The 64,583-nt window shown below is 33.8% G+C and overlaps 2 protein-coding genes across 2 annotated transcripts; one reads left to right on the top strand and one right to left on the bottom strand.

The window, feature by feature from the left end:
* The first annotated feature begins 28,630 nt into the window (after positions 1–28,630).
* On the top strand, positions 28,631–34,988 carry LOC107873408 (uncharacterized protein At3g49140). The gene is made up of 10 exons (XM_016720253.2): positions 28,631–28,974; positions 29,303–29,531; positions 30,620–30,722; positions 30,837–30,904; positions 31,658–31,822; positions 31,905–32,027; positions 32,256–32,597; positions 33,308–33,460; positions 34,126–34,221; positions 34,645–34,988. The coding sequence occupies exons 1-10, from the start codon at positions 28,868–28,870 to the stop codon at positions 34,747–34,749; spliced, it is 1,491 nt and encodes a 496-aa protein (XP_016575739.1). The 5' UTR covers positions 28,631–28,867; the 3' UTR covers positions 34,750–34,988.
* Positions 34,989–35,250: 262 nt separating this feature from the next.
* On the bottom strand, positions 35,251–36,910 carry LOC107873409 (protein SAR DEFICIENT 4). Its single transcript, XM_016720254.2, has one exon. The coding sequence runs from the start codon at positions 36,413–36,415 to the stop codon at positions 35,420–35,422; it is 996 nt and encodes a 331-aa protein (XP_016575740.1). The 5' UTR covers positions 36,416–36,910; the 3' UTR covers positions 35,251–35,419.
* Between the last annotated feature and the right edge of the window lie 27,673 nt (positions 36,911–64,583).

The raw sequence follows: 64,583 nt of genomic DNA, 5'->3' as shown, positions 1-64,583 counted from the left end.
TATATATATATTATTTGGACGAAATTTGGTATTTTGAATCTAATTGAGTTTTGGTTATAGTTTGTTTGAGGAGATTATAATAATTTGATATGGCGTAGCTATCAAATATGGCATTTAGGTTAATTTTAACTTTTTCTTTGATTCTTCTAAATCAGATTTTCTTATACTTTTCTTTTTTCCATCTGATAGCAAAAAATTTAATGTATATTGCGTAAGTAAAACTCAATGTTATACTTGGAAAGCTCAATGCAAGTAATCTTCTTTTCAGTAGAATTTTCTAGTGGTGTGGATTTTACTCCATATCTTTTACTTTTTGAAACCAAATGATTGGAGGGTTGATTATTGAAACTTTGTTACCAGTGTTACTTTTTGAAACTGACCACTCATTTTGTTGTTAGTTTGTGTTTAGCTTATTCAATCATTTTGTGCAATTTAGTAATTTTGACTCACAAATTAAAGTAAAAATACATTCTTTTAAGGAGTAATTCCACCCATTTAGGTGAATTGGATGGTAAAACTGAATGGGTCAAATGGGTCCGGTTGGATTTATACTCCATTTCACCTGGTAGAAGAGCCATATCTTGAAGGCAAAGTTTAAATGAGGTAGATGTATCCAAGCGCGAGGTAAATTTTCTTTTGATTAATGTTTTCATTATTTTTTAAAAACCTTTTAACTTCCCAGCATACAATTCTGCAGAAAAATTGACGAGTGAAAACAAACTATTAAGCAAAGGGGAAAGACTAAAGGATCAATTTGTAAAGCTTATCTTGCAAAAGAAACTGCTCATTTTTGTTCTTACTACTTTAGGGATAAAGTGTCATGTAAGAGAAATAGGTTCAATCGAAATGATGAAGATAATAGTAATTCTATGTTTTCATCAATTTCAATTTTTAACCAATCGAGCAAAGGATCTAAAAAAAATGATACACGGGCCTTCACTGGCATGAAGAAAATCAGAAAATCGATTATGACACATATGTTGCTCAATTTTCCCGAGATTCTATCCTATATTGAGTAAGTGTTGATTGTGTTATTGGATTATGTTGGTAAGGACGCTTAACTAATGAAGAAACTCAACGTTATACACTTAACAGGTTATTTATAAAGACATAGGTGTTCTGATTGGCTGAAAGAATATGTAAGTATGACAGTTCATATGTTTATTTTCTAAAATTATATATGTATACTTGGTTAGGTAGGTAATGTAATAAAATTTTATATTTTGGATTAACAATATGTAGGTTTTGGACGAATATAGAACTGTTGAATATTTGCAATTGGTGAGGCATGTTGTATTTAGACTTGAAACTCAAATTAAGACGATGAATAAACATTATGTGAATGATTTCAAGTTTCAAACTAAAGAATTTTCTTGGTATAATAAAACAAATAACAATGGTGTGTACGTTTAAGATGATATCGACAGTAATAGTCAAATCATTGAATATTTTGGTGTCATACAAGAGATTATTGAAATCAGGTACCTTGGTTGATCAAGAAAAAATATAATAATCACATAGAGGTACCAGGATAATCAGCAACATAATATAATTGAAGTTAAGCACATGATATAATATAATCACTATGATATTTTTATCATTGGAAAAAATACCAGACAGGTATATTACGCTACATATCCATTGCATAGAGATAAAGCAAATTGGTGGGTGTTTATAAAGACCAAAACTGCAGGAAGAATTGAGATTGAGAATGTGTTATGTATGGCATACCAAAATGAACTCGCGGTTGTTGATTAAACAGTGGAAATTGAATTAGAAAATAATCTAGAACAACTTCAACACTTATTAAGAAGTTTCTGATAATGAGATAATTTGCATCACAAATATTGAGAAAGAAGTTGATAAAGGAAATAAATCATTATAGGAGGACGAATGGGACAATGAAACGGAAAAAATTGGGGAGCAAGGAGGATGACTAATAAGAGTTCAAAGTTGATTGCAAAGAAGAAATATAGGAGGCCTAGAGAGCTTAATGATATTCCTGTTCGTCTTTCATCCCAACCATAAATGTTCACTTCTTCATCAAGGCGGTCTTATGTCCCCTATAGCACCAGAAATCTCGAAGATTATCATGGTCCTAGAAAGCAATCACTATCTCTATAAACTTCTTCTTTACATACTGTTAGGCCTAAAAATATAAGTACCCTAAGATTATCATCTGATATTCCATCCCCCCAGTTCATCCCCCCACCTCTCAAGATTGTGGCTTAGACATATCTCTGATTAGCTACTCCTGAGATTAGTAGCTACATCTGGATCTGTACCTCCACCTACATCTATAGATGATGATACTTATATGGATATAATCAATCTACTAACTATTGATAAGGACAAGATTGGTAGAGTATTCATCAAGCTTGATATATCATCGTCATAATCCTCATTAGTTAAATATTTATGAGTTGATATATTTATTTTATTTTTTATAGGTGGTATCCCTTATCAAAAGAAATTAAAGATTGTAAGGGAGAGCGTTAGGGTCAAACCCACAAGGAAAACGTTAAACAGTTGCTTAACTTGTTGAAATCCATGAGCAGTGCAAAAAAGTAAATGGGAAAATTGGTAAATCAATCATAAGTAGTAACCGAACTTGAATGCTTTGAGTTGTAAACAATAGAAGACGAATACAAGGACTGTGTTTTCCTGGCTTCTTAACTCTGTAAGTTTCTCGTGTTCAACCCACCTATTTTGTTGCTCTTTATGTAAAGTCAACAAGCTATGTTTTATCAATAGTCTTGTGAACATGTTGATAAATCTGCTTTTTACCTTGTAAGTCTTAGGGCGTCTCCTTATTGCTCCTTGTCTATGACTTCAGTTCTACTCTTACCTTTTGAGTCTTTATTGATTACATGAGATGGCGGAATAATAAGATGGAAGTGAATCTCAAATTACTATTTTAATCCTCTTTTCCCAATCTCCAACTCCCTTAAGAGGATGTTATCAAATACAAGAAATCCTTAAGCTTCTATAGTAGCTCTGAGGTCAATTGATGTGAAAAAAGATTAAGATTCATGCAGCTACTTTAGAATAAATGACTCTACCACTTTCCTTACGTGGTTAATCCACCTGGGTTCACATAACCCTAGTCAGGGAAGTTAGTCGTTCATGCTTATGAAATAATCCATGATAATCAATAAAAAACATGTAATTAATTGTACAATAATGAGAATAATAAAACCTAAAATCTATTATTAAATAATAACGTAAAAATCTCCAGAATAATGTAAATTATATAACAGTATGTAATAGAATGTCTAAGAAGGTAACCTAATAAAAGATAAACCCTAGGGTATTTATAGTATCTATAAATAAACCATAAATTCTAATTAAAATGGAATAGGAAAACTAATGTTGGCACATGGTACGAGTCGCTCATCCACTCGTATGTTCTCCTTATAAGTCATACTGTGCCTCTTGTATCCATTCCAGTGTATGATCTTCTAGGCTTCAACTTTATGTTCTTCTTATGACTCATGCTCACGAGTCTTATCTTGATCATACGAATCGTGGCCTTCACTTGTTACCACCTAGGATTTCTTGCTTTCATGCTCTGGACACTGTTCAGCTTAAATTTTGATCAGCCTAGTCGTACTCAAACTTCTGACTCATATTCTTCTAAGATTTCACCTCTAAATCTTGACTTCAGTCTCTATTCTCTTTATGGTTTCTTGACACTACTCGTATCCTTATCTTACACCTCATATGCTCCACTCATATCTTTCCTGTACTTGGTTTTTCTGCTTGGCTTTGACTTCTATTATACTTAAAAGTCCACCTACGAGTCGTATGATGTGTTTACGGCTCATATGGTAACTCGTATCATCTTCATACTTCATTTTATATAGGTCTTTTTCTTCCAGCTTCACCCTAAACAATCATTGACCTGTTTCACCTGCAACAACCACAAAACCACATCATATCTCCTAAAACAACCTCGGTACAAGCAAAAATTCTTTCTTTTAATCATCAAAAGTGTCATGCTTCCACAGCACATCAACACCCTCAACTTAGAACTTTGTGTATTCTCGGGCAAAACAAAAATCAAAATCCACTTAACACGACACAATAATGCTTAAACGAGAGGATCCTAAGATACTTATGGCAGTGACTTTCCAAGATTTCTATTCCCCACGTAATTTTAACTTTTCACGAATCACACTGTGTATATTGATTTAGCACACAGAGAAACACAAAGGAATCTGATGATGGCATTACATTAGTAACAGACAACCGGGCATACACACAAACTATATTAATCAAACAATCTAGCAACCTAACAATATAAATCATGTGTTCTCACCATCAAAGAAATCCCATTCACTCAGTTAAGATCAATCAAATTATACAGGGAAATTATAAAAGATGCTCTCGCTCACAAAGAAGTACTGCCGGTGTATACAGATTACCATAGGCTTTCCCATATGCTCTCTTTCTAAATTTTTGGACAGTAGAGATAGGAGCACTAAAGGACTTTATTCGGCTTGTAACGTAGGTTAGGGACTGGAATGGCATCTATTTGGGATTTTTAGTGACTACACCTCCTTGACACTACGTTTTATTCAAGGTCCACTTATTTTTCAATTTTTCTTCAATTTATTTCCGCCCTTATGTCTCCCTTTTTATTTTAACACATTCAGACTGGACCAGGTACGGTGTTCTCACTTTTTTCTCTTTTCTTTTCTTTTTCTTTTCTTGTAAACATTTTACTTTCTTTTTCTTTTGCTTTCTTTTATTTTTATTACACCTGTCCTTTTTTTATTTCTCTTCCTACACGTCTTTCTTCACACTCATTTTCTCTTACACACCCCTATAACAGCCATCCTCAACTTAGGTGATTTACCTGAGTAGACGTGCCCAGTGTTCAAGGAGGACCAGGACCAAAATAGGTTCATTGTAAGTGAAATGGGAAGGTAAAATTAGTGTAATCAAAGAAAAGGATCAATTAGGGTCAAATATTCAAATCATGGGATTCATTTCATATTTGGTTGGGTATTTCAGCTCGAGTGGACTCAAAACAAAAATATCCTGTGATCATTTCCTACTTGACTATCCTAAACCTAGGTAAGAGCAACCGGGAAAGTTCTAGATTCAGATACACTGGGAACTAAGTAGCACCTCACACAAACTTGTACAAGGTTATATTGCTAAGTACTACTTATCCAGTTATGCAATTGTTCGCCCTAGTTGTTCTATCCCTAATCCCAATGCCAATATAAGATTCTCAATAGTGTCACACAAAAATTCATCACATAGTTATCAAAAATCTTTATGAGAGGTATTAATTTTTAGCACAGTTTTCAAAACAACATCAACTGCTACAAATACAAAGTTTCCTCCTATTTTAGCTATCCCAGCACACAAAATAACACTCAAAACAAAAAACAAGCATAAAATCATGTCATTTCTCTATTTTTCAGATTGCGTACACGGGCTTTGAAACATGGCAAGTATAGTCGTGGTGACCTTGGTACACCTCTACCCCTAACTTTAAGCCTATGCACTGTCCCTAGTGCAACTAAAAATATAAAGTAAGGGTTTGGGAACATACCTGGGCACTTAAGGTGCCAGCTCATGCAGTCTCATTATATGGGCCCTTAGCTCAGGTCCCATTATTATCCGCTATCATCCCATTAATTGTCGATACTACCTCTACAGTAGTGGTACCGGTTGTGATCAATACACTCAACGATACATCGATCGGTCGGTCTATATCACCGCCCGCCTTAACATCAACATTCGCCAGTCTCAAACTATCGGCTCCAGCATGCATCTTTTGGACCCTCACCTGCACGTCCTACTCACTCTACAGGCTATCTGTCTTAACCTTTTTTATTGTATCTTTTTTTGCACTGCTTTGGTGCTTTGTCTTCTTCCTTCTCTCTTGAGGCTCTTCTATAGAATCCAAAATTGCCCAAATATTTTCAATATTTACCTCAGGCACAACTTTTGTAACTACGGATTCAGCAATGATTAGCCGATTGTATAAATCAGCAACCATCTTCTTAATTTCAGGCACCTCAGATTTTGACCTCCGCAATATCTGGGGTCTAGACACTCCCAACTATTGGGTCATCCTCTACTCAAATGGATCTAGCCAACCTTGCACCCTTCTATCTTGGTCTTCTAGCCTCGTATCAACCCTGGGCATTACGCCCCCTTCTATGTTCCAAAATTTATCCTCCGATATGCCCAACCTCCTCATCGCCTCATCCCACATAGCCTGTGAGATCATGATCAAACGAACTAGCATGGCTCAGGGTTGAGGTGGTACTGACTGAGCCATAGAAAGAGCACTAGATATACCTATTGTATATGAAGATTATAGCTCAGTATACATATCTCCACCTGTGGTGGCATCAGTCTCAGTAATATTAGTTTGTCCAGACTATCTAAATATCTTGGCTAACATATCATCTTCTCTCATCGCCTGTCTGGCCATTGGGTTTATTACATCCCTAATTAACCCTAAATCTGTAATATTTGCGGGTTCTAGCAACTCATCAACCCCTGGGAGTATCTGCACCCCTGTAGCCAAGAAAATATATGTAATCACGCAAGGGTAGGCTAGAAATAATTTCTCTCCACCTATAGCTCTGTCAGGAATCTCTCATGCCAAGAACTTTTCCACATCGTACTCATACCCAGCTATCAGTGTAGTATGAACCAGTCTGAGTACATTGTCCCCAGTAGGGGGTCAGATTCGTTGTCTGGCTAGTGTCCACTATGCCTTGCCCTCAAAGTTGAGTGTATATTTCTCTATCTTCTCGAATCTACTCTCGGGCCTCCAATTGCAAACACAGCATCCTCTTTATTCATAATAATAACACTCGCTATCTACTAAAAATGTGCCATTTTATCATCAGACCTCAGTTGTTTCTAAATAATCTTCCTTATCTCCTCCCTTTGGTAATCCATTTCCTCAGTGTTTATAGACAGCTGGAATTTTGGTCCATTCAAGAACTAAGAAATGGTATGTGGGGAGATATTCACCAGTACTTTTCAAATGGTCAATGACTCAATGGGATTACCAAATCTCCATAACTGCCCCTGTGGATACTGTCTTTTTAGCTCTCCCTTGTACGCCACATAAAACTTTTGGACTAATGCGAAATTGTACTTTATGGGTTGTGGTCATCCACTTGAACCCATACTAACTGACTCGAGCCTCAAATATGGGAAGCTCAGGCATACCGATAGTAGTAAACTGTCTCTCAAGATACAAACCTCACTTGGTTCTTCCATTCTAGAGTTCGCTCAACCCATTATTATAAGTTTCCTGCATATCGAGGTACCCCCACCGTTCAACGGTGGGCACCAGAGTAGGTGTAAGATATAATAGTGGGTCTTGACTATCAATCGATGTAACATCAACATCCTTCCCAACCACACTTTCACTCTCCGAGCTTGATTCAATATCTTCCTCCACCCTTACATCACCCTCAAATTCATCACTTCTATCATTTTTATTATCCTTCAAAGATAAAAGTGAGTACAGAGAAAAGGTACTAGGGCTCTTCATTATTGGTCTTTGTGGAGGTGCGTCCTCCGAAATGACTATTTTCTTTCCCTTTGTATGTATTTTGCCTTTTGTGACAGCCTTCTCTTTCATTAGGTATTCGACAATGTCACCGCTACTACTGGATGACTTTATGGACTTAAAACTTGAAATAGGGGCCTTTTTATTGCCCTTCTTAGCCACTTGTTTTGAAGATGAGGCACCTTTTGGAGGCATGGTACATGCATTCATACATTAATTAGTAATTACTTAATGAAAGAAAAACAAACAAAGAAAATTTTACGTCAGTGTGCATATTCTGTTCAGGGTACGATTGGGGGGTAAGAGTCGTATGATCAGGGTATGACTCATATGACTGAGTTGTAAGATAAACAGTGTATATATGAATGTTCACTTGTTTTCTTACGACTCTTTCTAACTAGTCATAAGGATATGTTATGACTCATCACTAATAATTATAAGCAGACCAAAAACAAACCTCTAATGTATGACATCTTCCAAGGTCCTTACAATGCATGTGTATGACACATATGGTATGGATACGACTCGTTTAAGCAAGTCGTACCCATATCAAAATCTACACTCAGTTGGACTTCTATTTTGTCAGTGGTTACAAGTCTCATCACGACTCGCTACATGTGGGTACAAGTTGTATGGAATCTTGTATCCACTGCAACATACAAATTCAACTTCGGAGTTGATTTCAACACAAAATTCCCAAACTACCCCTTATATTGTACAACATTTTCACCCCATATTAGTCCAAAAACACACATATTCAACACACAATATCAAGTTCAACCCCCAATTTCCATTTTAAGGTCAATTTTCAAAAACTAGGGTTCCACATTTCAACACATAACTAAATTTAACTCAAATCAAGTCTAAAATCTCACACATTTGCAGTTTCAACTCAAAATATAATGAATTTAAGTTCAAAAACTTAGTTGAATTTGTGAGTTTCTAGGTTTACTTGAATTCTATTTTTCTTTCCTTAATTCATGATTAATTCTCAAAATGTAAAGGATCGAACAAGTTGGTGTGTGATTTTGAGAGATTTCATGCTTTGGGAGCTCAAAGATCGATTAAAAATGGAGGTGGTTGTGTTTTTGGATGTCAGGTACCCGAATCAAGTGCCCTATTTTATTTTAAATCAAGTGCTCTGGGTCGGGTTGACCGGTGACCCCCGACCTAATAAGCTTGGGTACGAGTTATATATACGACTCGTACCCAGGCTTGCGGATCTTTTCCTCTATTCGTAAATACCTGGAACCTTACCTGGGTTCTAGAGACGATACGACTCAAGGTTATGACTCATACCCTAAGGGTACGAATCATTATACGAGTAATAAAGACTTTATAAACTTCTACCTGGATCTACTTTATCTCCCAGTTCCTTATGAGTCTTACTCATGAGTTTTTACCTTAATACAGACTTGTAAAGAGTTCGTATTACCTAATTTCTTTGAATTTTCTAGCTCTTTTTTGCAGTCTTTAATCCCTGAACAAACGTATTACCCTATAAATAAATTAGTATAAAATATGGGTTGCCTCCCATGCAGCGCTTGATTTAACATCGCAGTATAATGTGGCTAAGTTAGATACTTGATTTCACCAACTTGCCTCATAGGTTGCCTCTCATGCAGCGCTTGATTTAACGTCGTGGCACAACGTAATTTCCTAGGTTACTCAGACTTTACCCAGGTCCATCTCAAAAATTACACTTACTTCTTTAGTGTTACCCATATAATGATTTACCCTTTGCCCATTCACTTTGAACAGAGCTTCACCATCCCGCTTTAATTCCAAAGGATCATATGGGAACACTTTGAATGGTAAAGGGACCATAACATCTAGACTTTAATTTACCTGGAAACAAGTGAAGCCTTGGGTTGTTGAGCAATTCCTGGTCACCTTTTTTGAATATTCTTTTCTTAATCTTGCGATCATGATGCAGCTTCATCTTTTCTTTGTAAAGTGCAGAACTTTCATATGCCCAGAGTCAGAATTCATCCAACTTATTCATCTTGTTCATCCTTGACATTACTGTATCTTGTCACACAAAATTCAATTTTATCAGTGCCTATAGTGCTTTATGTTCAAGCTCAATAGGCAAGTGACAAGCCTTGCCATACACTAGCTGATAAGGTGAAGCACTAATTGGGGTCTTAAAAGTTATTTGGTAAGAATATAATTCATCGTCTAACTTGTGTGACCAATCGGTCCTATTAGCATTCACTGTCTTTACCAAGTTGGACTTGATTTCTCTATTGGACACCTCAACCTGTCCACTATTCTATAGATGATAAGGTATTTCCACCTTGGACTCCATACCTCTAAAGAAGACCTTTGAATAGATGATTACAAAAATGTGACCCACCGTCACTAATGATAGCACGTGGTGTACCAAATCAAGAAAGGATATGATTTTTCAAGAATGCAGTGACATTATGTGCTTCATTGTTGAGGATCTCAATTTCTTCCACCCATTTAGAAACATAATCCACAGCCACAAGAATATACTTCATGCCAAGCAAACTCACAAAAGGTCCCATGAAATCCGCACCCCATACATCAAATAATTCCAATTCTAAAATAGGAGTCATAAGAAGTTCATGGTGTCTACAGATGTTACCTTCACAATTACATTGATCACAAGTGAAGCAAAATCATGTGTATTTTTGTATATTGTTGGCCAATAATACCCATATTAGAAGATTTTGTGGGCTATATGGGTTTCTCTATGATGATCACCAACTGGTGAAGAGTGACAAGCCTCAAGTTTACTCATTATCTCCACCTCAAGTATACATCTATGAATAATCCCATTCATATAAATTCTGAATAAAAATGGCTCATCCCAGAAAAATTTCCTTACCCTATGCATAAACTTCTTTCTTTGCTGAAAGGAAAGATCTTCTCTAACTAGATCATTTGCTAGATAATTTACATAGTCTGCAAACCATAGATTTAGATCTTGTGAAGATGCTAATATCTGCTCATCTGGAAAACTATCATCAATCTCGAGTCCATCTTTAACATTCTGTGTAGCTTCCTCCTCAAGTCTATACAATGATCTACAACTTGATTCTTAGTTCCTTTTCTGTCCTTGACCTTGAAATCAAATTCTTCCTGCAATAGCACCTACTTAATCAATATAGGCTTTTCATCATTTTTCACCATAAAGTACCGCAATGTTGCATGATCAGTGGGCACAATCACCTTTGTCCCAATCAAATAAGACCTAAAATTCTAAAACTCAAAAACCATTGCTAACAACTCTTGTTCAGTAACTGTTTAGTTCTTTTGAGCAGGATTTAATGCCTTGCTAGCATAGTAAATTGGATGAAGGATCTTTTATTTTCGTTGGCCTAGTACAACCCTTAAGGCCAATCCACTCGGTCACACATAACCTCAAATGGCAAGGACCAATCAGGGGACACGATGATAGGAGCAGTCATCAATTTCTCTTTTAGGCACACAAAATCCTTCAAACATGCTTTAGTAAACTCAAAGTTCACCTCTTTCTCAATAAGCCCACAAAGAAGGTTGGCAATCTTGGAGAAATCCTTAGTGAATCACCTACAAAACCCAGCATGTCCCAAAAAGCTACGAACATATTTCATAGAAATTGATGGAGGTAATTTCTTGATCATTTTAATATTCGCTCTATATAACTCAATACCCCTTTTTGAAATCTTATGCCCAAGCACAACACCTTTTTTTACCATAAAATGGTATTTTTCCCAGTTAAGCACCAAGTTGCATTCTTCACACCTTCGTAGAGCATTTGCCAAGTGAACAAGGCAGTCATCAAAAAAATCACCAACAATTGAGAAATAATCCATAAACACTTCGATGGTGTCTTATACCATATCATAAAAGATTGCGATCATACATCTCTAAAATATGGCTGGAGCATTACATAACCCGAGTGGCATACATCTGAATACAAAGGTCCCATAAGGACAAGTGAAGGTTGTTTTCTCTTGGTCTTTGGGTACAATAGTGATTTGGTTGTAATCCGAATACCCATCTAGAAAATAATACCATTCTCTACCCGCAAGTCTATCCAACATCTGGTCCATAAAGGGCATGGGGAAATGGTCCTTCTAAGTCCATGCATTCAATTTTCTGTAATCCATGCATACTCTTTATCCTATGACTGGCCTCATTGGCACCAACTCATTCTTCTTATTAGGCACAATAGTAATGATGCCTTTCTTTGAAACACATTATACTAGACTGACCCACTTACTATCAGCAATGGGATACACTACACTAGTATCTAACCACTTAATTATCTCTTTCTTCACCACCTATTGATAGGAGAATTGAGTTGATGTTGATGTTCTATACTTGGATTACAATCCAGCTCAAGATGAATTTTATGAGTACAAAGACCAGGCGGGATACACACAATATCTATAATAGACCAACCAATGGCCCTCTTGAATCTCTATACACTATAACAAAGCCTCTACTTTAGTCTCACCCAAGTCGGCTGCAATGATTACCAGCAAAATATTATTGGCCCCTAAAAGTGTATATCGCAAATTAGAGGGGAGAATCTTCAACTCTAAGACGGATGGCTCCTCAATAAATGGGTGAGCAAGTGGAGTGATTCTATTTTTCAAATCCAAATCAAGTTTGTTTCATGCATAAGTGTAAGAACCGCTCCCATAAAGTACATATATCATCTCATCATAGTCCCCAATACCATCGTTGTTGAAGTTCATGATCATGGCTGTCAAAGCTTTAACATCCAACCTCTCTTCAATAGGAACAGCTTCAGAAGAATCATTCCAAATAGTCACTAAATCAATATCATAGAATGAATCCATATCTTCATCATATACATCAATCACAGATATCACTCTTAACTCGTCAGGCTGCTTCATGGATTTGCATACATTGAATATCACACGTTCATCATTGAGTCTTAGCATCAGATGTCCTAGCTCCAAATCAATCAATATCCTTCCAGTAATTAAGAACGGCCTTCCCAAAATAATTAGGACTTGAAAGTCCACTTCACAGTCCAATATCACAAAATTAACAGGAAAGATGAAAGAAGCCACCTTCACCAATACATCATATAGAATACCAACTGGCTTTTTCATTATCCTATTTGTCATCACTAGTCTCATGGTGGTTGGTCTGGGAGCCCCCAACCCCAACTACGTAAATACTGCTAATGGCATGAGGTTGATACTAGCACTCAAATCATATAATGCCCAAGTAAAGTTGAAAGATCTAATGGTGCAGGGAATGGTGAAAGCACCAGGATCCTCCTTCTTCTATACCAAAGACCTAGTTTCTACAGTACTGTAATGATGAATATTATCGACTGGCCTATAGTTGACTGACCTCTTCTTGGTGATTAAATCCTTCATGAATTTTGCATATCCTGGCATTTTCTCCAATGCCTCTATAAGTGGGATATTGATTGACAGTTCCTTTAACATAGACAAAAAAATTTTATACTTACACTCTTCTTGTTTCTTTTTAGACTATGAGGAAAAGAAGGGCGAGGTCTCAAAATAATCTTCAGAATAGACTCCTAAGCCTTATCTTTTCCTTTATCTTGCTTACTGCTACACACTACATCAATAGAAATATCATTATTTATTTGCTCATAAACAGTGAGTACAGGCGGATCTATAGCGGTTTTACCACTCTGAGTGGTAATATCATGGCAGTGACCATCATTCTTTAGATTTGTAATTGTGTTACTAGGAACAGTACCAAGTTGCATTTGATTCAATGTGGTCGATATTTGGCCATACAGGTTCTCCGGTTGTTTGATTGAGGTAGCCTATGACTCAACTTTCTGGTTTAGCACTAGTAGGTCTGCCTTAATCTTCTTAAGACGGCTCTCTTGACTTTCTTTCTCTTTGACCAGTTTCAATAACATTGCCTCCATTATGGATTATGAATCATGACTCATGGAATATAATTGTCACTCTTCACCTTATAGTCATCTTTTTGGCACCAATCACCATCTCTCTCTACTTTTGTCTCTGTATCTGTCATTGTAATAAATCTGACCTTGATTTCCTTTCCCTTGGGCTCATAAATCCACTAACCTACGATTAAGATACTTCTCTTCCTCTTTAGATTCATTCTTAAAAGTTCTAGATGTAGATCCCTGTGTCGCAACATTCACTTTCTCAGACTCATTGTTGTAAATTGTTTGGTAATTATCCCAATATCTATCTGAAACTGTGCAACCTCTTGTGCTACCAATTCATGACCAGCTCCAAAAGCATTATCTGCCCTAATAGCATATACACCTGTACCACGCTCAGAATCTCTAGTATGTCAACCTCTATTAGTTACCAAAATATTATCAAGCATATCTTGTGCAGCATCCCAACTGAGACGCATAAATACACCACCCAAAATTGTATATGTCATTTCTCTAGAATTGACATTCAATGATTTGTAAAGGATTTCCAATAAGTTGGACCCTGTGATTTTGTGATTAGGTATCATGCTCAGGTTTTTCTTGAAGCTAAACCATGCCTTATATATGGATTTTGTAGGTAACTATTTAAAATTTTAAATTTCATTTTTCAACCATAAAATCTTTGAAGGAGGGAAGAATTTGTTCAGAAACTATCTCTGTAACTTCTTCAGAAATATTCTGCGTGACTCATGCCAAGTAGTGATTGAACCTCTCAGAAGTTCTCCTAACCATAGTGATGCTTCTCCAGTCAACGAAAATGGGAACAACCATAGTCTCAAAGCTTCCTGGTCTACCCCTGGAATATCATATGATGAATAGATCCCAGTAAAATTAGCAAAATGCATATTCGCATCATCAGTTGCTAATCCAGAAAACAAACCCTTCAAATTTATCAATTGAATCATAACGCTGGTAATGTCAAATTTAACATTGAGGGGTAAAGCAGGAGGAATGATGGCTCCTACCTCAATAGGTTCAATATATCTCATATCCTCATCTTCGTCATATGGTTGAAGATGCTGATAAGCAGGAATTATCAAAGCTCTGACTCTCTAAACTCTACCCTGCTATACAGGCACCTGTCTTAGCCTGGCTAGCACGGGTTGTTGGGCTAGCCTAGCCTCTTCAGCCAACCGTGCTTCCTAAGCCACTCTAGCTTCTTCAGTTGTTGTTGCTAATAATCATTTAGTATATCAATCAGCAATATTTTGTGGATCATTAGGTGGGGGAGGAGGAACATTATAAGGATCTTGAACCCCTACAGGAACACCATCATGAACTTGTTCTGCCATCCTTCACAGTGTTTGAATGATTCTTTCTGGATTTGGACCAAAAGGGAGCAAGGGATTGCCTCTTCTTCTGGTGTTTAACAAACACCGACGTATGACAAATAAAGAATAGAAAAATAAACCTGCTAACTTCATAAAATTTAATCAACAAATCACACTATTTTCCCCAACAACGGTGCTAAAATTTGATGTCGCCCAAACCAACCTCCAAAGAAGTATGTTGTGGCCAATGCCAAATATAGTAACCCAAACCAGGTTAGGTCGAACCCACAGGAAAAATGTTAAACAGTTGCTTAACTTGTTGAAATCCATAAGCAGTGAAGAAAAGTAAATGGGAGAATTTGTAAATTAATCATAAGTAGTAACCAAACATGAATGCTTTGAGTTGTAAACAATAGAAGACGAACACTAGGACTGTGTTTCCCCTGGATTTTTAACTTCATAAGTTTCTCATGATCAACCCACCTATTTTACTGCTATGCATGTAAATTTGACAAGCTATGTATTATTAACAGTCTTGTGAACGTGTTGATAAATCTCACCCTTTACTTTGTGAGTCTCAGGGCGTCACCTTATTGCTCCTTGTCTATGACTTCAGTTCAACTCTCACCTTTTGAGTCTCGAGTTGATTAGATGATATGGAAAAATAATAAGATGGAAATAAATCTCAACTTACTATCTTAATCCTCTTTTCCCAATCTCCAACTCCCTTGTGAGGACATTGTCAAATACAGGCAATCCTCAAGTCTCCGCAGTAGCTCTGAGGTCAATTAATGTGAAAAAGATTAAGATTCGTGTAGCTACTTAAGAATAAATGGCTCTCCCACTTTCCTTACGTGGTTAATCCACCAGGGTTCCCACAACCCTAGTCAGGGAAGTTAGTCGCTCATGCTTATGCAACAATCCATGATAATCAATAAAGAAAGCATGTAATTAATTGCACAATAATGAGAAGGATAAAACCCAAAATCTGCTATTAAATAATAACCCAAAAATCTTTAGAACAATGTAAAATATGTAATACCATGTAATAGAATATCTAAGAACGTAACCTATTAAAAGATAAACCCTAGGGTATTTATAGTATATAAAAATAAACCAGAAATCCTAATTAAAATGGAATAGGAAAAGTAATGTCGGCACATGGTACAATTCGCTCATCCACTCGTATGCTCTCTTTATGAGTTGTACCGTACCTCTAATATACATTCTATTGTCTTATCTTCAAGGCTTTAACTTTTTGTTCTTCTTACAAATCATGCTCACGAGTCGTATCTTGACCATACGACTCGAGGCCTTCACTCATTATCACCTGGAACTTTTTCTTTTCACGCTTTGGAGACTGGTCAGCTTACGGTTTGATCATCGGAGTCGTACTCAGACTTTCGACTCATCTTCTTCTGAGACTTCACCTCTAATTCTTGACTTTAGTCTTTTCTCTCTTTACGGTTTCTTGACACAACCCATATCCTCATCTTATGTCTCATATGCTCTACTCGTATCTTTTCTGTACTTAGTTTTTCTGCTTGTCTTTAGTTTCTTTTGTACTTACAAGTTAACCTAGGAGCTGTATGAAGTGTTGACGACTCATATGATAACTCGTATCATCTTCAGACTTCATCTTGTACAGTTCTTTTTCTTCCACTTTCATCCCAAAACAATCATTGACCAGTTTCACTTGCAACAAGCACAAAACCACATCATATCTCCTAAAGCCTTTGTACAAGCACAAATTCTTTGTTTTAAACATAAGAAGTGTCATGTTTCCACGGCGCATCACCAGCTAAGTCTGAAAGAGTTAAGCCATAACCTACCTTAAAGACCGAAAACCTATCCGCAACACTTCAATCCTAAAACCTTACACTTCATGAATGGACCCTGAATAAACTAAAACATTAAAATATAGAATCTACGCATCAAAAGAAAGCCAACGACATTCATATTATCTATTTTCAATTCGGGGTTAAAATGGACCCTCGAAATGAGTTTTCAAAAAAAACAAAAGAATCGTAACATTGTTTCAAAAACATGTTTCCATGTTTTTAGCAGTATACAGTAGAAAATCCAAGAGAAAACGAGTTAAAAATGAGGTCCAAATTGAAGAAAAATCATTTTTAAACTTTACTAGGTAAAATCTTCAAAATCCATTTAAACATTGAGAATCGAAGTTGTTTTGAAGGTGAAATTGAGGGAAGATGGATAATTATATGATTAGAAACCCACTCAAGTGAAAAAGGAGTAAAACTGGGTTTAAATTGAAGGAATACCATTTTTACGCCTTACAGGCCAAAATCCTAAAATTTCATTCTTTAATTCATGTTTAAAATAAGAAATTAATGTTAAAGATGGAAGAAATTAGTTGAAATGAGTGTAATAGAGCTTACCCAAGCTTAGAAATGGAGAAGTTGCCCAAATCCATGAAACCCTAAGCTCCAATTCTCAAAAATGGTGAAAACACAAGTATATATATATATATATACCCAACTATCATGATCACAGAACAGGATTGCGATTCTGGAACCTTGCCTGACAAAGGTATCGCAATCACGGAAAGGCTGTCGTAACCGCGACACTCTGTCTGTTGCCCAATCATGATGGCAGCATAAGTCACGCGATCACAAGTGCACCAGATAATTGATGTTCCAGCTTGGGACTTGGTGAATTTCCAAGTCTCCGCGGGCCTCGGGATTCATTCGAAATCCCGTAAACATAAATGAACTATGATACCCAATCAAATTTGAACCTTTGGGCTCAATGGTGATATCAGATTTTTGAAAACAATGTCATTTTCACAAAGTTGACTTTCGAAATTCAAAATCACAACTTTCAAAATCGAGGGTCTAAATAAGATTTAAAAGCCATAAAATCACACCAACCATGTTACCACCCTAAAATTGACATTCTAGATCCTCTAGTGTAGTCCGTTTTGCCATTCGTTGCATGGATCAAAAGATATCGACTGAAATAAACTATAAGATTCTCAAAGCCGCCAAAAACTACAAAATCACATAAATGTCACCAAAATGCATTCGGAACTGTGCCAATCATCCCCATGTCCCAGAAATACCACAACACAACCATAAGGAGGGGTAAAATTATCAAATTACACAAAAACACAAATTTCACATATATCATCAAAAATTAGGTCATTACATCATCCACCACTAAAAATCTAGTTCGTCCTCGAACTAAAAGTAAGAGAAATACCTGAATCAACAAAGAGCTGGGATAAGAACCACACATATCAAAATCAACCTCCTAAGTAGCCTCATCTATAGGTAGATGCCTCCACTGAACCTTAACTACAGGAATAACTCTAGCGCGCAACTGTCTAACATTCTTAGTTAATATGGAGACTAGCTCCTTAACAAAAGACAACCTCTTATCAAGGTGAATCGACTCACAACGAATGATATGAGACTCAACTGTAATGTAACAGAAAAGTATTATAATATAAAAAAACTAAATGAACAATTGATAAATCTAGGGGCAAAGCTAACTCATAAGCCACATCACCAACAGTCTGAAGAATCTCAAATGGACCAATATACCTGGGGCTAAGCTTGTCCATCTTCCCAAACCACATCACACCTTTTATGGGCTCGAAGAAAAACAAAATCACCAACACCAAATCTCAAGGCACAAAGTCTACGATCAGCATATCACTTTTGCATACTCTGAGCCGCTCAAAATCTATCCTAAATGATCAGAACTCTGTCCAAAGACTCACGAAGAAAGTCCATACCTCGAGGTATAACCTCAGAAACCTCCAACCAACCCACTGAAGAGAGACAATGCCTACCATATAATGCCTTAAAAGGAGACATATCGATACTGGAATAGTAGTTATTATTACATGTAAACTCCACCAAAGATAAATGGTTCTCCTTCTGGCCACCAAAATCCATTACACAAGCGCGGAGCATATCCTCTAGAACATGGATAGTCCATTGTGACTGACCGTCAGTATGGGGGTGAAATATTGTACTAAGATCAACCCACGTACCAACTCATCCTGAAAGGTCTTTCAAAAGTGAGAAGTGAAAACATAACCTCAATCTAAAATGATAGACACCGACACACTATGTAGTCGCATAATTTCCTGAATATAGATAGGGGCCAACCTCTTAGAACTAAAAGAGACCTATACCAAAATAAAATGGAAAAACTTGGTCAATCGATCCACAATGACCCAAACACTATCAGATCTATAAGAAGTGCAAGGAAATACGATTATGAAATCCATAGAGATCTATTCCCACTTCCACTTAGGAATGGGTAATCTCTGAAGCAATCCATTAGGTCTCAAATGCTCGGCCTTCACTAGCTGGTAACAAAGGCAACGAGATACAAAATCTGCTACATCCTTCCTCATACTACCCCACCAGTAATGTTCTCTCAAGTCATGATACATCTTAGTCACTCGCGGATGGATAAAATACCTGAACAATGGGTCTTCTCTAAAATCAATATAATCCATCACCTACCCTCAGCACCCAATCTTCAAAACAATATCAAAATCAAGTGACGCTTCTTTGACCTCACCACTTAACACCTTATCTTGAATCAACCTCAACCTAACATCATAAAACTGATGAACTTGAATCTGCTCTACCAAAGAAGACCTAGCCTCTATAAATATCAAAATACATCTAAGTGTTGAAATATCAAGCCTAACCATCTATTTAGATAAGGACTGAACCTCCAAGGACAAAGGCCTATCTTGGATAAAAAGATACGTTAAACTACCCATGCTAGTCGACTTTCGGCTCAAGGCATCTGCAACCATATTAGCATTGCCCAGATGATAGAGAACATTCAAGTCATAATTCTTAACCAACTCAAGCCAATGGCGTTGTCTCATATCAAGATACCATTGGCTGAAGAAGTACTAAAGGCTATGATGATCCAAAAAAATCTCACAACGGACTCCAAACAAGTAGTGTCTCCATAAATTCAAAGAAAAAACAACCACGCGCAACTTCAAATTATAGGTAGGGTAATTATTCTCATTGGGCTTCAATTGACGAGAATCATAAGCAACCACCTTACCTGCATATATCAATACAACACCTAACCCAGTACCTGAAGCATTACAAAAGATTGTAAAACCCACACCCTCTTTGGGCAAAGTCAAGATAGGAGCTAAAGCCAACTAATCCTTGAGCTTTGGAAACTTGTCTCACAAAAATCAGACCACTGAAAGGAAATCTTCTTCTGAGTCAACTTGGTTAGTGAAACTTCAATAGATAAGAAACCCTTAATGAAATATTGATAATAACCGGCCAAGCAAACAAAACTCTAAATCTTAGTGGGCGAAGTAGGTTTAGCCTAATCACGAACCGCTGCAATCTTGGTTGGATTAACCATAATACCCTCCTTAGTCACCACATGATCCAAAAAACAGACTCTAACCAAAACACACACTTGGAGAACTTGGTAAACAATTTCTCATCCCTCAATCTCTGAAGCACAATCCACAAATGCTCCTCATGCTCAGCCTCACTCTTGGAATAAACCAAGATATCATTTATAAATACAATAAAAAATAAGTCGAGATATAATTAAAACACCTGATTCATCAACTCCATGAATGCGGCTGGGACATTGGTCAATCCAAAAGGCATGATCAATAACTCATAATGACCATATCGAGTCTAAAAAGTTGTCTTTGGAATATTCGAAGCTCTAATCCTCAACTAGTGCTACCAAATCTCAAATTAATCTCTAAAAATACCTCGGAACATGAATTTGATTGAAAAATTTATCAATATGAGGAATAAGATACTTATTCTTAACTGTCACCTTATTTAACTGTTGATAATCTATACACATCTGCAAAGACCCATCCTTCTTCTTTACAAACAAGGAAAGCGCACCCCAAGGTAATACACTAGGTCAGATAAACCCCTTATCCAACAACTCCTATAACTGATCATTTAATTTTTTTAAATTGACTGGGGCCATCTTATAAGGAGGAATAGAAATGTTCATGGTGTCTGGCTTAAAATCTATAGTAAAATCAATATCACGATCCAAAGGCATACCAGGCAAATTTGTAGGGAAAACATTCTTTTAGGACCTGAATGAAGTGCACCCTTCTAAGTTATTCACCACATACCCTACAAAGCTAAGGTCACAGTCTTAGCAAAACAATCTAGGACAACATGATAAGGATCCAACTAATCCATACCTAAAATAACATTGAAATCAACCATATCTAACACAAGCAAATCTATCAAGTCTCACACCTAGGAAAAGTCACAATACAAGACCGGTACACCCAATTCACCACTAAAGAATCTTCTACTAGGATAAATACGTGAATAGGCATAGCAAGCGGCTCACTACAAAAATCAAAACTCGAAGAAAAATATGCAGACACATAAGAAAAAGTCAATCTCATATTAAATAATATAGATATAGATCTGAAATAAATGGGGACAATACCTATGATCATAGTAATAGAAGCCTCTACCTCTAGTATGAAGGGTATAGCATAGCACTGGCCCTGACCACTAATTAGCTGAGTAGCCCCGCGACCACCACTAAAAACACCACTACCTCTGTCTCTCTCATTTTTAGTAGAACCCCTACCTCTAATAGCTGAAATAAGAGTAACTCTAATCACGTGGTGGGGATATTTCTTATTCAAATAGCCAATCTCATCACACATAGAACAACCTCGATGGCTCGACTTAATATGAGAAGTTACCACTAGGCCTGAACAGCCACCCTAAACTGCTTGACCAGAATACCCACTACTTAAATTCTGCAAGGTTTCCTACGTTGGTCTACCATAATACGTACGTAAATCTCTGAAATCTCTTCCTCAAGAAGCCTGACCCCTAAACTCACCAAAATGGCACACCTTCTTTGAGCCTCCCTAAGATGCTCGCAGAATACCCTCAGTCCCTTTAGAATGATCCATTATCCTCTCAAAGGATGCTCCAAATACAACCATCTAAGACGTAGCCAACTAAAGAGAGACATCCAAACCCTTTACAAACTTTAAAATCTTCTCAGACTCTATGTAACTACTGTCATAAGAATATCTAAACAAGGCATGGAAGCATACCTCATACTCTGTAGGAGTCATATAAACCTGCTTCGGGTGATCAAACTTATCTCTTATCCGATCCCTCAGATTCTGAGGCATAAATCTCTTTAAGAAGTCATCAGCAAATTGATCCAAGTCATCTTAAGAGAATTAAGAGGTCTACAACCAACAAGCGACCTCCACCAATCTTTGGCAGTATTTTTTAACTGATAAGTACTATAAAAAACCCCAAGTGACTCAAGCGAACCCAAATTATACAACTTTTCTCGATAATCAATCAAGAACTCATAGGCATTCTCGCCCATAGCACCATTGAATCTAGGAGGACCCAAATAAGTAAATCTCTCAAACCTCTTCTGATCCTTGAAAGACATAATTGTACTCGCAGCAAGAGGAGGCATGGTAAATTTGGTGAGCTAAGACCCATCTGGAGAGGTAACATAGATGAAGGCTAAACTCTCAACCTTGGAATACGATACGCAAATGCTGGCACTAAAATAAGTATAGTGCTCAAGGTCCGAGGAGTACTAAGAGTAGAAGCAAGTCCAACTCAACAAGAGAACCAACAACCCCTTCAAACTGGGGCAGAAAAACTCAGAGAAATTGGAACTAAACCTACACCCCTCAACATGCTCAACATGGGATTCAGTAAAAAGTCCTCCAGCACTCCTCCTAGAAGGGGTTGATCTACGTGCCCGTCCACTACCCCAATTCCATCCACGACTCATAACTTATCCTCTAGGTGAAGGCTCCATATCTCTGACCTCATGAGATCTAGTCATTACCATCTGCACAAAAAAAGTGAAATACGACTTAAAACACTTGGTATGAAAAAAATTTGCATGATAAGGAACAAAATAAGGAAAAATTCCAAAAGACATCCTATAGCCTCTCGAAGATAGATACGGACATCTATATACCGATCCGCGAGACTCTATTAGATATTTTGTTGTTACACCGTTGAGATCGGTAAACCTGGTTTCTCTGATACCAATTTGTCATAACTCAAAATGCAAAGGGTCATGATGACACTTGTTGCAATGAATCCTAACAAGTAAGCCTATCACACAAACTGATACAAAAGAAAAATGACACTTAAATCCCAAGGTAAGGTTTCTTTAACAACGTTGAACCATATAATTATAATAAATGTGGAAAAGAACATAGCCAATAACAATATCATAACACCCCAAAATCTGATGTCAACAGTGTAAGAATAACTATTATAATACATGAGTCAAAGACATCAAAATATTCAACAAGAATAATATCTATCTTTAAATACTAATAAGGACGTGAATTAATACACAAAGATATAAGTGAACACCAGACGCATGAAAGTCCAATCGCTACCTGGAACAACTATAAAGGCGCCCAAAATCAAGCTACGTGAGATGCACCCACACCAGAATCTACTAAAAAGACACAGTAGGGATGAGTATAGTCCACTTGTACTTAGTAGGTATCATAGGTTGATCGAGAAAAGTATAAAATAAAGCATACAACATACACACTAAGGGCACGTCACCTGCAATCAGAAAATGTCCCATAATGATAGCCCACATCACTTAAACTAACAATTCTATAATATCCACATATAATACAGCAAAGCACCAGAAAAAATATTAGTATACATTTATACCACATATAAGCAAACGAAAGGGGAACAATATATACGAGAGCATCAAGTACAAGTAAAGGAGGTTAGAACAATAGATAGGTAACAAGTCAAATAGAATATACAATAAAATCATAAGAATAATAAAGTAAAGAAAATAATAATGATGATGATGTAATGCATGAGGTTGTCGCACAATCTCGAGGCAGTTTACAACCTCTAAGACCATCGTACAATTTTTTTATACACCTACAAAGCTAAAGCTATATGATGTAAGACCCATGGGGGGTTCATCAACCTATGTATACTCCATATTTCCTCCCTGGCGCATCCTTCGGATAGGGTTTTATAAGATGTCACATTTTTGTCATAAAAATGTGTTGCTAATTTTTTCCAATATTTCCACGGTGGTACTATTTTTTCATGCATGAATATGAGGATGTAATGCTCACAACCAACTACAAAAAGTATTTCTACAACCAACCATAATGAGTATTTTCATAACCAATCAATATATCCTCACGTGAGCCAAATATCCACTCATTAATTTTTAACCATTAATGAAATCCAACATGATTCATATGCTAGTAGAGTATGAATACATCAAAACAAACACAATTGGTAGAACAACACCCTTTTTCATCAAACCAGGTATAATTATCATCATCTATACAAGGTTATCAATATCAAATAGGACCTCACACGGTCACCCATAGCACATAAAGTTCCAAAACCACCACATAATATCACACATAGGCCCCCACACGAGCACAACATAATAAGATAGTCATTTTTCATGATTAGTTCCCACACCATTAACAAGATTTTGTATACAAATTAACTACCCAGCCTAGTCTGAAAGAGCTAAGCCTAACCTACCTCGAAGGTCGAAAATTAATCCACAACAATGCAATCCCGAAGCCTTACCCTTCATGAAAAGATCCAAAATCAACTAAAACATCAAAATATAGAATCTAATCATCAAAATAAAGCCAACAAAACTCATATTGTATATTTTCAATTCGGGATCAAAACAGACCACCAAAATAGATTTTTAAAAAAGAAGGGCAAAATCGTAACTTTATTTCAAAAATATGTTCCTCATATTTTTAGGAGTCTATAGCTGAAAATCCAAGTTAAAATAAGTTAGAAATGAGATTCAAATTGAAGAAAAATTATTTTTAAACTTTACCGGGTAAAATCTTTGAAATCCATTTAAAATCTAGAATTGAAGTTGTTTTGAAGGTGAAATTGGGGGAAAATAGATAATTATAGGATTAGAAACTCACTCAAGTGGAAAGAGAGTGAAACTGGTGTTTAAATTGAAGGAATACCATTTGTAGGCCTTACGAACAAAAATTCCCAAATTTCGTACTTTAATTCATGTTTAAAACTAGAAATTAATTTTAAAGATGGAAGAAATTAGTTGAAATGAGTGTATGGAGCTTACCCAAGCTTAGAAATGGAGAAATTTTCTCAAAACCATAAAATTTTATGCTTCAAATCTTAAAAATGGTAAAAATATAGGTATATAAATACCCAGCTATCGCGATCACAAAACAGGATAGCGATCGCGGAACCTTGCCTAACAGAGATATCATGATTGCAGAAAAAGTGTCGCAATCGCGATACTCTATCTTCTGCCTAATCACAACCACTGCATAAGGCACGCTATCATGGGTGCAGCAGATAATTAGTGCACCAGCTGGGGAATTGGTGAATTTTTAAGTCTTCACGGGCCCCTTGATATTCATTTAGAATTTTATGAACGCAAACGAACTATGCTATACTATTTAATTTTATGCTTTGTACTCAATGGCAATATCGGATTGTCAAAAAAAATATCGTTTTCACAAAGTTAACCCCTGAAATCTAAAATCACAACTTTCTAAACCGAGAATCAAAATGAGATTTAAAAGTCATAAAATCACATCAACCATATTACCACCCTAAAATAGACATTTCAGATCTTCTGGCGCAATATATTTTGTCATTCATCGTATGGATCAAAAGATATAGACTGAAATCAACTATAAGGCTCTCAAAGCCGCCAAAAATCATAAAATCACATAAATGATACCAAAATATATTAGGAACAGTGTCAATCACCCCACACCCTAGAAATACCACAACATAACTATGGGAAGGGATAAAATAGTCAAATCATACAAAAATATATATTTCACATATTTCATCAAAATTAAGGTCGTTACAATGGCTCATCTTTGTCGTCATCATTCTCCATCTCCTAATTCAAGTAGCGAAGAAAATACAAAGAGTGGCAAGGAGTTAGTTGAGGCTACTCCTTAGTGTTGTTGGACTTAATGCTTCGAGATACTTTTTAGATATTCTTGAACTCAATTTTAATTTTTGAAATTTTTTTTGTATTGTTTAAATATTTTGGATGTTGTTGGATTGATTGTTTAAGTGTTGTTCGTTTGGATTGCTTAAGTGTTTTGCTAACATATTGTATGATGTGTTATATGGTATTTTTAGCAGTAATGCATGTTGCTTAGGGTTGTATATATTGAATTTCATTATCATTTGGCAGGTGGGAATCAGAAAATACAGATTTGTGCAGCCAAAAAAAATTTAAAAAAAGTGACGGATGGGGCGATTTTGTCCATCATTTTTCTGAAATTTTAAAAAGAAAAATCAAAAATGTGACGATGTCTGCCTCTTTTCTAATTTTCTTTTCAAAAAAAAATGTTGTCCGTCGCTTTTTTAATAAGCTTTTGATACTTTTTTAGATGTAGCACTTACACTTATTACAACTGAGTCTTGAAATATTTGTATATGTTCTACTTTTATTTTGGATGTAGGGATTTCCTTCGAGTTATTTGTATTGATCATCTATTATTTTACTCTTATTAAGTTAATTATGATTGTCGAGTTTAATTCACCTAATATGATTGGACTGGGATAGATATCATCACAATCCTAGACATTTAGGGTTATGACACATCATCTACTATGATATATATAATCATATAAATGCACATACATATTTAACATTCATATTTATAGAATTAACACTAGTTGCATAAGGCACATGCTAAGCCCGGGCTCAATCTCATGATAAAGAATATAAAATTTAATTTTAGAAAAAATATAACTTAAATCACATTTTATATTACATAATTAATTTAATTTAGTGATACGTTGATTATGCATATCTAGAAAACTACTATGATTATTTAAGTATTTTCGATATATTTGGATAACTTGTAAAGGACTTTATTTAAGAAAAAGGAAGCATGAAGGATAATTACCAAATATGAATAGACATAAAATTTAATTTAAAATAAATAAGTGATGTGTTCAGCATGTTTAAAAATATCATATTTGATAGATTGTTGAAAAAAATATTTTCTCTAGAAAATAAGTCTTTTTAGACTTATAAAAATGACCACATGGAAGTAGAAAAATTATATTCTATATTTCACATTCATTGAGCTCTTCTCTCTTTAATACACCTTGTCTTCACCCACTATTGCTCGCATCCCTGCCACTCCATACCCCATCTCTCATAATACTTATCTAAATTATATAAAAATAATTTTTAAACAATATTTTACTGACATACCGAATATAAGAAAATAAGTAAGAAATACACTAATTTTATTAAAAAAATATTATTAAAGTAATGTTTTTATTGAAAAAACGATTGTACCAAACATACTCAAAAAGAGAAAGTATTATTAAAAATAATAAATGCTCAGATTGAAAAAGAGACAGTAACTTCAAAGTTGCACAGATTTTACTAAAATGTAAAGAAATAGATATGCATTCTATCCATTTCATTTTATTTTACATTTGTTTATTTAGTACTCCTATTAATAAAAAAAAACGTTTAATGGGAGTTAATTTATTGATCTCGATAATTATGATTTGAAAGTATATGATTGACAATTATTATGTTGTATAGTTACTTAATGATAAGAGTAATATTGAAAGAAAGTAATAAATTTTTCTTTATTTGCTAAAATAATAAGCAAAAAGTAAATTTTAATTTTAGTACATGGATCAAGTAAAATGATTAAAAAAAAGAGAGAGAGAGAGAAAAGAATATCCTCTCAATTCTTTTTTACTTGTTTCTTTGACTTAACAAATAACTTAAGAATTTAATACATTAAGGATAAAATATATGAAATTATTCTTATTAATTATGTTTTAAAAATTAAATTATTCATGCGTTACTTAATTACTTGATAATAATAATAACAATAACAATAATAATAATAATAGTTATATTATTAATAATAATAGTAATTGTAATAATAATGTGAAAAAAGTTGTAAATCTTTTGTGATTTACTAAAATAAATAAGAAAGAAAAATAATTAATTTTTAATATAAGAAATAAGTAAAAAAGAATAAATAATCTAATAGGGAATAAGAAGAGATTTATAAAAAAAAAAAAAAAAGAATACTATGTATAGTTCAATTACAAAGTCTCAAATAAAAATATCACAAAAGAATAAATGAGGACAAACGTAACAACATATATGGAAAATAAGCAAATATGTGTAGCTATTTAATTGCATAAAAAAATTATGAGGTTTACCAAAAACGGAGATCCTCCCTTATATATAGTAGTAATAACATCTTACTTGTACTGTAACTCGGATATTTTAAATTAAAAAGTGATAGTTTCTCCATTTTAATTTGATTATGATATTTAAATCTGGTACAAATTTTAAAAAGTAAAAAAACTTTTGAATCTTATGATCTTAAATTGAAGATATATGAACTATATCAGAATATATTTTAATCATGTAATCTCAAAAATATGTCGTGAAAATTTGAAATAAAAAAGTTACTAAAGAAAAGAAAGAGACTTTTTTTTGAAGGGACTAAAAAGAAAATAGAATACAAATTGAAACAAAGGGAATAATACAAGTAAATCAAGGCAAATAAAGATCTATATAAAACATATAAGGGTCATTTGGTATGATGAATGAGAAAATAATTCTGAAATAAAATTTAAGATCAATTTAATATCATGCTAAATGTGAGGTATTGACTAATATCAAAATTATTTTATTTCATTATTTATACTAATTGATAAATTATACCCCATATAAACGATAAAATAAATTACGGAGTAATATAATAAATATAAAATATCCAGCTTATCCTACCAAACGAGCCGCAGTGGTTAACGACTTGACAAAGTCGAGTGATGAGGGGACAGTTGTAGGAACGTACAGAAGCAAGCAGGGAATCTTTACCGGACAACGAATAAAAGAAGAAGAAAAGTAGAGAAAAACTCTGTTGGATAGATAAAAGAGAACCACACGGCGCAATCATTACATAGAGATAGCTAAAAGAACACTTATTTAACTCCCACAGCATTTCTCTGCATTCATTTCAGTTCGGAAAATTTAAGAATGCTAACAGTTAAACATACCGCTGCCGCCGTCCGATTCTCCGCCGTGAATTTCGATACCACTTCCCGCCGCTTATCTCATTCCCCCAGCTTCTTCATCCCTCCTCGGTACTCCTACTTCTTCCTTGCACCACTTTTTTTTGGTGAACTTCCTTGCACCACACTTATCAATAGTACGAATGTATAGACTAAAGTAGGGGCATGTGAATCCGTGGTCTCTCCGTCAAAACTATAAATTTTATGTATATATTCTCTAAATTTGGTATAATATTATGTGCTGGCACCATGTTACAAGAGGTCTGAATGATGCACTTGGTCGAATACTGAATAATTTATCTAGAGTACTAGATGCATCTTTGTTTCCGAGATACTAATATTGTTTCAGGCCCAACTTCTTTTAAATGGTTTTTATATTGATTTGAGAGTTGTGTTGCAGAGATAAATTTGGAAGATTGGTGGATAATTCTGCTGGAAGAAAAACGTGCAAGGGAATAAATGGAATTAAAGCAACTGCAAAGGATAATTTTAGCTCGGGTTCTGAGCCAGTAAAACATAATGCGAAGCAGTCGAGCTATCATCCATCTGAGGACATTGGGGAGCCGGAACTAATGGAGAATGAGGAAGCTCAGCTCAAGCCAGCTGAATGTACAAGGACAATTATTGAGGTTAAAATCTTATTACAAAAGAAACACGTTGTACTTTCAGCTGATGTGGCTTCTGATTGTTGCTACCTATTTTTGATGATATAATGAACTTTTTGTTTGTGTCTTGAAATTTTGTGAATCCAAATTTTGATAGACTTCCTTGTAGGTTTACAGAACACTTGAATTTATAAAAGGGGTTGTAATTAGATATCTTTGTACTGTTCTCATTCACAATAGAAAACTCAGCCTGCTTTTATGCCCCAGTAGGCTTGGCCGAACCTTGTTAGATCCTTATGTTAATTCGCCTCATTCATAATATAAAACTTTGTCTGCTTCCACCCAAGGACATAGGCTTGGCCAGAGCCGTTAAATCTTATGTTAATTCTTCATTTTGTGACGGTAAAGATATGTCACTACTGGGACTTCACTCGATCTTAAAAGCTAGCTCAAGGAACAGGATTACCCAAGTCCATATAAGCAAACCACCAGTCTATTACCCAATCAATGCGAGACTCTAACCCAATTTAGCAGCCCTTCACACCCACGCAACTGGAGCGTAGACCGGGAGCCCAAATAGGGGTGGACCAAGCTCTGATACCATGTAATACATGATATGACACTTGGGTCGAACTCAACCCAAAAAGCTAACTCATGAGGGAAGAATTGCCCAAATACATATAAGCAAAGCACCAGTCCATTTTCCAACCAATGTGAGTCTCTAACCCACTTCTAACAGGACCCTTCAGATACTTGATTAACAGAGACTCAACTTCTATATCCAGTTGTTAGCCTCCTTTCTTCTAATTATAAACCTATGCAAATAATTCCCTTCGACAAATAGAATTTACTGCTAGCTATGCAATATGCTTTCTTGTCTTATGCTTTTAGTCAATGAAGCTGTCAGGCATCCATTTATAGTCTGAAATGGGCTCTTACGAACTCTAAATGACAGGGCATTGTCCACAGGATCTCAGTCACTTTGTTATACATCCTGACCCTCCACCATCAATATTCTTTGTAGCTCATGAGCAAATATAATCTAGGCCGCTGATCATTGTGGCTGATTGTCTATGGTAGCTGATGTATTGCTTTTATCACTTGATTTCTAGGTAAATAGCAAAGCAACACTCATGTTTTCAAGTGCAATCAGTGATGTAATGCATGCAAACGTTTTCTGGCCAGATTTGCCTTACACGACTGATGAACTTGGAAGTAAGATGCACAATTCTTTTTATTAGCATATTTTGCTCAGGCTATAATTCACTTCTTAGTGATTTAGTGGCATATTCAATCCTTGAAGGTTTTTGTGTTTTCCCTTCCTATCAGATGTCTACTTCCAAGTAAAGAATGATGAAGATGTTCTGAAAAATCCGACAACTGAAGAAAACGTTGTGGTATGGAAGATTTAAACTAAGAAATTCTGATAGTTTTCATCGTTACTTTTTTTTTCCTTTTAAACGATGTATTATTTTGCTTTTCTTTATTTTCTCGCAATTAACTTGTACATAGTATACTGCCACTACTGGGTCCTTTCAAATGATTCTACTTTATTTGGGGATAAGTGGATGATTGTTTCCGGATCACGTAGGCATTTTCCTCTTTGATGATTCTGATCAAACTTTTATAGAGTTTCCTAATTATGTCTCGGTTGTTCTCTCCCATTTTGGATACATACAGGAAATGTGAACCGTGACAGAACAACTCATGGTGTTTAATAGGAGAAAATATAATGCTTCACAAGTTTATCCATCAGAAGATAGAAAAATATTCTTAATATGGTAGTATCTTGATTATGAATTTTATGATCATCTTCCTGGGGGGAAGATTCTTCTGTTGCATTGGTCATAAAGTGGAACATTGCTTTTATCACTTCAATTATCTTTCAAAAGCTCTTTCTTTCTGAGATATATAATAGAAACACTTGAGAAAATGTGACGAGGCGGTGTTACACTCAAATAGCAAAACGTACCATCAAGCCACACAATTCTGTTTTCCATTAATCTCGTACGGAAAATACACTAATGAAAAGTTAAATAGAAGGAATACTTGGATGTCAACTTCTATAGATATACTGTATAAGAAAAGTACTTTGTTCCTCCCCCTCCCCTTCCCCCCCAAAGGCTTACTTGATTTCCAATAAAATGCAGCAAGTAATTATTGGCCTAGATACATCAGAAATGCAGAGTGAGATGGAGTCATCAGGTCAATCCGAAATTGATTTTCTAGATGAATTTGATGATGAGGATATTGATATTGATATTGATATTGATGATGATGACGACATTGACGATGACGGCGACGATGATGAAGCGGTATTACTTATTTTAAATGGTTTACTTCTCAAATATAACTGCTATTCTGTCCATCATTGTCAGTAAATATACTTGTTCGCAGGATTGGGTTTCTGTTCTTGATGATGAAGAAGATCAGAGTGGGCATCCTGACTTGGAAGATTGGGCTACATTAGAGACGATGAAATCTTCTCATCCAATACACTTTGCCAAACAAATTAGTGAGGTAATTGTCCTTGTGATAAATTTTGTGCATTGAAGTTATAAGAGTGAGAACTATCAATTTGACTTCCTATTCAGTAAAATCGGCAGATCATGTTACATTTAGTTTTCCAGATGTGGCATATAACATCATGTTACATTTAGTTTTCCAGATGTGGCATATAACTTTTTGTTTCTGCCGTGGAGATAATAGTCAAAACATTTATTTTTGTGGTCTGAATTTGCTGCTCAGGTTGTGACAGGTGATCCTATAGATTTTATGGATCAGCCTCCAGCAGGTCTTGTTATTCAGGGCCTTCTAAGACCAGCTTTCCTTGAAGAGAACACTACCATACCAAAGCAGATATCTGAACATAAATTAAATGATGCTGGTATACACCTAATGGAAGAAGTTGCAGAACATAAGCAAAACGGTAGTGTTCATGTTAATGGCGTGAAACATAAAAGTGGATCTTCGCAAGATAGCCCACGTTGGCCAGAGGAATTGGAGAAGGATGAAACCCTTGATAATGGAACTTCATTTTACAAGCTAGAGATGATTAAAATTCAGTTAATTTCTTCACATGGGCAGCAAGTAAGTTTGTAGGTTTATCATTTATAAGGTTCAGCCTTGAATTTTTCGATCAGCATTATAATACTTGCCTTGCCTGAATCTGCATCCTTTGGGTGCTATTTATGTGAACAATTTGTGTCATCCCAAAACTTATCTTCATTAAGTATAGAGAAATTTGGACTTGATAATCTCAAATGGGTTACATTGGGTGGCACGGGAAGCAACTATAAGTATGTGACACCTTATTTGTTAAGTCGAAAAAGAAAAATATCACTAGAAAAGAGCATACTATTATTCCAAACAAGTTGAGAAAACGGTATTCTTCTCATTTGTCTGCAGTTGTTACATGGAAAGATGAAAGTTAGTTTGAAAACTAAACACCAGAAGCAGAACAGGAAGTATTCTGTGTCGTGATAGACTTTTGATGACAGGGCGATGCACTCTGAGATTTGCTGCCAAGCTGTCTCATGTAGACAAGTACCTGGGATGCTTTCTTGTCAGTGCCGAATGATCAAATATACATGAATACAGCGACTCATTAGTCATCGTCATCCACATTATTTTGTATTTCACACGTGTGCTATATGTCATGCTCGCATCTTCGATTCTTCACACTAGAATGTTCATGATGGTTTAGAAAAGCTCAACAATTTGTGCAATTGTGAGATTCCCGTGAATCGACCCTCATAATTCATAGCATTCACTTTTATGTTTTCTAATGGTGTGCACAGATCTTAGTTGAGTTAGAAGATTTTAGTCAAGCTAGACCTGATGCAATAGCACATTCGGCTGCCAATATTATATCACGGCTTAAAGCTGCTGGAGACAAAACCACGCAGGCTCTCAGATCTCTCTGTTGGAGATGCAAGGGAATTCAAGTGGAGGTATGACCAGTCACAGTTCCCTAGATATGTTCTAGATGATTGGCTTTTGTTGTCTTCCCTTCTTTTCAAAATTTGATGCTTTACAATCCATCAAGTGTTAGCATTTTTCATCAGTCAACAGCCAAATAAAATAGTAGAAAGCAAAAGATGCAACTCTTCCTCCCCTTTAAACCTCATTTCCTACTACTGATGAATTAGCTTGTGTAAGTAGGTACTTACCAAATATTGGAGCCATCTTTTTTTCCGTATGGTAGATAACTGATGGATTTTGTTAGTTCCCTGCATTGGTGTAATGGAAACTAGCTTTTGTATGCTCCCAGCGCCTACTTGATGCTATTGTTGTGAATTCTACCATAACTGATGGATTTTGTTAGTTCCCTGCATTGCTGAAATGGAAACTAGCTTTTGTATGCTCCCAGCACCTACTCGATGCTATTGTTGTGAATAAAATATGCTGTTACACTTGTGTGCAGACATCATTTAACTTCTTGTTTCTGATGTTTTGTTGCTTATTTATTTATTGGTATTTTTTGAATACGAGAACCTACCCTTCTTGCGGTCTGTTTGATGCATTAACATGGATCTGTAAGACTTGAACCACATCACTGTCTAGTATGATGCCCCACCGAGTAATACACCTTTTTTTTTTTCTTTTTGCCTCGTAGGAAGTGGCTCTGATAAGTGTAGACAGCCTTGGTTTTGACGTGAGAGTTTGCTCTGGAGCACAAATTCAGACACTGCGGTTTTCCTTTAAAAAGCAGGTATGATACTTATGGAAGTTATGTTTTGTTTACTAGATTCGAACTTCATTTTCCAGTGTCCCAGCATATTCACTGCATTCAAACAAATTGCTGTCAATGTGAGTTACTATGTCGTTTGCACAGATCTGACATGCAGGCTTTGTGTACATGTGTATCTGGAATGTCTATTATCCAGATCAAATGAATAGAAGTACAACATACTTCTACATATTTCTCACACTTGCTATTTTGAACCCTAAAGTTTTTCTGATTTTTGAGCATCACTTTGTATTACTTCCTAGTTCCAAGATAGTAACTCTTTTGTTTCCATCTGGGCAAGTAAAAGGTTCAACACCATGAAAACATACCACAGATTCATTTTTCAGTTCCATTGGTTTTGCTCAAGGGGTCTGTGGAAATAGTAATAGAATGTTCTATTTGCAGGCCACCTCGGAGTACAGTGCCGAAAGACAATTAAACGATATGCTGTATCCAAGGGTCCACTCTAAGTTACATCAAAAGAAAGAAACTCACCAAGCTGAATCATAAACAAAAAAAAAATATGTAGATTTTGTTGTACTTCTGGCTCAAAATTGTATATAGAATATATACTCTTTGATTCATACCATTAGCCCACTTGTGGTATTATGGATTTGTAGTTGTATTCATCCCATTAGAGCTATTCTTCAGTGGAGGTAACTATCTAAGTTCTCCCCTTACTATTGTTGTAATTTGTAAACTCAATTTGTAGTGCTTAGGTTCAATTCTAATTGCAATTTTGGTTATTATATTCGTTGGAGAAAATTTCTGTGTTCTGCCGGACGCTTGCCAAGTGTAGGCCATAAACATTTTGCCTAAATAATGATAGTCTTAGTGCTACACATGCTCCACATCACTTCAACTTTTACAGATGCAGCTTTTTCCCATGTCGAAAATTGGATCAGTACTATTTTGGTTGCATGTAAAGGTAACATTTTTACATCATAAACTTCAACGAAAGTAAAAAAAAAAAAAAAAAAAAAAAAAAAAAAAGAAGAAAGAACCCCAGTATCCAGGTAAAAAACTGTCAAAAGATGTCAAGACTGACTGATACACCACATTAAACTGCATCACCGTCTTATTGAGACATAGAACAAGCACTACAGAGAAACAAAGTTCTTATCTTCTCTTATTATCATTATTTGTATAGCCCCACAGCATACTCTATATGAGAACAGAACTAATTAACTAAAATTTGATGATTTTTTATGTAAGTCTCATATGCCAATTGAGCTGTGAGAAGATCAACAACAGCAGAACCTACTGATTTAAACACAGTAATCTCCTCAGCATTTGTTCTCCCATTCTTTTCTCCCTTTATCAATTCCAACAAGTCCCCAGCAATCTCATCCCTTGAGATAACCCCTCTCTCAAATGCACCCACCAGTTCCCCTGCCTCAACCAAAGCAGCCTCATTATCAACAAACACTTTCCCCCTCTTCAACGCTTTGTCATCGCACTCCCTCATCGAATGCTTAAACGATCCAACCAAATCCAAATGCGCCCCTTCTTTAAGTTTCTCCCCCTTCACCAATGGTGTCTCCGAATTCGTAGCACAACTCACTATATCTCCCAACCCCACAACTTCCTCAAGACAATCATTACTCTCAAAACACACCCCTTCAAAACCACCTTCACTTTGCAAATTTTCAATCATCTTTTTCGCCTTATCAACAGTTCTATTCCACACAATCACTTTCTTCAGACTTGGCCTAACTGTCAAATGCGCCTTGATCAAATGCGGCGCTAAAGTACCAGCACCAATCATCAAAAGGGTCTCGGAATCTTGTCGTGATAAGAATTTTGAAGCTAAAGCCGATGTGCAAGCAGTTCGATAAACAGTGAGTTCAGTGGCATCCATAGTGGCTAAAGTTTGTCCAGTAATGGAATTGAAAAGAACATAACTAGCATGAACTCCAGGTAAATTTTGAGTGGAGTTGTTGGGGTGGTAAGTGACAAGCTTGATACCGATATAAGGAAGGGAAGGGGAACAAGACCAAGAAGGCATGAGGAGGAGAGAAGTTGAGGGGCTTGTTTGATGGGCATGGCGAAGTGGGGATTCAATGGTAGAAGTGAAAGATGGGAGGGAAAATTGAAGGTGGTTGATGAGGGATTTGTGGGTCAAAAGGGTGTGGAGAGTGGCGGTGGAGATGAACACTGGTGATGGTGTTGTCATGGTGGATTGGGGATTTTCTTGTTGGCGAAAAAATGGGATTGGTTGGACTTGTAGTAGGATGGATTTAGAGGAGAAAATGGTGGGGCGTTTATACAAATGGCTTTTTTGAGGCCACTATTTATACTATACAAACGGACAAATTCATTCAACTGCTTTTAACTTTTTAACAAGGGAAAAGGTAGGATCTCGACTTTGCAGTGGACTTGCGAAATTTCGCGGTAACAAAATGACCCAAATCAAATGGCTCCCCAATTCAAGATTGGACTATTTAAGTTTTCTAATTCGTCACGGCTAATGAAATGCGACAGTCCATTTAAAATCAAGGTGGAATTTTCATATGCAGGCTTTGAACTTGTTGAATTTTTCTGTGCTAAGACTATCCTAATAAGTAATTACGCTATATTTCTATTGAATCTTGAAACTTTCATAAAGTATTCCTATTAAGTGAGATAAAATATGCCTATTAAGCACACTTGCTACCTAACACAACATGTGGGATACGCTTTAATTTTTTTATTTGTAATTTTTTAAATTTTATATCTTCTTCAAGTTTAATTTACAGTTATCATCTTCGACTTCTTTCACCACCGTCGCTACCTCCAATGAGAATATAATTTCTCCCTAAAATGTATTTGTTTTTTTCTCTTTCTTTTTTCACTGCTAATTCTTCTTTTCATTACTGTCAAATTATATATGGAAGAAGATCAATGGGTCGAAGCCACCACCACAACATTCATGGTCGCACCACAATGGTCGCTTGCTTTCTCACAATCTTTATCGTCATAAATTGGCTCGCCGAAATTCAATCCCACCACTTTATAACTTAAATAACATTTGTTCTCGAAGATCAAATAAAAAATATGCTAAAAGTTTTATATCGGACTTGATAAATACCCTATAAGGTTTGATAAATTTATTTTGTCTTCCTCAATCTTCAAGAAATGCACTACATTTCGAAGCACTGTCAGATTTGATGACAAATTTCATTTTCAAGTCATGTTTCTATTCTTTATTTCTAATTTTGAATGTCAAAAATCAACAAAGAATTGGATCTAATTCAATGAGTATGCCAATAGAATTTGCAGTGAGAGAAGATATGATGAAGGTAATAGAGGTTTTTCTTTAGAGAAAACCTAGATTTTTTGGGGGGGAAGATGAAGACCTATAAAGATTAGGGGTTTTAAATATATACTATTATTTTGGGCTTAAAGGTTTTATTTACTTTATTTTGTTGGATTATTTGTGAGCAAAGTCAATTATTTTTATCTTATTGATTTATTTACCACATTACTCGTGTCTAGATTTCATGTGTTATGGCCTTCTAAAAAAGTGCTTAATCGGCACGTTTTGTGAGAGGTTCAGGAATTTAATATGAGCATGGCCTAATTGAGGTGTTAACATGAAAAACTCAACAAGTTCAGGGACCTGTGTATGTATTCCACCTGAGAGAAAATGCTAGCTTCAATAGAAGGCTAATTATACTTCAATTCTTGTCTGGATTTTTTCATTATCATAATTTCTTTCAATTATGGTAGAACTTATACATGTACTTGAAAGTAGAATTTGCAGTTGCATATAAATCTATTCTTTTTTAGTGCAAATATTATTTTATGTGTATGTATATTCTACATTACTTTACTACTATATATAAGTGTGATCAAGCAAACTCCTCTTCATCAACATGCTTGCTTGCCAACTGAAGAATAGTTTATAGCTATATTCTAATTTTAGTGTTTTAACTTATTATATCTGTTTTCCTTATGCATGTACTTTTTTCACAATTAGACAATTAACTCAGTCCATGTTTTGTTTATTATACCCTACACCCCTTGAAAAATTATACTTCCGCTCTAGTTTGTTTGCATGTAGGTCTTGCTTGCTTTTTATATTTCACGCCTTTTTTTCCCTATTTCCTATTCATTTATTGGATTTTTTAAAAATATATGTGGGCCCATCTTCTAAATTGACTGACCATCCTATTTCTTTTTGGAAAAAGTCATATATATATCTCTGAACTGACGTTTTAAAAGGCATTTCAAAGCTCGTCTCAAGGAAAGATATAGCCAAAAATGTCTCAAAGCGTTGTGAAAAGGTGAAAGCATCAAAAGACAAACACTTCGAAATTTGAGGCGTTCGCCTAAGCATAAGGTTCAATAGGCGTAAGCCTAGAAAGTTTACAATGTAAAATAATTTTTTTGATTAAATCTCCAATTTAAACTTAGTACCAAAATATATAATTGGTAAATACTTAAATACTCAAATCAAAAGTAAAAGAAAATTTAAAAGTCACACTTTCAAACGTATTTGTCAGTGGGTGTCGACGACATCGCTACTTAAGAAGGTACTGGTATAATTTCTTCTTCCTAGTTCCTTTCTTTTCTTTTAGTTATTTTCAAGTCACTTAGTCACGGCCTTTTAAGTTATTTACTTTTTTGCTCTCTTTAAAATACAATATATTATATATAGGTGTGTAAATATATTGATCGAGTTACGACAAAGTGAGGGTTGATTAATTATATACTATTTTTATAATACAAACTTGTATTTTTAGGACATATAATAGTTTATCATATGAAAGTTGACTTTATATTTTAGTTGTATTATGTGGTTTGGTTGGATTTTTTTTTGTTGAAGCAGTTTTAGACATATTCACTTTTTTTTAATAATTTGATATAGTTTACTTTTTTGGTGATTTATCTCTTTCAAAAAAAATTATTTCTAATTATATTAATTTATAAAATTAAAAATTAAACGATCTGTGGGGCTTACTCTCCATTGTCGTGGGGCTTACGCCTCGCCTCATATCAGGTAAAACGCCTCATCTCACGCCCCTGCCTTTAAAAACACTATCTTGAACTTTTAAAAATGGTATGTAAATATATACTTTTAGGTTATTTTTACCCTTACCGTCTAACTTTGGGTACGTATATATTCCTGAATCATTGAAAATGGTACATATATATACTTTCGCTAGATGGCGTCTGTCACGTGTCTTCATTGTAAAGAAACTAACCATTTCCCCTTAGTAATTTATCTCCTGGCCTACCAGCGAAATATTCTATGGCTGAAGTTGGAAGCAATTTTCGTCCAGCCTGTCCTCTTCTTAAGGAAATGTTCTATGATCTCATTTGTTTTGGTTCGCCAAGAAATAGGCGTGGTCAAAAATCGCTTCCAACTCCAGCCACTTAACATTTTTGCCAATAGGTCAGGGAAGAAATTGCTAAAGAAAAATGATTAATTCATTTAGGATGAGGACACATGACGTGCGTCGTCTAATGAAAGAATTTATACGTACTATTTTCAATGGTTCGGAGGTATATACATACCCAAAGTCAGACGACAAGGATAGAAATAGCCCAAAAATATAATGGAGGATATTTACATACTATTTTCAATAGTTCGGGTGTATATGTATGACCTTTTTTGTTTCTTTTTTATTCTCAGTTATGCTATTTTATGCTCATGTACTGTAAGTTTATATCATGGTACTTTAAATCTTTTAAAAGTTTTGTGGGATTATTTCTATATATCTTCCTAAATTATTTTTAAAATTTTGTGGGATTATTTTAATATAATCCCGTACTCAATTTATTTACATGATAATCTATTTATTCCATTAAAAATTTTAATATACAAAAAGTTATACATTATTTTTAATTTCTGGAGAAGAAGAAACGGAGGGAGGGGGAGACTGGATTAGAAAGTGAGAAATTGAATCACAAATTTTTATGATTTTTGAAACAAAATTTATATATTTAAAAATTACATAAAAATAACATATGTGCTTAAAAACATTATCATAATTAAAATAATTGTTTGACCCTCAAAATATTATGTATCACATAAACTGAGACAAGAAAAATATATTTTTGTTCCTAGAAATGCCAAATCAGTAACGTCTGGGCATAAACGTGTGATTGTAAAGAAGAATGAATCGAAGCTCGTAGCGTTAAGATTTAGCCCAACTACAGTTGATTTGAGCAAGGATGTTCTTAATGAGGTAGAGAAAGATATTGATTTGGGTGAGGATAGTTTAGATGAGCATAAGGAGGATAATATGTTAGACATATGCTTTGATAAAATGGATTAGGGATGGGGATATCTCACCAAGACATCGAAGAAGTGAAAGAAATAAAAATAAAAAGAAGACACGTGAAAGGCAACACAATTGAGATGGTAGAGTGATTAAGGAGTTTTTCCTAAGACTCCTGCCGATGCGATTGGCCAAGAAAAATCATACACCAGTGTCAATAGTTCAGTAAAATTTAATAAATTCAAGAAGAAGTGATGAAATATCAAATTTTGCTGGATAAATTTGAAGAAGAAGATGAGGAAAATAATTCAGTTTATTTTAGATGGGTAAACTATCTTTACGTCATACAAGAAAATTTGAGACGAAAACTCAACTTTCTTCTTGCCTTTTTTAATTTTGCATTGGCAAAATACATAGGCAGGCCCCTGAACTTGTTGATTTTTTTCGTGCTGACACCTCAGTTAGACCATGTTCCTATTGAACCTTTTAGTTATTCACAAACTGTATCAATTAAACATAAGCATCTGACCTAGAACTTTGCGTGATCTCGCATTTTTGAAGCATGTGAAATTGTTAGGGATATAAATAATATGGGACTACCCAACGAGATTCTTTTCTTTTTTTCTATTTAGCTTCAATTTCTTTCTTTCTTACCCTAATTTTTTCCTCTTTCTTCGTCTTTTCTTCATATTCGTCATTTTTTTATTGGAGGTCATCTAATTTTTCTCCTTATTCACGTAATTTCTCATTCTCTTCTTAATTTCTTCTCTCTCTGTTTGTCTTTGTCATTTTTAATAGAAATGTTGAATTCTTCTTTCTCATTGTCTTCGTCTTCTTTAATTGCAAAAGGGGTATGTCTATGCAAGGTCAAAGCTTAAATTAAGACCTCATGGACACAACTCAAATTCTTTTGTTGCAAAACTTTAAAGATATTCATCTTACATTTCCATCAAATGACCACAACTTAATTTTTTAGTTTAATTTTTTCTTTAATTTTGTAGGTAAGAGGTGAATGCAATTACTTCAATTGGTACAATGACGAAATTCCTTCTCAAACAAAGAGAGTGATGTGAAATTTGTTGAAAAAAGTCAAATCATTTGATTCAAATGAGAGAAATTAATCAAGAAAATTAATAGTGATATGCATTGCTGCAATTGTGATTTTAGCTAGATGAAATTTCTGCAAGAAATGTTCTTAAATTTTCGTTGGTTTTGGGTCAGGTTACTTGTATGAAATTATTTTAATTTGACTTTTCTATTGTAATTGATATATTTTGTGGCTTAAATTGTGTACGAAGGAATCAATAATGAATGAAGAGAATTTATGTAATGTGCATTAATCTGCTCTGTTTTTTAGTGTATAGATGATTCATTTAAACGATTCAAACAATAGTAACTAATGATTTAAAAAGATTATTGTAAAAGAATTCGTATAATATGAAGTGTCTTACGTCTATAAAAGTGATTTAAAGCACAAGAGAACAAGTGTAATTAATTAATACTTTTCACACAAAATAAACTACCATTCAACTGCTCAAATGAGCTCTAAACATACACAAGGATTCAACCAAAAAAAAATTAAAACAGACCGTCAAAAATAATTTAAAAACTTTAAATACCCGAATAAAATAATAAAACAGTCACACAACTAATATTTTTGCTGCTTAAATTAAAAGTAGTGCTTAAAATACAATTTGATTCGACAAGCTCATATGCCTCCTGGTGCACTAGAACTTTCAAGTTGGTTTCTCCTTGATTGACTCATACTTTGCAATTGTGTAACTATAACAACATTCTTTTTGCTCCAGACTAATAATCAATATCAATTTGTTTGAGCTGCATCTTTGTAAACACATAGAATGACAACTATTCTTTCTAGTTTTAGGCTGCATATAAAGAAGTAAAATGAGCTTTGTAAAATAAGAATTAAGAATTACATAAAGTTGTTAAATCATATTTACATTTAAAGTTTTAGTTCCACTTATTTGATCAGTGTAAATATCAAATTCTATATTATGGAACCTCTTTTGTCAGACTATTGATGTTAATGCTCCAGTGATTCTTTTTTTCAAGTTGCTAACCAGATGCAACTTCTTTTTATCTTTCTATACTTTTTTCAGTGCTCTTATCTCTACCACCCCTGCCTCTGTCACTGCCTCTACCTCTACCTCTTTCAGTTGGCTGGACTTTTATAACAGCTGAACTATCAACACATATAGAATTGTCTTGCTAGCTAAACATTGTTGGTTGGATAAATCTTGGTGATTTCTTATAGGTTGATGGTCTCTAGAGCTTGTTGTCTGGATAGAGATTTCAGGTTATCCCATCCCAGCCTACTAATAAAGCATATTAAATGTGTGAGGTAACTATCAGTGTTTAATTATTAATTTAAATGAGAAGAGTGCATTACTTGAGTTTTACAAACTGTTCTATTATGGCCAACTTGATATCACTTAGGGCAAGTAAATTTTAGTCCTTTCCTGAATAACTTTTCATACTACTTTTTAGGCTCATCCTTCCCTTTTTTTCTACACTACTGGTCTGCTAGGCATTGGTCTAGATTTAGGAGGATCAATCACTACACCACATGTGTTAGGTCATATGTACATATTAGGTATTGGCTGAAGAAAGTAGTTATAAACTTTGAGAATGTATCTTTCTTATATCAATTTTCCACATAAACTTCAGCTTTTATTCCTTTTTGCTGACATGCCAATACAACATGTTGACATGGTGTGCCTCTCAACTACCAGCTTTTATAAGTGCAAATCGTTACCTTAATATCAACTATATGCCTATAAGGATTATCAAAAATTTCATACTTTATCTGATATTTGAACCTAACTATACAATTTGTAGCCATTTTTTTATTTTCTTCAAGTACTAGCAAAGTCATGGGTGAGATATTTGAAATTCAAATATCAGTAAACTTTCTCATTTCAATATTTCTATCCATTATCTTGTGTCTAATCTTCTTTAACATAGTGATTATATATTTATGTCTAACATCTAAAATTTATGAATTAAATATCTCAAACATATTATTTTCAATAATGTTAGATTTAGCATGCTCCTTAAATATGCCTTATACCATAATTTTTTATCATAATGTAACAAGTTCTGAAATATATTCTTATCAAGTTCACTAAGTCTGTTCATCTCATCTTGAAACTTCACTTCAAACTTGGCTTTAGCACATCGCCAAAATTGTTTTCTTCTTTTTTTTTTCTCCAGAGCTAAATGTCAATTGGACCAGATATGTCTAGCATACCACCTCATCTCACAATCTGATAACAACTCAAGTATAATTGACACAACATCCTACATAAACATAAACATAAAAATTAAAAATATAAGAATATGAACTGTATAGTAGAAAAATAGGAGGTCAAAATCAAAATATAAGAAGCAGACTAACCTTTTGCATATTCGACATGACAGTCAGTCCATGTCTAGTGCCTAAGTTCAAATCTTGTAGTTAATGAAGTAACTTCAATTATATTTTGTCTCTTAATCAATCATTGTTCAAGCTATTAAAAATATTTGGTTATTTCTATTTCTCTCAATTGCAATTAACAATCCGTCTTTACAAATACCTTTCAGAAAACATCCATCTAAATTAATAATTTTTCTAAACCTTGCTAACCAGCCTCTCATTAATGCATTAAAGCAAATATAGAAGTAAACAAATAAACTTTTTCTGGCCGAGTCTTTCTATCTATCTTTACCTAAAAAGAACTATCAGGATTAGTATGTTTTATCATACCTACATAGTCGCACAATATTGCAAATATCATCTTTCAATTATTCAAGAAGTCCTGAATGACTTTATGCTTTGTCCTAGAACAAACAGTTTTTTCAACATACAAATCGAACTTTTTTTCTCATCAATTCCTAAAATTTTCATAGTTTTTTAAAAGGTTGACAAGTTATTTCATCCTTTAACTTATTTGCAATAAACTTTGATATACACAACTTGTTTTTTATTGTAGTAGTGCAAACATGTTCATGAAGGTAGTTCTTGACAACAAAGTCACTAGAATCCTAATCTATGCTAGCAAATAGCAATTATTTATATTTTTTGTCCTCACACCTAACTCTAACTCAGTGCTTCTGTCAGGATCCAAATCAGGGCCTAACCGTGACGGGCATCTCAAGTCCGCCGAGGATCGGAGACCACCCTTATTTTCTAGTCAATAGAACACAATACACACTAACATGGATTGAAGTCCGGACATATAAAAAGATAGAGTAACATAAGTTCAAAGATTCTAAGTTATATTAATAACCACCAACCGATAACCAATACCAACTACCAACACAACACCCAAGTCCATAGTACCCACAAAATCTCTAATAAAATTAAAAATCAATAAAGTATCGGGACATGCCCCCGACCATAGTAAAAAATAAGTGTGAAAAAATCTAAGACGTAAGAAATTAAAAAATGAAATGAAGTCTTCCATAGGATGGAAGCTCACCACTTCAAGTCAACTCACGAACTATCCATAAACAACTGATCACTGCGCAATAAGGGTAGAAGAATTTCCTATGCCTGCATCGCATGGGGATACAACGTTCGGAGATGGTCAACGATTGGAACGCTAGCATGTAACTCAGGGATAAGGGATAAGATAATGACATGAGTAATAATTCAAAACCAATCAAATTCAATGCACATTATCAAATACAAATACATGCATATATATATATATATATATATCATATGTTGGGGTAGGGAACAAGGCTTAGCATGAACTTTTAATATCTTAATCTGAATTGTGTAGCATAACCGTCATAATCAAGGCACCCACGGGCTATATATGCCCAGCTCTCCTCTAGCTGAAAGGGCCGTAGTGTATATAGCCACACGAACCAGAGGATAATCATATGTCATATGCCTGATGGGGGACTCGAACCTTTTGTCATAAATCAAAGATGACTAAAGCACCAATTTATATAACATGAGGGACTTAAAGCTCTCAATTATGTAATAATAATAAGGGGGACTCGAACTTACCAATCATTTAGACCCCCGCGCCGGCTAGCGTGATTTTTAGTGTTGGTTCCTTGGGACCTCCACTTTCACAGCCCAGCTACACAATCCACTTTTAAGCTCAATTAAAATATTTAACACACATTCTCAATTTATTAAACCGATTATAAATTTAGGCATCCCAGCAGTATCATCATACCAACCCCACTTGTAAGTTTATTATCATGCCACAATTCACTAACCATCACACAGAGAAAATTCATGACCCCTTAGGTTCAATTAACATTCACACGAAGAATTGACATACCCCAAAGTTCAATAAAATTATATCATGGTTCATTAATCTTTTATGCCAATGCATTAGTTCAAGTGAGCAAGTCAAAACATGGGACAAAGCCATGTATCATTATCAATTTCACATTTAGGTTGAGAAAACTCAATTTTCAAAACCGCATATCAAAGCAAAATTCATCACAATTGGAAAAAACATAACCCCTTTGATTATTCACCAATGTCATGCACCCCACAAGTTTAAAACTATTAACAAAGCATGAATAATGCATAGTAAATTAGGGAAAATCAATTTTAGAACCATTCATGTCAAATCCCTCCATGTAAATTCATGTTGTAGATAAAATGAGTTTAAGGGTAGAGTCACATGCCTGAAATATCCAAGATTATGGAGAGAATTTAATCCTTGAGGCTCTACTTGACACACTTCTTGGAAACCCTAAGTATTAATGCTTGAAAAGATTTAAGAGAGAAGAGAGTATATTTGGTGTGTATCGTGGATGAAATAGGGTCCTAAATATATTTATATGAAACACCCTGGGTTTTGTTCCTTGAAAATTTCCTGAGCTTTGAGCTTACTAGTCTTGTAATGACTCATCATATGAGTCGTATAATGTGGGTACGGCTCAGGTGACCTAGCTTGTAAGGTGTCCAGTGATTGGTGGTTGGGTTTCTGTAGTGGTATGACTTGGTGGTTATAGGTCATATGGTTTGTTGATGGATTGTTAGGTTGATCCTTCACTCAATCTGAAACTTACTGACTTGACTTAGCTCTGAGTAAGAGTGGCTCACTAAGAACCTTGAGGATAGGGTACGAGTGGTACAGTGGAGTCGTACGTTGTCCAGTATTGATCCCTTTAGTTTCTATCTTGGGTACGATTGGACCATATGAGTCGTATGGACTAGTCACAAGTTGGGGAAATTGAGACGTATAGTGGACAATGTGTGGGTGTCTAACTTTTTATTCTGGTTACGACTGGATGGTACCAGTCGTATGTTGTGGTGACGAGTTGGAGGGTCAACTTGTACCCACCTACGGTGATTTTACAATTTTAAGTCGGGGGTATTCTGAACATTTTTCCTCTTAACTTCTTTTGACCCCACAACATAAAGTACCTTTTGGGGCTTCATTAACCTATTATTCTCAATCAAACACTCTTACAAATCTCTTAAAAGCTCTCTTAAGCTCTTGGTTCAAGAAAGCACTAGGATTTCTTCAAGGCAATCAATTAAGGCACTAAAGGGTGGTTTCTCTCCGTCTTTCTTAGTGTCTAAGTCATCTTACTCCTCCCTCATTGTTAGTTCAACTAAAAGCATATTTTAATAAATAGTTTTCATGGTATTTTTGTAGTATTGTTTTGGTTTTGAAATAGATGTTATGGGTTTTGGTTGTTCTTGGTTGGATAATGCTTTCCCATGTTTTACTTATGGTTTTTCATGTTATAATTATGATTTGAACATATGTAGGTGCATGGGAATGGTCAATTGCTTGGTTTTGCTATTGAAAACTATATGCCCTCGATATGTTTGTTAAAATGCCATTTAGAATGATTTTGTCACATAGTTTGACTATTCTTGAAAACTTTGCATTGCATAATATGGTAATGGAACTTAAATTGGTTTGGTTGGTTTTAAATAGATTGAAAAGGCCTTGGTGGACATGGTATTGGTTTAATTGAAAACTTTGGAGTCAAATTAGTTTAATGGCGTTGGTATGGCATAAATGGATAGACTTGCAAGCTCTAATTATGGTATGACGATACCAATGGCTAATCCTAATTAAAAATAGTCCTTGGTAAATTATTGGTTATGTGTGAATGGTTTTAGTATGGGCTTAAAGTGGTTCATGTCAACAAAGACGTGGAAGGTGGAGGTCATGGAGGGAGGGGGTACAAAATTGGAAACTCATATTTGTCGATATGAGGTTTGGTCATGGTGACCATGTGCATGATGTCACACTTATATTTTTGGAGATGTACTAGTCATCTTAGGTTTTCTCTGGTTCGTACGGCTAACACACATCGAGGCCCTTTCAGTAGGGGGAGCTGAACCCATATAGCCCGTGGGTGGATTTAGGACGGTAGAGCTACACAAACCAGGTTAAAGATTTTAAATACATGCTAAACCCGGTTCTTTCCCGCATGGTGTATATATATATATATATATATATGTATGTGATTGCATATGGTTATTTACTTTGATTTTGAATAATGGCATTTTTATATCTGCATTCCTGAGCATATGCTAGCGTTTATTCTGCTAAGCGTCTTCGAGTTCTGTATCCCCATGCGATACAAGAATCGACCATACTATTACTCTTGTTCAGTGACTTGGATTCGGGGACAACTTTGTGTCAGACTGAAGTGGTCAGCTTTCATACTTTGGAAGACTCCATTTCATGTTATAGACTTCTTTCATTTATCTTTGTTTCTTGGACTGTGGTTTTGGCTATGGTCGAGGGCATGTCCTGACCAGATGTTCTTTGATTTCGAGTAGAGGCTTTATGGGACTACTATGGGCATGGGCGGTGTCGGTATTAGTGTCAACCTTGGTATTGGTATTTGCATTAAGGTTGACACTGATTGGATATTTGGTTGGCTATGGTTATGAACTTCTTTAAATTTCGTTCAATTAATTTTGGTTTATCTTATTATATGTTCGGAGTTCATCCAACATAGGGTACAAGACGGTTATGGTTGGGTATTGGGGCGGTCTTCAGTCCGAATCGGACTTGAGATGCCCGACATGACTAGGCCCTAGTTCGAATCGTGTCATTATAGGTCGTGGGTTATTATTGAAATAAAGGAAAATGTCTAAAATACCCTTATTAAAAGCTGAAAAATAAGCTGCCAGTCATTACGGGTGACCTTACAACTTGTAGAGTTACCCTAAGAATCGTTTCCCCTCAGTTGTAGTCGGGATAGTTTCCCAAACCACCAACACTGGTCTGGTTATGGAAAGGAGCTTATGACTCGTATCGAGTTCATACGACTTATTACATCCTAGTCTTTCTCAAGACAAAACACTTTGGGCATCACACTTATTTCCTTACGGAAAAGACTATACTAGTCATTTAGAGTCCTTAGCATGGTAGTCGTAGTCAAAACAGTGACTTAGACAAATCTCACTGGGCACATTACGACTGGGTGCTATGATCCATAATGACTCCCTACGACTCGCAAGGAGAGTCGTAGTCAGGGCAGTAAGCTCAGAATTCAAAATTTTCCAGGGACCAACACCTAGGGTGTTTCAGCTTCTCATTAGGCTAAAGTTTTAATCTAACTCTATATTCAATGACATACTCTACCACAACTTTTTTAAAGAACTTGACATTTCCAAATACTATACCAAGCTCAAATACAACAACAACCTAATCAGTATCAAATATTACCTTCTTATTTTTTCTTTTTGATAGTAAAATCAACACCCCTCATAACTTCAAGATCTAATTCATCCCCATAATCATCACTATCAAGATATGAGCTATCTATATACTCTTCATCTCCTCCTAATCTTTCACTATATCTAGCAGCCTCATTCCTTTCAATATCTTCAAATTCTCTATCAACACCTGCTGCTTCAAGTTTTATTTTTTTATTTTGGACAAATTTTTTCTTTTTCACGTAGTCTCTTTTTCATTTCTAAGAGATCTTAACTCTTCATCGACTTCAGAATCATCATCTTTTAAAATATTAAATTCTTGAGAGTCAACATTACTAGCCAAATTTGTTTCAGTCTCTTCTAGATCTAAGAAATTACGTACACCAACTTCTACATTTATGTTATCAGCTTAGGCACGTCCCTCATGTAACCTTTCGAAATTAATATCATGAAATGTAGAATTGTTCTCACCCACATTACTATTTTCATCAACCACATGATTACTTTCATCAACTATTGTCCAACAAAGATAACCTGATGGGACCCCATCTTCCATCACTTCTAGTTCATCCACAACATACTTTACATAGAAGTCTAGAAATTCCCCATGTATTTGGTCTTGAACAAGCCTTAGTAAATTAAAGTCATTTTCTACTTCAATAAAGACATTTTTTTAGAGTCTTTAAAGTAGAACCCACCAACACTCTTATAGTCAAATTCTTTTGTATAATAAAGCAACACAATTAAAAAGAAGCTATCCTTGTCTATACTTACATATTTTACCTCACAGTATCTTATGTAATGTGGATCTGATTCTTCAGAGACAAACTTGCTATCATGATGAAAACGAATTATAATAATAATATTCATAAGATTTTCTGAAACAAAGCCCCAAAAATTCCTGACATGTTATAAACAGTAAACATTCTAAAAAAAAATTCTAACTTTTTTCAGAAATTTTCACTATTAGAAAAAAAACAGGAAACGACCACAAAAGCAACCACAAGGTGTGGTCTAAAAAACAGTGGTTGCTTTTCTAAAAGCGACCACATGTGGTCGCTTTTTAAAAAAAAATCCATAATTCAATATATTTTTTAAAAAAAAATTATCAACTTTTTTAATTCAAAAAAAGGACCAATAATGGTCGCTTTTATAAATTTAATTAAATAATTTTAAAAAAACGATCACATGTGGTTGCTTTTCTATATAATTGATTAATTAATATATATATATACAAAAGCGACCATATGTGGTCACTTTTATTTAAATTAATTAATCAATTATATAAAAAAGTCACCACATGTAGTCTCTTTTGTGTATATATTAATTAATCAATTTATATATAAAAAAAAAAAAAAAAAGTGACCACATGTGGTCGCTTTTATTTACATAATAATTTTTTTTAATAAAATCATTTATAAAAAATTATTAATTAATTATAGAAAAGCGACCACATGTGTTCACTTTTTTAAATAAATAAATTTAAACAAATGCAACCACATGTGGTCGCTTTTATATATATATTAATTAATTAATTTTATATAAAAAAGAGACCACATGTGGTCGCTTTTGTATTTAAAAATATTTAAATAATTAATTTTTATTAAAAATATAATTAATTAATTAATTAATTAAAAGCGATCACACGTGGTCGCTTTTTTTTATTTAATAATTTTTTTAATAAAAATATTTGTAAAAAATAATTAATTAAATTTGGGAAAGCGATGTGGTCGCTTATTACAAAATTTCCAGATTACCGACCACATCTCTGGTAAAAAATTTTAAAAAACAACCACTTGTGGTCACTTTTTTAAGAATTTCCATATTACCGACTATAAGTGGTCGGTTTTTCTGGTAAATTTTTTTAAAATGCCACCACTTTTTGTTGGTTTTTCTAGTTATTATTCCTAAAACTAACCACAAGTGGTCGATTTTTCTAGTAATTTTGTAAAAAAAAATTACAGCATATATATGTGCTACATTTCATCAAACCTGCTATATAATACAGCCCATCTATCAAATTTAATATGTAATCAACCATCATAAGAATACGACCATTAAAATTAAATTATTAACATAAAATTTATCAATGTTCCAAAAATAAACTACAAAACATACAAAAGACTACAAAACTACAACTCGTCATCCCCATCCTCATTCTCGGCCATAGAATTTGAATCCTCTATGGTGTAGTAATCTTCCAGTTGGCTTAGGCCTTTCGCAGCCCAAGGTGCATCACCAGGACAACAATTGATCTGCTCCTACATCATTGTCATTTGTGATGTTGTTTCAACTCGTCACAAGTTAACATTTCAAAGCACTACACTTGATCATTTTCAGGTAACCACACTTAACCATTTTCATGTCATGAATTCACATTTCAAGTGACTATACTAAACCATTTTCAAATCACTAATTCACTTATCAAATGACCACACTTAACTAAATTCAAAACACAAGTTCACATTTCAAGTAACTACACTTAAACATTTTCAAGTCACTAATTCACTTCTCAAGTCACCACACTTAACCACTTTCAAGTCATGAATTCACATTTTAAGTGACAATACTAAATCATTTTCAAGTCACTATTTCACTTCTCAAGTAACCACAGTTAACCATTTTCAAGTCATAAATTCACATTTCAAGCGACTACACTAGACTATTTTCAAATCACCGATTCACTTCTCCAATAACCACATTTAACTAAATCCAAAACACAAGTTCACATTACAAGTAACTACACTTAAACATTTTCAAGTCATTAATTCACTTCTCAAGTCACCACACTTAAACCATTTTTCAAGTCATGAATTCACATTTTAAGAGACAACACTAAATCATTTTCAAGTCACTAATTCACTTTTCAAGTGACCACACTTAACCATTTTCAAGTCATGAATTCACATTTCAAGCAACTACACTAAACCATTTTCAAATCACTAATTCACTTCTCAAATGAACACACTTAACTAAATTCAAAACACAAGTTCACATTTCAAGTAACTACACTTAAACATTTTCAAGTCAATAATTCACTTCTCAAGTGAAAATACTTAACCATTTTTAAGTCAAGAATTCACATTTTAAGTGACAACACTAAATTATTTTCAAGTCACTAATTCACATTTTCAAGTGACTATACTTAACTAATTTGAAAACAGAAGTTCACATTTCAAGTAACTACACTAATAAACCATTTTCAAGTCACTAATTCACTTTCCAAGCGACTACACTTAACTAAAATTTAAAACACAAGCCCACCTTTCAAGTAACTAAATTCAAAACACAAGTCACTAATTCACTTTTCATGTGACTACACTTGATCATTTTTAAATCACAAATTCACTTCTCAAATGACCACACTTAACTAAATTCAAAACACAAGTTCACATTTCAAGTAACTACCCTCAAACATTTTCAAGCCACTAATTCACTTCTCAAGTGACTACACTTAATCATTTTCAAGCCATTAATTCACATTTTCAAGTGATTACACTTAACTAATTTCAACACACAAGTTCACATTTCAAGTAACTACACTAATAAACCATTTTCAAGTCACTAATTCACTCTCAAGTGATCACACTTAACTAAATTCAAAACACAAGTTCACCTTTCAAGTAACTAAATTCAAAACACAAGTCACTAATTCACTTCTCAAGTGACTACACTTGATCGTTTTGAAGTCACTAATTTACTAATTCACTTCTCAAGCGACCACACTTAACTAAATTCGAAACATAATTTCACCTTTCAAGTAACTAAATTCAAAATACAAGTCACTAATTCACTTCTCAAGTGACTACCCTTGATCATTTTCAAATCACTAATTCACTTCTCAAATGGCCACACTTAAATAAATTCAAAACACAAGTTCAAATTTCAAGTAACTATACTAAAACATTTTCAAGTCACTAATTCACTTCTCAAATGATTACACTTAACCATTTTCAACTCATGAATTCACATTTTAAGTGACAACACTAAATCATTTTCAAGTCATTAATTCACATTTTCAAGTGATTACACTTAACTAATTTCAAAACACAAGTTCATATTTCAAGTATCTACACTAATAAACCATTTTCAAGTCACTAATTTACTTCTCAAGTGACCATACTTACCTAAATTCAAAACACAATTTTACCTTTCAAGTAACTAAATTCAAAACACAAGTCACTAATTCACTTCTATCCTCATCCTACCCTACCATCCATACAACAAGGGACTTTTCATTACACCAAAAGTAGAGACGAAACAAGATTTCAGAAAATTTCTTTTTAAACTCCCAACATCACACAGAAACCTTCACAATCTATAGCTTGCTTCATTACTTCATTTCTAACAGGGCCTACTTCCATTTTCCCCTTTTATTCTCTACACTCATCAGATACTCGCGGCACATAACATGCCAATTTCAATCTTAATGAGACAATACTACTCTCCATCATGACATAACATTCAGTACTTAAGAGGAAACCAGAAGATAGGACATCCATTGTCAATCAGTAAGAAGGCAAATGAATTTGCATACTTCAAGATGCACGCTTGCATGCATTATCACTTAAAAAAAGCATACAGATTTTGATGAACAACAATAACTCATAGGTCACCGAATTCATATCACCAAATGTTTAAAATATGTTAATTAAGTCCTTTCTTTTTTTAGTCAAATCTAGAAGACTTAACAAGGGGTTTATTTAAACCATAACAAACAGAGTAACTACATTGTCAATTATCTAGCATCTTAATTTATTTTCAGAAACCATAAGGACAAAAGCACATCAAATTTCATTTTAGCTAATATTTTGGCCTACTTTCATATACATACTAACACAATATTGTATCAACCCCTTGCATCACGGCATAACATTCAGTACTTGGAGGAAACCAGAAGGTAGGACATCCGTAATGCTTACTCAATCTGAAAAACCTAATTTCTTCACTCATAAATATATGGAGAACACGGTAAAAAGCATTATCTTTATGGGTGATACTCAAATTATTGGGAAAATTAGAGATAGTCGATGTACGGAGATTTAGGGAAGAAATAGTGGCGGTAACCACTGAACAAAAGTTTCGTCGACGGAACGACAAAATTGAACTGTTGTGCAGCTTTGGAGGGCCGATTTAAGGTGGAGCGCAGTGGTCGGAGATAGCCATCGGTGAATACGAGCTGAGGTCAGTGACCTGAGTGTCGTTGCCGGTGAGATGTTGTCGGATCGGTGAGGTGAGTCTTGGGTTGCTCAGTGAGAGTACTGTGGTTGCGAGTAAAGTAAAAATTGCCCAATTGAGAGATACTAGGGTAATTACAAAGGGTAAAGGGGGAATTAAGATGGACTGGGTCGGATCATTATCAGGTATTACAAATTTTTGAGAGTGGTCGATTTATTTAAAAAAAAATATCATTCGACAAACGATCACTTGTTTTTTATTTTTAATAAAAAATTAAAATTTTAATAAATTTTAAAATACTTATAATAATATTCAAATAATTTAATGCAATGTATATATAAATTAGATAATTAGTTATTTTATCATTACATTAACACGAGTAGTATATCTCCTCAATCGTATAATAATATCAATGCATTTCGTAAATTAGGATAAATTTTTGGTTAATTAGCTTTTAAATACGATATTATATACCTCATAATACAGTGTGTTAATCAGATAAATCATCTATTAATTAACTTACGTTATTACAACTTCAATAATATACCCCTGTCTACGTTGACACAAGTATTGCATTTCCTCAATAGTATGATATCAACGCATTATTCAAAATATTTTGATATATAGATTCAGTTATCTAACTTTTGATTAATGCATACGTCAGTATACGAGATATACGTTTATATATAGATATTTGATTGACTATCAGCTTCCAAATACGTGCTATATACATCACATATATAATTTTACTACCCCATAATAATACAACGTATTTCACATGTAAAGTACCCCATAATAATACAACGTATTTCACATATAATCAGATGAATTATCGGTTAGTTTATCTTATGTTATTATACCTTCAACAATATACTATTACCTCGATCAATCGATCGTATTATTCTGTGTATTCGATATATAACAAGATACATTTAGTTAGCTTTAATTTTAACTACGTACTGCGTGTATCACTACACATGAGATATACATACATATATATAAATGTATCCTTCGGACTACGTACTACGTACATCACTACATAATATATATTATATGTACCTATACACACACATTATCAACTATCAGGTTCAATATACATACTATATACATCACATACATAGGTATATTACCCCGTAATATAGTACGATGTATTTCATATGCATACTTTGATAAGTTATCGATTAATTTGATTAGCTTACTTTAATATAACTTCAACGTACAATATATTATTAATTCGATTATTTCAAATCAAGGTATTCAATATATGTTTGGGTAGATTCTGCTAGTTTTTGACTACATCGTTCATCAATCACTACATCATATATATATATATATATATCAACTCTTGAATACGTACTATATACATTACATCCACAAGTATATTACCTCATAATACAACGTATTCATTATATTTTGATGAATTATCGATTATATATGTACGTAACATTATTATAACTCCAATATCATAATATTATTACCTCAACCGTATGATATAGACATATTCATTAAACAAACATTATGTTTAACGTAATTTAACGTATATACAATGAAAAATATATTTATTTTATATATTGAAACATAAGTAAAAGGTAAATTAGTTTATTTAATATATTTCTTAATTTATTTTTTAGTATAATTTCTTTACAAAATTTAAGTTTAATTGATTTTTATTATTATTATTAGGTTATCGACTACATGTGGTCAGTGTAATTAAAAAAATATAATATATTTAATTTTACATATAATAATTAAAACATATTTTTTTAATCAAAAAACGATCACAAGTGGTTGTTTTTGCATAGTGTTTTATTTTATTATTTTTTAATGAAAAGCGACCACAAGTGGTCTCTTTTTTAAAATATTTTTTTTTCTTTTTTTAATAGAAAAGTGACCACTTGGGGTCGCTTTTATATAAATATTTTAGTTTAATTTTTATAGAAAAGAGACCACAAGTGATTTCATTTTAAAAAAAAAAAAATTAATCATAAAGTGGCCACTTGTGGTTAAAAAATATTTTTATTTAATTTTTAAAATAAAAGAAACCACAAGTGGTCACTTTTTAAAAATTATTTTTAATTTAATTTTTTAAATAAAAGCAACCAAAAGTGGTCGGTTTTTGTAAATGATTTTTTTCAGGTTTTTAAATTAAAAAGCTACCACAAGTGATCGTCTTTTTCAAAAATATTTTTAATTTATTTTTTAATGAAAAATATTTTCTTTTTTTTTTAATCCAAAACCGATCACTTGTGGTCATTTTTTTTGTAAAATATTTTTTTATTTTTTTTTATCAAAAACATCTAAAAGTGGTCAATTTTTGTATAATATTTTAAATTTATTTTTTAATTAAAAGCGACCACTTGTGGCCGCTTTTACAAAAATAATTTTTTAATAAAAAATAGACCACTTGTGGCCGCTTTTAGTTTTCAAAAAACGTAATAATTAATATAAAAATTTTGAAATGATTATTTGATAACTTTAAAATATAAAAGCCACCACATATGATCGCTTTTATTGCGACCACCAGCTGTAGTCACTTTTTTGTGATCGCAAAATTTATTTTTTAGTAGTGTTTCAAACTATCATTACTAATGCAATACACTAAGACTGAATTAACAATAACAATATGTGATAAAATAATGACATTACTGATATTTAAAACATATTTGAGTGTGATTGAATTTCAAATCAGCAATAATTTTTTAGATAGAACCAAATCAATTGCAACCCTTCAAAAAATGCTCAAATTAGTGTTGATCTTCAACGAATCACTCAAAAACACTATGACATTTTTGAGTTTACAACGTAGGAAGCATACATTACTAGCCTAGATCGAAGTAAAATTGTCCAAATAAAATTTTTGTTCAAAGAAATTTTGGGGTGGGTATCAAAAAGTCAGATGTTTTGGGGGAAAATACAGTGGATATTCATTATTTTGTGTATAAATATTAATGAAGATGATGTGTATAATTTAAGTTAAGCCTGTCAAGTGGGCCGGGTCAGCCGACCCGAACCGACCCACTTAAAGGAACCGGTCCGGTAAGCCCTAGGGCTTTAGGGTACCGGATTCCGGGCCAGTTATTTTTTTAATTTGGGCCCAGTTAACCCGGCCCGGACCAAACCCGGTCCAGGCCTGCCGGTTAATCGGCCCGGCCCCGCTCGGCCCAAAATTCTTTTTTTTTAAATTTTTTTTTTGAGTTTTGGGCCAAACTAGCCGTTGGCCCAACAAACTATATAACCGTTTTTGGGTCCAAATGGCTAGTTTGGGCCCATTTCTTAAAAAAAAAAAATAATTACTTTAAAAATTATTTTTTAATCCCAAAAAAAATTCTATAAATACCCTACACCTTCAAATTATTTTTCACACAATTTTTCACTCTCTCAAATCTCATTCTCTCTCAAATCTCAATTCTCAATTCTCAAATATTCAATATATTTAATTTCTTAAAGTGTTCACTTTAATTTTTTAATTTTGCGTTTACAAAGTACGAGCGGAAGTTTCTAAAGTCGCAACCTTCGGATACTTCCAAAATTTGATATTTTCGTTCCATCTCTTATGTTTAATTTTTATTTATTATATTAATTGTTTAATATTTAATTTTATTATATTTGTGTATTTTGAATTTGTTTAGTTTAATTTAATTTATACTATGGATAAATTAAGAAACCTCGCTACTAAAGGTGTTAAAAAAAAATTCTCAGAAGCGGTAGTGGTAGTAAAAAATGAATTATTGGCGGTAGGGTAGTTCAAGTAGTAGATATACCCGTGTGCCTTCGCCTCCGGACTGCTTGGTACACCTTTTGAGGAAGAAATAGGTGTAGGTGTTCATGATATGGATTATGTAGAAGCTCAGAAAAATTACGGTATAGAAGTAGAAAATGAAGTAGATGCGATTAATTTAGATGAAGATAATGAAAATATTGGTGAGACACCTGCAGTAGAAAATGCTAACGTTAGATCTGAATCGGTTAATCTCCCTCTCCGTCCTCCCCGTGCCCTAAGACCTCATAAAATAACTAGTGTTGCATGACAAGTTTTTGAACGTATATCAGATACTGAGGTGCAATGCAATATTTGTCAACAAATATATAAGCATAGAAACGGAGGCAAGCAAGGGGGTACGGATACGTTAATGAGATATATAGGTGAAGCTCACGAAAGAGAGTTAAATATTGCACGAGGTGGTGGGGATGTTGGTGGGCCAACACAAACTAGAATGGACCCAACAACCGGTCAGGTAACGAACAAGTATAATAAATTGAGGAACCGGGAAGAAATAGCTAAAATGGTAGTTGTGGGTTGTTTGCCTTTTAGTTTTCCTTCTTCTGATGCCTTTATTCATTATAAACAAGCAATTTATAATCCTATGTTTAACGGTATTCCTAGAAGTACTTGTCGGTCTGATATTTTTAGACTTCATTCACAATATTATTTTTATTTATCAACATTGTTAAAAAATATTCAATGTAGATTGTCCCTAACTTTTGATCTTGGTCGTGCTGTAAATAAAAATGATTATTTAACCGTTAATTATCATTGAGTGGATAGTAATTTTGTGATGCAAAACGTATTCTTGGTTTTTTTTATGATGAAGATCGTAAACATACTGGACATTTTATTTTTGATTCTATTGTTAAGGTTTTCGGATATTATGGTATCGAAAATAAAATTTTATGTATTGCTTTTGATAATGCTTCTACCAACAAGACTGCTATAAAAAAATTAAAATATACGCTATCTTCATCGTTGCCTGAAATTTTTCATATTAAGTATGCATGTTATATATATAATTTAATTGTAAAAGATGGTCTTGAGTTTTTTGAGCTTTATATTAAAAAAATTCGTCTTGCTGTTGGTTTTATTCAAGGAAATAATCATAGATCGAGAATTAGAAAATTTAAAGTTAAATGTCAAGAAAATGGACTTACACCGATATTGATGCCTGAGGAAATTGATATTAGATGGAATTCTACGTATGATTATTTAAAAATTTGTTATAAATATAGAATTCCTATTACACTAGCTTTTAACCAACATTGTGGTACATTTGCTGATTCTGCTGATTGCATGCTACATGATTCTGATTGAGTTGTAATTAATGATCTTGTAAAGTTTTTTAAAAATTTTTATGTAGCTAAGGTTGAATTTTTCGATGCTTATTATCCTACTGTTTGTAATATTTTGACATATATATCCGATATTTCTAGTTTGCTCAAAGAATATAAAAATAAAGAAGGTTATAAAGAAGCCATTGGTGCCATGTTTACCAAATTTTAAAAATATTTTTTCTTGATTCCCCCTATTTACTTGGTTGGTGCTATGCTAAATCCGTGCATGAAATATAATAATATGTGTCACTTTAGTACTATTATTTATATTAACTTAGAAATAAATATTAACAATGATTCTGAACAAGTACAACCTGATTTGTGGACGGCTATGAGTGATGCAAATGAATACGTAGAAAAATTATATATCACTATGCTGATTTATTTGATTTAGCCGTACCTACAAATATCACTCCAACTGTCGCTCCTTATCCTCCCGAGGAGCCATCATCTTCTAAAAGGCTGGCACATAATGGTTTTTCTGATTTCTTTTATGATTTAACTTGTTGGAACGGTGTTGATGAGAGAGCTTACACATCAACTTATCGGGAAGAGCTGAAATATTATCTTCGGTTGCTGCCAAAGAATCACAGACGATGGATCAATACGTTGGATTGGTGGAGAAGTAATGAAACATAATATCCTGTGCTTTCAAGATTAGCTAGAAATATCTTGAATGTTCCAATGTCAACCGTTGCATCAGAGAGCGCCTTCAGTCAAGGATGACAGCAGCTTGGAGACAACCGACACTCATTGGGAAGCAATGCAATGAATGTTCTACTTTGCCTCAGAGATTGGATTAGAGCGGAAAGAAGAAACCAAGGAATGGAACCGAAGCCAACCGACGAGCTGAAACTTGAAGAAATTATATCTTCATGGGAGAACTCAGCAGAATCAAGTCCAATGCATGATTTTCCCCCCGTTGACTTCGACTATCCTATGCAAGTTCCCGTTAATATTAACATGAATGAGTTGAAAAAAATAATGCATAATTTGTAGATTTTTCATTCATTTAAATTATAAATTTTGCAATCAATAAAATTCTCCAAATTCATTCACTCCTTAGTCCTTCTTTTTATATTTTTTCATTTAATGATTAAAATTTTAAATTGAATTTCTAGTTTTCTACTTTAAATTTAAAACTTACTTCTAATGTATTAAGTATTAATTTACTACCAAGTATTATTAATTTATAATATTAAGTAGCATATGCTTTGTATATTTGTGTATATATCTTATATAGACGTGTATATTTAATGTATACATGTGTATATATTTTATAAATTAGCATGTAACTATACATATATATATATATATATATATATATATATATATATATATATTTTATTAGTAATAGTATATATACATTGAATGGTGCGTATACATATGTATATATCTTCTATAGACGTGTATATTTAACGTATACATGTGTATATGTTTTATAAATTAGTATAGATGTGTATGTTTAACATATACATGTGTATATGTTTTATAAATTAGTATATAACTATATATATATTGTAATGTATATCTGTTGTAGTATATTTTATTAGTAGTAGTATATATACATTGAATGGTGCGTATACATATGTATATATCTTCTATAGACGTATATATTTAACGTATACATGTGTATATGTTTTATAAATTAGTATATAATAATATATATATATATATATATATATATATATATATATATATTGTAATGTATATATATTGTAGTATATTTTATTAGTAGTAGTATATATACATTGAATGGTGCATATACATGTGTATATATCTTCTATAGACATGTATATTTAATGTATACATGTGTATATGTTTTATAAATTAGTATATAACTATATATATATATATATATATTGCAATGTATATATATTGTAGTATATTTTATTTAAACTTTAAAGTAGTGCGTATATATGTGTAATTGTGTATATGTGTATATATTTTTTAAATTCTAATGAAGTATATACTATATATATAGTGTATATATAGGTGGATATATATAATGTAGATTGAAAAAAAGTTTTTTTTTTTTAAATATTTTTGACCGGGTTTGACCGGGTTTAGGTAGATTGGGCCGGGTTGGGTTAAGTGGGCCGGGTTAGGGTTGTTTTTAATTTTTTTACTGTTGAGCCCAGCCCGACCCACTTAGACCCTAACCCGAACCCAGCCTGGCCCACAACCCGGTTAATTCAAATGGGCCGGTTCTGGGTTGATCCGGTCCGGCCCACATGACAGCCTTAATTTAAGTGGATGCAATTGGCTATAACTTACACGTAGGAGACAATTGTTTCACGCACCAACACTACAAAAAATATAGACTTTAAAAAGGTATCACGTCGGACGTCTGTGTTTAATTAACACAGTTTATGAATGATTAAAGGGTTCAATAGGAACATGACTTAATTAAGGTGCCAACACAGAAAAATCAACAAGTTCAGAGGCCTGTTTATGTATTTTAGCTTTTACATTATTTAAACATCCTCATTTGTAATGATCATCATAGAGTATAACAAACTTTGTGATGGTAATAGAATACCTAGTTCTCTTTAACTCCTATGTTATACTTGTTAATTAGTAGAGGTTCATTACCTAATTATGATCTGTAAGGTAAGATTTTGCCCCTCTTGCTTGTACTTATCCCTATTAAGAATCTTATTTTTATTTTAATAACAAACCGCTAGATACTCTATCTAGTGGTAAGGGTGGCTATTCGGTAATTTTAAAGTTCGGATTCGGTAATTTGATAATCAATATTTGAGAGTAGATACCACATACCATACTTGTAAACATCAGTTCAGTAATTCTATAATCGGTAAATTAAACTTCGATTCGATATGGTATTTGGTAATACTATATTAAAATTGGAGATGTACAAACTATGTTTAAACTTCAAAGAGTATATTTAATAGAACCCTATTTAGTGTTCTTTTTTGTGCTTTTTACGAATATATTACCAAGGTTCAAGAGATTCTTTGGGATGACTAATACTATTGTCTATAGGATTAGTTAGACAATAGTATATATATATATATATAGTAAATAATTCGGTATTTGGTAAATACCGAATACCAAACGGTATTAATATCTTGTACCAAATCCAATTTCGAATACCGAAATGTTAAAATTTTACTCACAAATACCATAACAAATACCGAATTAGCGAGTATCAATTACCAAATTTTTTGGTTAGATTCAATGATTCGGTTTGCGATATTACATGGACTCTTGTCTCTAGTATATACATATTTGATAAGTTGTTAATTGGCGTAAATAAAATCATTTTATACTTAGGCTGAAAATTTTGAAGGAAACCCTTCGACTATGCACAAGTACTGTGCAATTAGAAACAAAAATTGAACAACTGATCTATTGTAAAATATCAGCATTCGATCATAATTTGTCCAAGCAGCTCACAACTAAAACTGATCTCATCTTCGCCAAACTAGATTAGTAGGTAACAGCTAGGAGGAGATTTACCAGATTTCTCTCTTTGCCTGTGCATGTGATAATTAATTATAAACAGAAACTACAATTGGCTGAGACTTATTGATGCCAGATATGGCTGTACGAAAATGATTTGACCTTCATGATCACTTTGTCAATTATTTTATCAAGTTCTAGCTACAAGTTTCTCCCTACAAGTTTCATTTAGATTTCTTTCTTCAATTCATTGAACTAAAAGAAATTAAATTAGTGTCGTACGAGTTAAGATGGTGTTCAGACTTCTGTGTTCACCTTGTTCGGGATCTCTAAATCTATATTAAGAAAGGTCAAGAAGTCCTTAACATACCAATCACAATAATTTCATTGGAATCTGATGCACTACCATGAAAATTTTAAATCTCTCTCAGAACTTTAATTTGGTAACTTCCAATGAAATGTGCATCTACATTCTATAATTACTCACAAGATCATCGAACTCATAATTTAATTGCAAGAAATCCATTGAACTATTTTTTCTAACAAAAAATTACTCGACACTTGTACTAAGTATCCTAGATTAATAGATCAATGTGATCACAAATCAATGAAAATTGTCCTGAACTCATCCCAACACATTTTAATATCATTTTTACCATTAAAAACATTTTAACCTAAAAAAAATTGCTCCCTAACCAAAAACTTACATCTAATTAGCTTCTTTTCTAACATTTTTTATGCTTTGATATTGAACTACATATACTATCAGAGGCATTATTAATTAGTGGAATAATAGTAGCAGAACGACAACCCATTAGCTAGCAAAATGGCATAGCATCAGGAATTTCATATTATTAACATGTTTGTTGTCATTATGAGTTGAAGGTGCAATGTCTTTGGGATTACTCTTCATCTGCTGATGCTGACACTCCAATTATTTTTGTTTCTCGATGTCTGAATCTGAAGCAACATCGTGAAACAGAAGGAAGTGATTTTCTTTAATTAAGACATGTTTTTTAAATGTGCAATTGTGTTAGGTATTATGTAGTTTTGATTATTGACAAACTGACACATGAATGAAACATGTTACTTAAGTTGGTCCACGCATAGGAAAGCAGATTTTCAGATGCAGACAAGATTGCTTAAAGACAAGAACGAATAAGCAAGCCTATTCTGATATACTCAAGCTAATGATCATGTGGGGAATATAACAAGTTGAATTTGATTCAAACACTTAATGATAAGGGAAAACAATTTGAGTGGAAAAAGGAGTCTTACGTGAAGAAGGAGTTTCACTTCTGAGTATATCTTGAAGAGTCCTATGTGTGAGAGGAGAAAGAATCTGATAAATAAACATGTGCTGATTTAAAAGAGTTGGGGTTTTATTCCAACACTAAGGAAACAAGAGTTGGAATTAAAGAAAGAGTCTCACTTGAAGTAAAACTCTATGCAATGAGAGTTCTAATTAAAGGAGGAGTTTGAAATAAAGAATGACTCTTTGAAGACCTATGCTTAAATAGAAGATGCACCAGTCAGAATAATCCACACACTTAAAAAAAGTAGAAAATCTCAATCGACAGATTGACTTCACGAAGTGCTACTCAATCACTGAAGAAACACGTTGAAGAACCTGGTCCTCAGTACAGAATCCAGCTAAGAGTTTTAGCGTTGATTTTTAGAGTTGTTCATTGTGTTTGAGCTATTCATGTAATATTAGTTTCAGTGTGTTATAAACTGAATTAGGAGCTAATCTTCGA

Source organism: Capsicum annuum, chromosome 6 (genome assembly GCF_002878395.1).
Source record: "Capsicum annuum cultivar UCD-10X-F1 chromosome 6, UCD10Xv1.1, whole genome shotgun sequence".
Lineage (NCBI taxonomy): Eukaryota > Viridiplantae > Streptophyta > Magnoliopsida > Solanales > Solanaceae > Capsicum > Capsicum annuum.
Note: the sequence above shows the minus strand (reverse complement) of the source record. Positions and strands in the feature narration are given on the sequence as shown.

What these genes read in the sequence shown, in the direction of transcription:
- LOC107873409 (XM_016720254.2), bottom strand. Translation starts at nt 36,415, where the DNA reads ATGACAACACCATCACCAGTGTTCATCTCCACCGCCACTCTCCACACC.
- LOC107873408 (XM_016720253.2), top strand. Translation starts at nt 28,868, where the DNA reads ATGCTAACAGTTAAACATACCGCTGCCGCCGTCCGATTCTCCGCCGTG. An exon ending in AGCTTCTTCATCCCTCCTCG is followed by an intron (nt 28,975 to 29,302) that starts GTACTCCTACTT and finishes GTTGTGTTGCAG; the next exon opens with AGATAAATTTGGAAGATTGG. An exon ending in GCAAGGGAATTCAAGTGGAG is followed by an intron (nt 33,461 to 34,125) that starts GTATGACCAGTC and finishes TTTGCCTCGTAG; the next exon opens with GAAGTGGCTCTGATAAGTGT.